This window comes from Rhopalosiphum maidis, chromosome 3 (assembly GCF_003676215.2).
Source record: "Rhopalosiphum maidis isolate BTI-1 chromosome 3, ASM367621v3, whole genome shotgun sequence".
NCBI lineage: Eukaryota > Metazoa > Arthropoda > Insecta > Hemiptera > Aphididae > Rhopalosiphum > Rhopalosiphum maidis.
The window spans coordinates 48,912,522-48,984,610 of NC_040879.1; the positions used below are offsets into that span (position 1 = coordinate 48,912,522).

General features: G+C 22.8%; 5 long non-coding RNA genes across 9 annotated transcripts; all 5 read right to left on the reverse strand.

Moving 5' to 3' along the window:
* Window positions 1-9,675: 9,675 nt before the first annotated feature.
* On the reverse strand, window positions 9,676-12,407 carry LOC113559214. Its single transcript, XR_003405898.1, has 4 exons — window positions 12,354-12,407; window positions 10,971-11,100; window positions 10,188-10,317; window positions 9,676-9,717 (listed from the first exon to the last, which is right to left on the reverse strand). It is a non-coding gene; the product is annotated as an uncharacterized LOC113559214 (long non-coding RNA).
* A 34-nt stretch (window positions 12,408-12,441) lies between these two features.
* Window positions 12,442-14,571, reverse strand: LOC113559213. The gene is made up of 4 exons (XR_003405897.1): window positions 14,518-14,571; window positions 13,735-13,864; window positions 13,136-13,265; window positions 12,442-12,483 (listed from the first exon to the last, which is right to left on the reverse strand). It is a non-coding gene; the product is annotated as an uncharacterized LOC113559213 (long non-coding RNA).
* Window positions 14,572-14,605: 34 nt separating this feature from the next.
* On the reverse strand, window positions 14,606-15,960 carry LOC113559324. The gene is made up of 3 exons (XR_003405926.1): window positions 15,901-15,960; window positions 15,118-15,247; window positions 14,606-14,647 (listed from the first exon to the last, which is right to left on the reverse strand). It is a non-coding gene; the product is annotated as an uncharacterized LOC113559324 (long non-coding RNA).
* Window positions 15,961-15,988: 28 nt separating this feature from the next.
* On the reverse strand, window positions 15,989-31,665 carry LOC113558833. 5 transcript variants are annotated; one of them, XR_003405709.1, is made up of 4 exons: window positions 31,550-31,665; window positions 18,666-18,795; window positions 16,501-16,630; window positions 15,989-16,030 (listed from the first exon to the last, which is right to left on the reverse strand). It is a non-coding gene; the product is annotated as an uncharacterized LOC113558833 (long non-coding RNA). The 5 variants fall into 5 exon arrangements; XR_003405707.1 differs by lacking the exon at window positions 31,550-31,665 and adding an exon at window positions 20,235-20,277; XR_003405711.1 differs by lacking the exon at window positions 31,550-31,665 and adding an exon at window positions 19,448-19,501.
* LOC113558834 lies at window positions 27,926-30,232 on the reverse strand. The gene is made up of 3 exons (XR_003405712.2): window positions 30,167-30,232; window positions 28,785-28,914; window positions 27,926-27,950 (listed from the first exon to the last, which is right to left on the reverse strand). It is a non-coding gene; the product is annotated as an uncharacterized LOC113558834 (long non-coding RNA).
* Window positions 31,666-72,089: the final 40,424 nt, after the last annotated feature.

Consider the following 72,089-nt stretch of genomic DNA (forward strand, 5'->3'; position numbering starts at 1 on the left):
AATCAACTTAAATGAAATACAGGAAATTTCATTATGGTAAATAAATATGTTTGGACTTAATTTAATTGTATGGTCTTGAAGGAACTAATTGACAATTGATTATTTAATTAGCAGTTAAAATTATGAATTTATAATATGAGTCAAAATGATAATATAATAGCATGTTTTAAAAAGTTTATGACGTATCAACTTAAATGAAATATATGGAAGTTAATAATGGTATACTAAAATCAATCAATTTATCTTATAGTCTAGGTTTCATAATACTAATTTTTGTTATACAACTACTGTAGGTGCTATCAATTACATTCAGTTACAATTTCACATACATTGAAAAACACCAGTATTATTATCAATATCTTCTATTCCATTTTCAGAATGGTATGTTGAAATATTCCATAGTAGTATAAATTTCTATTCTTATCTCAGCATGCCTTGTGTGATCTCTTGTACAGTAATCTGAAAAAATACAGTCAGTTTAATATGTATAATGGTTTAAATTAACTTCAGAATTGAATGTTTTATAAGCAGTTAAAAATTTGAATTTATAATATTAGTCAAATTCTTCATATAAAACTATATTTTATAGTGTTTATTAAGTATCAAATTAAATGAAATATATAGAATTTAACTATGGTAAATAGATGTCATTTACTTAATCTAATAGTATGATCTTGAAGGAACTAAATTGACAATTGATTATTTAATTAGCAGTTAAAATTATGAATTTATAATATGAGTCAAAATGATAATATAATAGCATGTTTTAAAAAGTTTATGACGTATCAACTTAAATGAAATATATGGAAGTTAATAATGGTATACTAAAATCAATCCATTTATCTTATAGTCTAGGTTTCATAATACTAATTTTTGTTATACAACTACTGTAGGTGCTATCAATTACATTCAGTTACAATTTCACATACATTGAAAAACACCAGTATTATTATCAATATCTTCTATTCCATTTTCAGAATGGTATGTTGAAATATTCCATAGTAGTATAAATTTCTATTCTTATCTCAGCATGCCTTGTGTGATCTCTTGTACAGTAATCTGAAAAAATACAGTCAGTTTAATATGTATAATGGTTTAAATTAACTTCAGAATTGAATGTTTTATAAGCAGTTAAAAATTTGAATTTATAATATTAGTCAAATTCTTAATATAAAACTATATTTTATAGTGTTTATTAAGTATCAAATTAAATGAAATATATAGAATTTAACTATGGTAAATAGATGTCATTTACTTAATCTAATAGTATGATCTTGAAGGAACTAAATTGACAATTGATTATTTAATTAGCAGTTAAAATTATGAATTTATAATATGAGTAAAAATGATAATATAAAAGCATGTGTTATAAAGTTTATGAGGAATCAACTTAAATGAAATACAGGAAATTTCATTATGGTAAATAAATATTTTTGACTTAATTTAATGGTATGGTCTTGAAGGAACTAAATTGACAATTGATTATTTAATTAGCAGTTAAAATTATGAATTTATAATATGAGTCAAAATGATAATATAATAGCATGTTTTAAAAAGTTTATGACGTATCAACTTAAATGAAATATATGGAAGTTAATAATGGTATATTAAAATCAATCATTTATCTTATAGTCTAGGTTTCATAATACTAATTTTTGTTATACAACTACTGTAGGTGCTATCAATTACATTCAGTTACAATTTCACATACATTGAAAAACACCAGTATTATTATCAATATCTTCTATTCCATTTTCAGAATGGTATGTTGAAATATTCCATAGTAGTATAAATTTCTATTCTTATCTCAGCATGCCTTGTGTGATCTCTTGTACAGTAATCTGAAAAAATACAGTCAGTTTAATATGTATAATGGTTTAAATTAACTTCAGAATTGAATGTTTTATAAGCAGTTAAAAATTTGAATTTATAATATTAGTCAAATTCTTCATATAAAACTATATTTTATAGTGTTTATTAAGTATCAAATTAAATGAAATATATAGAATTTAACTATGGTAAATAGATGTCATTTACTTAATCTAATAGTATGATCTTGAAGGAACTAAATTGACAATTGATTATTTAATTAGCAGTTAAAATTATGAATTTATAATATGAGTCAAAATGATAATATAATAGCATGTTTTAAAAAGTTTATGACGTATCAACTTAAATGAAATATATGGAAGTTAATAATGGTATAATAAAATCAATCCATTTATCTTATAGTCTAGGTTTCATAATACTAATTTTTGTTATACAACTACTGTAGGTGCTATCAATTACATTCAGTTACAATTTCACATACATTGAAAAACACCAGTATTATTATCAATATCTTCTATTCCATTTTCAGAATGGTATGTTGAAATATTCCATAGTAGTATAAATTTCTATTCTTATCTCAGCATGCCTTGTGTGATCTCTTGTACAGTAATCTGAAAAAATACAGTCAGTTTAATATGTATAATGGTTTAAATTAACTTCAGAATTGAATGTTTTATAAGCAGTTAAAAATTTGAATTTATAATATTAGTCAAATTCTTAATATAAAACTATATTTTATAGTGTTTATTAAGTATCAAATTAAATGAAATATATAGAATTTAACTATGGTAAATAGATGTCATTTACTTAATCTAATAGTATGATCTTGAAGGAACTAAATTGACAATTGATTATTTAATTAGCAGTTAAAATTATGAATTTATAATATGAGTAAAAATGATAATATAAAAGCATGTGTTATAAAGTTTATGAGGAATCAACTTAAATGAAATACAGGAAATTTCATTATGGTAAATAAATATTTTTGACTTAATTTAATGGTATGGTCTTGAAGGAACTAAATTGACAATTGATTATTTAATTAGCAGTTAAAATTATGAATTTATAATATGAGTCAAAATGATAATATAATAGCATGTTTTAAAAAGTTTATGACGTATCAACTTAAATGAAATATATGGAAGTTAATAATGGTATATTAAAATCAATCAATTTATCTTATAGTCTAGGTTTCATAATACTAATTTTTGTTATACAACTACTGTAGGTGCTATCAATTACATTCAGTTACAATTTCACATACATTGAAAAACACCAGTATTATTATCAATATCTTCTATTCCATTTTCAGAATAGTATGTTGAAATATTCCATAGTAGTATAAATTTCTATTCTTATCTCAGCATGCCTTGTGTGATCTCTTGTACAGTAATCTGAAAAAATACAGTCAGTTTAATATGTATAATGGTTTAAATTAACTTCAGAATTGAATGTTTTATAAGCAGTTAAAAATTTGAATTTATAATATTAGTCAAATTCTTCATATAAAACTATATTTTATAGTGTTTATTAAGTATCAAATTAAATGAAATATATAGAATTTAACTATGGTAAATAGATGTCATTTACTTAATCTAATAGTATGATCTTGAAGGAACTAAATTGACAATTGATTATTTAATTAGCAGTTAAAATTATGAATTTATAATATGAGTCAAAATGATAATATAATAGCATGTTTTAAAAAGTTTATGACGTATCAACTTAAATGAAATATATGGAAGTTAATAATGGTATACTAGAATCAATCCATTTATCTTATAGTCTAGGTTTCATAATATTAATTTTTGTTATACAACTACTGTAGGTGCTATCAATTACATTCAGTTACAATTTCACATACATTGAAAAACACCAGTATTATTATCAATATCTTCTATTCCATTTTCAGAATGGTATGTTGAAATATTCCATAGTAGTATAAATTTCTATTCTTATCTCAGCATGCCTTGTGTGATCTCTTGTACAGTAATCTGAAAAAATACAGTCAGTTAAATATGTATAATGGTTTAAATTAACTTCAGAATTGAATGTTTTATAAGCAGTTAAAAATTTGAATTTATAATATTAGTCAAATTCTTAATATAAAACTATATTTTATAGTGTTTATTAAGTATCAAATTAAATGAAATATATAGAATTTAACTATGGTAAATAGATGTCATTTACTTAATCTAATAGTATGATCTTGAAGGAACTAAATTGACAATTGATTATTTAATTAGCAGTTAAAATTATGAATTTATAATATGAGTAAAAATGATAATATAAAAGCATGTGTTATAAAGTTTATGAGGAATCAACTTAAATGAAATACAGGAAATTTCATTATGGTAAATAAATATTTTTGACTTAATTTAATGGTATGGTCTTGAAGGAACTAAATTGACAATTGATTATTTAATTAGCAGTTAAAATTATGAATTTATAATATGAGTCAAAATGATAATATAATAGCATGTTTTAAAAAGTTTATGACGTATCAACTTAAATGAAATATATGGAAGTTAATAATAGTATACTAAATCAATCCATTTATCTTATAGTCTAGGTTTCATAATATTAATTTTTGTTATACAACTACTGTAGGTGCTATCAATTACATTCAGTTACAATTTCACATACATTGAAAAACACCAGTATTATTATCAATATCTTCTATTCCATTTTCAGAATGGTATGTTGAAATATTCCATAGTAGTATAAATTTCTATTCTTATCTCAGCATGCCTTGTGTGATCTCTTGTACAGTAATCTGAAAAAATACAGTCAGTTAATATGTATAATGGTTTAAATTAACTTCAGAATTGAATGTTTTATAAGCAGTTAAAAATTTGAATTTATAATATTAGTCAAATTCTTAATATAAAACTATATTTTATAGTGTTTATTAAGTATCAAATTAAATGAAATATATAGAATTTAACTATGGTAAATAGATGTCATTTACTTAATCTAATAGTATGATCTTGAAGGAACTAAATTGACAATTGATTATTTAATTAGCAGTTAAAATTATGAATTTATAATATGAGTAAAAATGATAATATAAAAGCATGTGTTATAAAGTTTATGAGGAATCAACTTAAATGAAATACAGGAAATTTCATTATGGTAAATAAATATTTTTGACTTAATTTAATGGTATGGTCTTGAAGGAACTAAATTGACAATTGATTATTTAATTAGCAGTTAAAATTATGAATTTATAATATGAGTCAAAATGATAATATAATAGCATGTTTTAAAAAGTTTATGACGTATCAACTTAAATGAAATATATGGAAGTTAATAATGGTATATTAAAATCAATCAATTTATCTTATAGTCTAGGTTTCATAATACTAATTTTTGTTATACAACTACTGTAGGTGCTATCAATTACATTCAGTTACAATTTCACATACATTGAAAAACACCAGTATTATTATCAATATCTTCTATTCCATTTTCAGAATGGTATGTTGAAATATTCCATAGTAGTATAAATTTCTATTCTTATCTCAGCATGCCTTGTGTGATCTCTTGTACAGTAATCTGAAAAAATACAGTCAGTTAAATATGTATAATGGTTTAAATTAACTTCAGAATTGAATGTTTTATAAGCAGTTAAAAATTTGAATTTATAATATTAGTCAAATTCTTAATATAAAACTATATTTTATAGTGTTTATTAAGTATCAAATTAAATGAAATATATAGAATTTAACTATGGTAAATAGATGTCATTTACTTAATCTAATAGTATGATCTTGAAGGAACTAAATTGACAATTGATTATTTAATTAGCAGTTAAAATTATGAATTTATAATATGAGTAAAAATGATAATATAAAAGCATGTGTTATAAAGTTTATGAGGAATCAACTTAAATGAAATACAGGAAATTTCATTATGGTAAATAAATATTTTTGACTTAATTTAATGGTATGGTCTTGAAGGAACTAAATTGACAATTGATTATTTAATTAGCAGTTAAAATTATGAATTTATAATATGAGTCAAAATGATAATATAATAGCATGTTTTAAAAAGTTTATGACGTATCAACTTAAATGAAATATATGGAAGTTAATAATGGTATACTAAATCAATCCATTTATCTTATAGTCTAGGTTTCATAATATTAATTTTTGTTATACAACTACTGTAGGTGCTATCAATTACATTCAGTTACAATTTCACATACATTGAAAAACACCAGTATTATTATCAATATCTTCTATTCCATTTTCAGAATGGTATGTTGAAATATTCCATAGTAGTATAAATTTCTATTCTTATCTCAGCATGCCTTGTGTGATCTCTTGTACAGTAATCTGAAAAAATACAGTCAGTTAAATATGTATAATGGTTTAAATTAACTTCAGAATTGAATGTTTTATAAGCAGTTAAAAATTTGAATTTATAATATTAGTCAAATTCTTAATATAAAACTATATTTTATAGTGTTTATTAAGTATCAAATTAAATGAAATATATAGAATTTAACTATGGTAAATAGATGTCATTTACTTAATCTAATAGTATGATCTTGAAGGAACTAAATTGACAATTGATTATTTAATTAGCAGTTAAAATTATGAATTTATAATATGAGTAAAAATGATAATATAAAAGCATGTGTTATAAAGTTTATGAGGAATCAACTTAAATGAAATACAGGAAATTTCATTATGGTAAATAAATATTTTTGACTTAATTTAATGGTATGGTCTTGAAGGAACTAAATTGACAATTGATTATTTAATTAGCAGTTAAAATTATGAATTTATAATATGAGTCAAAATGATAATATAATAGCATGTTTTAAAAAGTTTATGACGTATCAACTTAAATGAAATATATGGAAGTTAATAATGGTATATTAAAATCAATCAATTTATCTTATAGTCTAGGTTTCATAATACTAATTTTTGTTATACAACTACTGTAGGTGCTATCAATTACATTCAGTTACAATTTCACATACATTGAAAAACACCAGTATTATTATCAATATCTTCTATTCCATTTTCAGAATGGTATGTTGAAATATTCCATAGTAGTATAAATTTCTATTCTTATCTCAGCATGCCTTGTGTGATCTCTTGTACAGTAATCTGAAAAAATACAGTCAGTTTAATATGTATAATGGTTTAAATTAACTTCAGAATTGAATGTTTTATAAGCAGTTAAAAATTTGAATTTATAATATTAGTCAAATTCTTCATATAAAACTATATTTTATAGTGTTTATTAAGTATCAAATTAAATGAAATATATAGAATTTAACTATGGTAAATAGATGTCATTTACTTAATCTAATAGTATGATCTTGAAGGAACTAAATTGACAATTGATTATTTAATTAGCAGTTAAAATTATGAATTTATAATATGAGTCAAAATGATAATATAATAGCATGTTTTAAAAAGTTTATGACGTATCAACTTAAATGAAATATATGGAAGTTAATAATAGTATACTAGAATCAAGCCATTTATCTTATAGTCTAGGTTTCATAATATTAATTTTTGTTATACAACTACTGTAGGTGCTATCAATTACATTCAGTTACAATTTCACATACATTGAAAAACACCAGTATTATTATCAATATCTTCTATTCCATTTTCAGAATGGTATGTTGAAATATTCCATAGTAGTATAAATTTCTATTCTTATCCAGCATGCCTTGTGTGATCTCTTGTACAGTCATCTGAAAAAATACAGTCAGTTAAATATGTATAATGGTTTAAATTAACTTCAGAATTGAATGTTTTATAAGCAGTTAAAAATTTGAATTTATAATATTAGTCAAATTCTTAATATAAAACTATATTTTATAGTGTTTATTAAGTATCAAATTAAATGAAATATATAGAATTTAACTATGGTAAATAGATGTCATTTACTTAATCTAATAGTATGATCTTGAAGGAACTAAATTGACAATTGATTATTTAATTAGCAGTTAAAATTATGAATTTATAATATGAGTAAAAATGATAATATAAAAGCATGTGTTATAAAGTTTATGAGGAATCAACTTAAATGAAATACAGGAAATTTCATTATGGTAAATAAATATTTTTGACTTAATTTAATGGTATGGTCTTGAAGGAACTAAATTGACAATTGATTATTTAATTAGCAGTTAAAATTATGAATTTATAATATGAGTCAAAATGATAATATAATAGCATGTTTTAAAAAGTTTATGACGTATCAACTTAAATGAAATATATGGAAGTTAATAATGTATACTAAAATCAATCAATTTATCTTATAGTCTAGGTTTCATAATACTAATTTTTGTTATACAACTACTGTAGGTGCTATCAATTACATTCAGTTACAATTTCACATACATTGAAAAACACCAGTATTATTATCAATATCTTCTATTCCATTTTCAGAATGGTATGTTGAAATATTCCATAGTAGTATAAATTTCTATTCTTATCTCAGCATGCCTTGTGTGATCTCTTGTACAGTAATCTGAAAAAATACAGTCAGTTAAATATGTATAATGGTTTAAATTAACTTCAGAATTGAATGTTTTATAAGCAGTTAAAAATTTGAATTTATAATATTAGTCAAATTCTTAATATAAAACTATATTTTATAGTGTTTATTAAGTATCAAATTAAATGAAATATATAGAATTTAACTATGGTAAATAGATGTCATTTACTTAATCTAATAGTATGATCTTGAAGGAACTAAATTGACAATTGATTATTTAATTAGCAGTTAAAATTATGAATTTATAATATGAGTAAAAATGATAATATAAAAGCATGTGTTATAAAGTTTATGAGGAATCAACTTAAATGAAATACAGGAAATTTCATTATGGTAAATAAATATTTTTGACTTAATTTAATGGTATGGTCTTGAAGGAACTAAATTGACAATTGATTATTTAATTAGCAGTTAAAATTATGAATTTATAATATGAGTCAAAATGATAATATAATAGCATGTTTTAAAAAGTTTATGACGTATCAACTTAAATGAAATATATGGAAGTTAATAATGGTATATTAAAATCAATCAATTTATCTTATAGTCTAGGTTTCATAATACTAATTTTTGTTATACAACTACTGTAGGTGCTATCAATTACATTCAGTTACAATTTCACATACATTGAAAAACACCAGTATTATTATCAATATCTTCTATTCCATTTTCAGCATAGTATGTTGAAATATTCCATAGTAGTATAAATTTCTATTCTTATCTCAGCATGCCTTGTGTGATCTCTTGTACAGTAATCTGAAAAAATACAGTCAGTTTAATATGTATAATGGTTTAAATTAACTTCAGAATTGAATGTTTTATAAGCAGTTAAAAATTTGAATTTATAATATTAGTCAAATTCTTCATATAAAACTATATTTTATAGTGTTTATTAAGTATCAAATTAAATGAAATATATAGAATTTAACTATGGTAAATAGATGTCATTTACTTAATCTAATAGTATGGTCTTGAAGGAACTAAATTGACAATTGATTATTTAATTAGCAGTTAAAATTATGAATTTATAATATGAGTCAAAATGATAATATAATAGCATGTTTTAAAAAGTTTATGACGTATCAACTTAAATGAAATATATGGAAGTTAATAATGGTATACTAAAATCAATCAATTTATCTTATAGTCTAGGTTTCATAATACTAATTTTTGTTATACAACTACTGTAGGTGCTATCAATTACATTCAGTTACAATTTCACATACATTGAAAAACACCAGTATTATTATCAATATCTTCTATTCCATTTTCAGAATGGTATGTTGAAATATTCCATAGTAGTATAAATTTCTATTCTTATCTCAGCATGCCTTGTGTGATCTCTTGTACAGTAATCTGAAAAAATACAGTCAGTTTAATATGTATAATGGTTTAAATTAACTTCAGAATTGAATGTTTTATAAGCAGTTAAAAATTTGAATTTATAATATTAGTCAAATTCTTAATATAAAACTATATTTTATAGTGTTTATTAAGTATCAAATTAAATGAAATATATAGAATTTAACTATGGTAAATAGATGTCATTTACTTAATCTAATAGTATGATCTTGAAGGAACTAAATTGACAATTGATTATTTAATTAGCAGTTAAAATTATGAATTTATAATATGAGTCAAAATGATAATATAATAGCATGTTTTAAAAAGTTTATGACGTATCAACTTAAATGAAATATATGGAAGTTAATAATAGTATACTAGAATCAAGCCATTTATCTTATAGTCTAGGTTTCATAATATTAATTTTTGTTATACAACTACTGTAGGTGCTATCAATTACATTCAGTTACAATTTCACATACATTGAAAAACACCAGTATTATTATCAATATCTTCTATTCCATTTTCAGAATGGTATGTTGAAATATTCCATAGTAGTATAAATTTCTATTCTTATCCCAGCATGCCTTGTGTGATCTCTTGTACAGTCATCTGAAAAAATACAGTCAGTTAAATATGTATAATGGTTTAAATTAACTTCAGAATTGAATGTTTTATAAGCAGTTAAAAATTTGAATTTATAATATTAGTCAAATTCTTAATATAAAACTATATTTTATAGTGTTTATTAAGTATCAAATTAAATGAAATATATAGAATTTAACTATGGTAAATAGATGTCATTTACTTAATCTAATAGTATGATCTTGAAGGAACTAAATTGACAATTGATTATTTAATTAGCAGTTAAAATTATGAATTTATAATATGAGTAAAAATGATAATATAAAAGCATGTGTTATAAAGTTTATGAGGAATCAACTTAAATGAAATACAGGAAATTTCATTATGGTAAATAAATATTTTTGACTTAATTTAATGGTATGGTCTTGAAGGAACTAAATTGACAATTGATTATTTAATTAGCAGTTAAAATTATGAATTTATAATATGAGTCAAAATGATAATATAATAGCATGTTTTAAAAAGTTTATGACGTATCAACTTAAATGAAATATATGGAAGTTAATAATGGTATACTAAAATCAATCCATTTATCTTATAGTCTAGGTTTCATAATACTAATTTTTGTTATACAACTACTGTAGGTGCTATCAATTACATTCAGTTACAATTTCACATACATTGAAAAACACCAGTATTATTATCAATATCTTCTATTCCATTTTCAGAATGGTATGTTGAAATATTCCATAGTAGTATAAATTTCTATTCTTATCCCAGCATGCCTTGTGTGATCTCTTGTACAGTCATCTGAAAAAATACAGTCAGTTAAATATGTATAATGGTTTAAATTAACTTCAGAATTGAATGTTTTATAAGCAGTTAAAAATTTGAATTTATAATATTAGTCAAATTCTTAATATAAAACTATATTTTATAGTGTTTATTAAGTATCAAATTAAATGAAATATATAGAATTTAACTATGGTAAATAGATGTCATTTACTTAATCTAATAGTATGATCTTGAAGGAACTAAATTGACAATTGATTATTTAATTAGCAGTTAAAATTATGAATTTATAATATGAGTAAAAATGATAATATAAAAGCATGTGTTATAAAGTTTATGAGGAATCAACTTAAATGAAATACAGGAAATTTCATTATGGTAAATAAATATTTTTGACTTAATTTAATGGTATGGTCTTGAAGGAACTAAATTGACAATTGATTATTTAATTAGCAGTTAAAATTATGAATTTATAATATGAGTCAAAATGATAATATAATAGCATGTTTCAAAAAGTTTATGACGTATCAACTTAAATGAAATATATGGAAGTTAATAATGGTATATTTAAAACAATCAATTTATCTTATAGTCTAGGTTTCATAATACTAATTTTTGTTATACAACAACTCTAGGTGCTATCAATTACATTCAGTTACAATTTCACATACATTGAAAAACACCAGTATTATTATCAATATCTTCTATTCCATTTTCAGAATGGTATGTTGAAATATTCCATAGTAGTATAAATTTCTTTTCTTATCTCAGCATGCCTTGTGTGATCTCTTGTACAGTAATCTGAAAAAATACAGTCAGTTTAATATGTATAATGGTTTAAATTAACTTCAGAATTGAATGTTTTATAAGCAGTTAAAAATTTGAATTTATAATATTAGTCAAATTCTTCATATAAAACTATATTTTATAGTGTTTATTAAGTATCAAATTAAATGAAATATATAGAATTTAACTATGGTAAATAGATGTCATTTACTTAATCTAATAGTATGATCTTGAAGGAACTAAATTGACAATTGATTATTTAATTAGCAGTTAAAATTATGAATTTATAATATGAGTCAAAATGATAATATAATAGCATGTTTTAAAAAGTTTATGACGTATCAACTTAAATGAAATATATGGAAGTTAATAATAGTATACTAGAATCAAGCCATTTATCTTATAGTCTAGGTTTCATAATATTAATTTTTGTTATACAACTACTGTAGGTGCTATCAATTACATTCAGTTACAATTTCACATACATTGAAAAACACCAGTATTATTATCAATATCTTCTATTCCATTTTCAGAATGGTATGTTGAAATATTCCATAGTAGTATAAATTTCTTTTCTTATCTCAGCATGCCTTGTGTGATCTCTTGTACAGTAATCTGAAAAAATACAGTCAATTTAATATGTATAATGGTTTAAATTAAATTCAGAATTGAATGTTTTATAAGCAGTTAAAAATTTGAATTTATAATATTAGTCAAATTCTTAATATAAAACTATATTTTATAGTGTTTATTAAGTATCAAATTAAATGAAATATATAGAATTTAACTATGGTAAATAGATGTCATTTACTTAATCTAATAGTATGATCTTGAAGGAACTAAATTGACAATTGATTATTTAATTAGCAGTTAAAATTATGAATTTATAATATGAGTAAAAATGATAATATAAAAGCATGTGTTATAAAGTTTATGAGGAATCAACTTAAATGAAATACAGGAAATTTCATTATGGTAAATAAATATTTTTGACTTAATTTAATGGTATGGTCTTGAAGGAACTAAATTGACAATTGATTATTTAATTAGCAGTTAAAATTATGAATTTATAATATGAGTCAAAATGATAATATAATAGCATGTTTTAAAAAGTTGATGACGTATCAACTTAAATGAAATATATGGAAGTTAATAATGTATATTAAAATCAATCAATTTATCTTATAGTCTAGGTTTCATAATACTAATTTTTGTTATACAACTACTGTAGGTGCTATCAATTACATTCAGTTACAATTTCACATACATTGAAAAACACCAGTATTATTATCAATATCTTCTATTCCATTTTCAGAATGGTATGTTGAAATATTCCATAGTAGTATAAATTTCTATTCTTATCCCAGCATGCCTTGTGTGATCTCTTGTACAGTCATCTGAAAAAATACAGTCAGTTTAATATGTATAATGGTTTAAATTAACTTCAGAATTGAATGTTTTATAAGCAGTTAAAAATTTGAATTTATAATATTAGTCAAATTCTTCATATAAAACTATATTTTATAGTGTTTATTAAGTATCAAATTAAATGAAATATATAGAATTTAACTATGGTAAATAGATGTCATTTACTTAATCTAATAGTATGGTCTTGAAGGAACTAAATTGACAATTGATTATTTAATTAGCAGTTAAAATTATGAATTTATAATATGAGTCAAAATGATAATATAATAGCATGTTTAAAAAGTTTATGACGTATCAACTTAAATGAAATATATGGAAGTTAATAATAGTATACTAGAATCAATCCATTTATCTTATAGTCTAGGTTTCATAATATTAATTTTTGTTATACAACTACTGTAGGTGCTATCAATTACATTCAGTTACAATTTCACATACATTGAAAAACACCAGTATTATTATCAATATCTTCTATTCCATTTTCAGAATGGTATGTTGAAATATTCCATAGTAGTATAAATTTCTATTCTTATCCCAGCATGCCTTGTGTGATCTCTTGTACAGTCATCTGAAAAAATACAGTCAGTTAAATATGTATAATGGTTTAAATTAACTTCAGAATTGAATGTTTTATAAGCAGTTAAAAATTTGAATTTATAATATTAGTCAAATTCTTAATATAAAACTATATTTTATAGTGTTTATTAAGTATCAAATTAAATGAAATATATAGAATTTAACTATGGTAAATAGATGTCATTTACTTAATCTAATAGTATGATCTTGAAGGAACTAAATTGACAATTGATTATTTAATTAGCAGTTAAAATTATGAATTTATAATATGAGTAAAAATGATAATATAAAAGCATGTGTTATAAAGTTTATGAGGAATCAACTTAAATGAAATACAGGAAATTTCATTATGGTAAATAAATATTTTTGACTTAATTTAATGGTATGGTCTTGAAGGAACTAAATTGACAATTGATTATTTAATTAGCAGTTAAAATTATGAATTTATAATATGAGTCAAAATGATAATATAATAGCATGTTTTAAAAAGTTTATGACGTATCAACTTAAATGAAATATATGGAAGTTAATAATGGTATATTAAAATCAATCAATTTATCTTATAGTCTAGGTTTCATAATACTAATTTTTGTTATACAACTACTGTAGGTGCTATCAATTACATTCAGTTACAATTTCACATACATTGAAAAACACCAGTATTATTATCAATATCTTCTATTCCATTTTCAGAATGGTATGTTGAAATATTCCATAGTAGTATAAATTTCTATTCTTATCTCAGCATGCCTTGTGTGATCTCTTGTACAGTAATCTGAAAAAATACAGTCAGTTTAATATGTATAATGGTTTAAATTAACTTCAGAATTGAATGTTTTATAAGCAGTTAAAAATTTGAATTTATAATATTAGTCAAATTCTTCATATAAAACTATATTTTATAGTGTTTATTAAGTATCAAATTAAATGAAATATATAGAATTTAACTATGGTAAATAGATGTCATTTACTTAATCTAATAGTATGATCTTGAAGGAACTAAATTGACAATTGATTATTTAATTAGCAGTTAAAATTATGAATTTATAATATGAGTCAAAATGATAATATAATAGCATGTTTTAAAAAGTTTATGACGTATCAACTTAAATGAAATATATGGAAGTTAATAATGGTATACTAGAATCAATCCATTTATCTTATAGTCTAGGTTTCATAATATTAATTTTTGTTATACAACTACTGTAGGTGCTATCAATTACATTCAGTTACAATTTCACATACATTGAAAAACACCAGTATTATTATCAATATCTTCTATTCCATTTTCAGAATGGTATGTTGAAATATTCCATAGTAGTATAAATTTCTATTCTTATCCCAGCATGCCTTGTGTGATCTCTTGTACAGTAATCTGAAAAAATACAGTCAGTTAAATATGTATAATGGTTTAAATTAACTTCAGAATTGAATGTTTTATAAGCAGTTAAAAATTTGAATTTATAATATTAGTCAAATTCTTAATATAAAACTATATTTTATAGTGTTTATTAAGTATCAAATTAAATGAAATATATAGAATTTAACTATGGTAAATAGATGTCATTTACTTAATCTAATAGTATGATCTTGAAGGAACTAAATTGACAATTGATTATTTAATTAGCAGTTAAAATTATGAATTTATAATATGAGTAAAAATGATAATATAAAAGCATGTGTTATAAAGTTTATGAGGAATCAACTTAAATGAAATACAGGAAATTTCATTATGGTAAATAAATATTTTTGACTTAATTTAATGGTATGGTCTTGAAGGAACTAAATTGACAATTGATTATTTAATTAGCAGTTAAAATTATGAATTTATAATATGAGTCAAAATGATAATATAATAGCATGTTTTAAAAAGTTTATGACGTATCAACTTAAATGAAATATATGGAAGTTAATAATGGTATATTAAAATCAATCAATTTATCTTATAGTCTAGGTTTCATAATACTAATTTTTGTTATACAACTACTGTAGGTGCTATCAATTACATTCAGTTACAATTTCACATACATTGAAAAACACCAGTATTATTATCAATATCTTCTATTCCATTTTCAGAATGGTATGTTGAAATATTCCATAGTAGTATAAATTTCTATTCTTATCTCAGCATGCCTTGTGTGATCTCTTGTACAGTAATCTGAAAAAATACAGTCAGTTTAATATGTATAATGGTTTAAATTAACTTCAGAATTGAATGTTTTATAAGCAGTTAAAAATTTGAATTTATAATATTAGTCAAATTCTTCATATAAAACTATATTTTATAGTGTTTATTAAGTATCAAATTAAATGAAATATATAGAATTTAACTATGGTAAATAGATGTCATTTACTTAATCTAATAGTATGATCTTGAAGGAACTAAATTGACAATTGATTATTTAATTAGCAGTTAAAATTATGAATTTATAATATGAGTCAAAATGATAATATAATAGCATGTTTCAAAAAGTTTATGACGTATCAACTTAAATGAAATATATGGAAGTTAATAATGGTATAATAAAATCAATCAATTTATCTTATAGTCTAGGTTTCATAATATTAATTTTTGTTATACAACTACTGTAGGTGCTATCAATTACATTCAGTTACAATTTCACATACATTGAAAAACACCAGTATTATTATCAATATCTTCTATTCCATTTTCAGAATGGTATGTTGAAATATTCCATAGTAGTATAAATTTCTATTCTTATCCCAGCATGCCTTGTGTGATCTCTTGTACAGTCATCTGAAAAAATACAGTCAGTTAAATATGTATAATGGTTTAAATTAACTTCAGAATTGAATGTTTTATAAGCAGTTAAAAATTTGAATTTATAATATTAGTCAAATTCTTAATATAAAACTATATTTTATAGTGTTTATTAAGTATCAAATTAAATGAAATATATAGAATTTAACTATGGTAAATAGATGTCATTTACTTAATCTAATAGTATGATCTTGAAGGAACTAAATTGACAATTGATTATTTAATTAGCAGTTAAAATTATGAATTTATAATATGAGTAAAAATGATAATATAAAAGCATGTGTTATAAAGTTTATGAGGAATCAACTTAAATGAAATACAGGAAATTTCATTATGGTAAATAAATATTTTTGACTTAATTTAATGGTATGGTCTTGAAGGAACTAAATTGACAATTGATTATTTAATTAGCAGTTAAAATTATGAATTTATAATATGAGTCAAAATGATAATATAATAGCATGTTTTAAAAAGTTTATGACGTATCAACTTAAATGAAATATATGGAAGTTAATAATGGTATATTAAAATCAATCAATTTATCTTATAGTCTAGGTTTCATAATACTAATTTTTGTTATACAACTACTGTAGGTGCTATCAATTACATTCAGTTACAATTTCACATACATTGAAAAACACCAGTATTATTATCAATATCTTCTATTCCATTTTCAGAATGGTATGTTGAAATATTCCATAGTAGTATAAATTTCTATTCTTATCTCAGCATGCCTTGTGTGATCTCTTGTACAGTAATCTGAAAAAATACAGTCAGTTTAATATGTATAATGGTTTAAATTAACTTCAGAATTGAATGTTTTATAAGCAGTTAAAAATTTGAATTTATAATATTAGTCAAATTCTTAATATAAAACTATATTTTATAGTGTTTATTAAGTATCAAATTAAATGAAATATATAGAATTTAACTATGGTAAATAGATGTCATTTACTTAATCTAATAGTATGGTCTTGAAGGAACTAAATTGACAATTGATTATTTAATTAGCAGTTAAAATTATGAATTTATAATATGAGTAAAAATGATAATATAAAAGCATGTGTTATAAAGTTTATGAGGAATCAACTTAAATGAAATACAGGAAATTTCATTATGGTAAATAAATATTTTTGACTTAATTTAATGGTATGGTCTTGAAGGAACTAAATTGACAATTGATTATTTAATTAGCAGTTAAAATTATGAATTTATAATATGAGTCAAAATGATAATATAATAGCATGTTTTAAAAAGTTTATGACGTATCAACTTAAATGAAATATATGGAAGTTAATAATGGTATATTAAAATCAATCAATTTATCTTATAGTCTAGGTTTCATAATACTAATTTTTGTTATACAACTACTGTAGGTGCTATCAATTACATTCAGTTACAATTTCACATACATTGAAAAACACCAGTATTATTATCAATATCTTCTATTCCATTTTCAGCATAGTATGTTGAAATATTCCATAGTAGTATAAATTTCTATTCTTATCTCAGCATGCCTTGTGTGATCTCTTGTACAGTAATCTGAAAAAATACAGTCAGTTTAATATGTATAATGGTTTAAATTAACTTCAGAATTGAATGTTTTATAAGCATTAAAAATTTGAATTTATAATATTAGTCAAATTCTTCATATAAAACTATATTTTATAGTGTTTATTAAGTATCAAATTAAATGAAATATATAGAATTTAACTATGGTAAATAGATGTCATTTACTTAATCTAATAGTATGATCTTGAAGGAACTAAATTGACAATTGATTATTTAATTAGCAGTTAAAATTATGAATTTATAATATGAGTCAAAATGATAATATAATAGCATGTTTTAAAAAGTTTATGACGTATCAACTTAAATGAAATATATGGAAGTTAATAATAGTATACTAGAATCAAGCCATTTATCTTATAGTCTAGGTTTCATAATATTAATTTTTGTTATACAACTACTGTAGGTGCTATCAATTACATTCAATTACAATTTCACATACATTGAAAAACACCAGTATTATTATCAATATCTTCTATTCCATTTTCAGAATGGTATGTTGAAATATTCCATAGTAGTATAAATTTCTATTCTTATCCCAGCATGCCTTGTGTGATCTCTTGTACAGTCATCTGAAAAAATACAGTCAGTTAAATATGTATAATGGTTTAAATTAACTTCAGAATTGAATGTTTTATAAGCAGTTAAAAATTTGAATTTATAATATTAGTCAAATTCTTAATATAAAACTATATTTTATAGTGTTTATTAAGTATCAAATTAAATGAAATATATAGAATTTAACTATGGTAAATAGATGTCATTTACTTAATCTAATAGTATGATCTTGAAGGAACTAAATTGACAATTGATTATTTAATTAGCAGTTAAAATTATGAATTTATAATATGAGTAAAAATGATAATATAAAAGCATGTGTTATAAAGTTTATGAGGAATCAACTTAAATGAAATACAGGAAATTTCAATTATGGTAAATAAATATTCGTGACTAATTTAATGGTATGGTCTTGAAGGAACTAAATTGACAATTGATTATTTAATTAGCAGTTAAAATTATGAATTTATAATATGAGTCAAAATGATAATATAATAGCATGTTTTAAAAAGTTTATGACGTATCAACTTAAATGAAATATATGGAAGTTAATAATGGTATAATAAAATCAATCATTTATCTTATAGTCTAGGTTTCATAATACTAATTTTTGTTATACAACTACTGTAGGTGCTATCAATTACATTCAGTTACAATTTCACATACATTGAAAAACACCAGTATTATTATCAATATCTTCTATTCCATTTTCAGAATGGTATGTTGAAATATTCCATAGTAGTATAAATTTCTATTCTTATCTCAGCATGCCTTGTGTGATCTCTTGTACAGTAATCTGAAAAAATACAGTCAGTTTAATATGTATAATGGTTTAAATTAACTTCAGAATTGAATGTTTTATAAGCAGTTAAAAATTTGAATTTATAATATTAGTCAAATTCTAATATAAAACTATATTGTACTAGGGTTTATGAAGTATCAAATAAAATGAAATATATAGAATTTAACTATGGTAAATAGATGTCATTGACTTAATCTAATAGTATGGTCTTGAAGGAACTAAATTGACAATTGATTATTTAATTAGCAGTTAAAATTATGAATTTATAATATGAGTAAAAATGATAATATAAAAGCATGTGTTATAAAGTGTATGAGGAATCAACTTAAAATGAAATACAGGAAATTTCAATTATGGTAAATAAATATTTTTGACTTAATTTAATGGTATGGTCTTGAAGGAACTAAATTGACAATTGATTATTTAATAGCAGTTAAAATTATGAATTTATAATATGAGTCAAAATGATAATATAATAGCATGTTTTAAAAAGTTGATGACGTATCCAACTTAAATGAAATATATGGAAGTTAATAATGGTATACTATAAATCAATCCATTTATCTTATAGTCTAGGTTTCATAATACTTAATTTTTGTTATACAACTACTGTAGGTGCTATCAATTACATTCAGTTACAATTTCACATACATTGAAAAACACCAGTATTATTATCAATATCTTCTATTCCATTTCAGAATGGTATGTTGAAATATTCCATAGTAGTATAAATTTCTATTCTTATCTCAGCATGCCTTGTGTGATCTCTTGTACAGTAATCTGAAAAAATACAGTCAGTTTAATATGTATAATGGTTAAAATTAACTTCAGAATTGAATGTTTTATAAGCAGTTAAAAATTTGAATTTATAATATTAGTCAAATTCTTCATATAAAACTATATTTTATAGTGTTTATTAAGTATCAAATTAAATGAAATATATAGAATTTAACTATGGTAAATAGATGTCATTTACTTAATCTAATAGTATGATCTTGAAGGAACTAAATTGACAATTGATTATTTAATTAGCAGTTAAAATTATGAATTTATAATATGAGTCAAAATGATAATATAATAGCATGTTTTAAAAAGTTTATGACGTATCAACTTAAATGAAATATATGGAAGTTAATAATGGTATACTAGAATCAATCCATTTATCTTATAGTCTAGGTTTCATAATATTAATTTTTGTTATACAACTACTGTAGGTGCTATCAATTACATTCAGTTACAATTTCACATACATTGAAAAACACCAGTATTATTATCAATATCTTCTATTCCATTTTCAGAATGGTATGTTGAAATATTCCATAGTAGTATAAATTTCTATTCTTATCCAGCATGCCTTGTGTGATCTCTTGTACAGTAATCTGAAAAAATACAGTCAGTTAAATATGTATAATGGTTTAAATTAACTTCAGAATTGAATGTTTTATAAGCAGTTAAAAATTTGAATTTATAATATTAGTCAAATTCTTAATATAAAACTATATTTTATAGTGTTTATTAAGTATCAAATTAAATGAAATATATAGAATTTAACTATGGTAAATAGATGTCATTTACTTAATCTAATAGTATGATCTTGAAGGAACTAAATTGACAATTGATTATTTAATTAGCAGTTAAAATTATGAATTTATAATATGAGTAAAAATGATAATATAAAAGCATGTGTTATAAAGTTTATGAGGAATCAACTTAAATGAAATACAGGAAATTTCATTATGGTAAATAAATATTTTTGACTTAATTAATGGTATGGTCTTGAAGGAAATTAATTGACAATTGATTATTTAATTAGCAGTTAAAATTATGAATTTATAATATGAGTCAAAATGATAATATAATAGCATGTTTAAAAAGTTTATGACGTATCAACTTAAATGAAATATATGGAAGTTAATAATGGTATAATAAATATCATTTACTTAATTTATATGGTATGGTCTTGTAGGAACTAAATTGACAATTGATTATTTAATTAGCAGTTAAAATTATGAATTTATAATATGAGTAAAAATGATAATATAAAAGCATGTGTTATAAAGTTTATGAGGAATCAACTTAAATGAAATACAGGAAATTTCATTATGGTAAATAAATATCATTGACTTAATTTAATGGTATGGTCTTGAAGGAACTAAATTGACAATTGATTATTTAATTAGCAGTTAAAATTATGAATTTATAATATGAGTCAAAATGATAATATAATAGCATGTTTTAAAAAGTTTATGACGTATCAACTTAAATGAAATATATGGAAGTTAATAATGGTATATTAAAATCAATCCATTTATCTTATAGTCTAGGTTTCATAATACTAATTTTTGTTATACAACTACTGTAGGTGCTATCAATTACATTCAGTTACAATTTCACATACATTGAAAAACACCAGTATTATTATCAATATCTTCTATTCCATTTTCAGAATGGTATGTTGAAATATTCCATAGTAGTATAAATTTCTATTCTTATCTCAGCATGCCTTGTGTGATCTCTTGTACAGTAATCTGAAAAAATACAGTCAGTTTAATATGTATAATGGTTTAAATTAACTTCAGAATTGAATGTTTTATAAGCAGTTAAAAATTTGAATTTATAATATTAGTCAAATTCTTAATATAAAACTATATTTTATAGTGTTTATTAAGTATCAAATTAAATGAAATATATAGAATTTAACTATGGTAAATAGATGTCATTTACTTAATCTAATAGTATGGTCTTGAAGGAACTAAATTGACAATTGATTATTTAATTAGCAGTTAAAATTATGAATTTATAATATGAGTCAAAATGATAATATAATAGCATGTTTTAAAAAGTTTATGACGTATCAACTTAAATGAAATATATGGAAGTTAATAATGGTATACTAGAATCAATCCATTTATCTTATAGTCTAGGTTTCATAATATTAATTTTTGTTATACAACTACTGTAGGTGCTATCAATTACATTCAGTTACAATTTCACATACATTGAAAAACACCAGTATTATTATCAATATCTTCTATTCCATTTTCAGAATGGTATGTTGAAATATTCCATAGTAGTATAAATTTCTATTCTTATCCCAGCATGCCTTGTGTGATCTCTTGTACAGTAATCTGAAAAAATACAGTCAGTTAATATGTATAATGGTTTAAATTAACTTCAGAATTGAATGTTTTATAAGCAGTTAAAAATTTGAATTTATAATATTAGTCAAATTCTTCATATAAAACTATATTTTATAGTGTTTATTAAGTATCAAATTAAATGAAATATATAGAATTTAACTATGGTAAATAGATGTCATTTACTTAATCTAATAGTATGATCTTGAAGGAACTAAATTGACAATTGATTATTTAATTAGCAGTTAAAATTATGAATTTATAATATGAGTCAAAATGATAATATAAAAGCATGTGTTATAAAGTTTATGAGGAATCAACTTAAATGAAATACAGGATATTTCAATATGGTAAATAAATATCGTTGACTTAATCTAATAGTATGGTCTTAAAGGAACTAAATTGACAATTGATTATTTAATTAGCAGTTAAAATTATGAATTTATAATATGACGTCAAATGATAATATAATAGCATGTTTTAAAAAGTTTATGACGTATCAACTTAAATGAAATATATGGAAGTTAATAATGGTATATTAAAATCAATCCATTTATCTTATAGTCTAGGTTTCATAATACTAATTTTTGTTATACAACTACTGTAGGTGCTATCAATTACATTCAGTTACAATTTCACATACATTGACAAACACCAGTATTATTATCAATATCTTCTATTCCATTTTCAGAATGGTATGTTGAAATTTCCATAGTAGTATAAATTTCTATTCTTATCTCAGCATGCCTTGTGTGATCTCTTGTACAGTAATCTGAAAAAATACAGTCAGTTTAATATGTATAATGGTTTAAATTAACTTCAGAACTGAATGTTTTATAAGCAGTTAAAATTTGAAATTTATAATATTAGTCAAATTCTTAATATAAAACTATATTTCATAGTGTTTATTAAGTATCAATTAAATGAAATATATAGAATTTAACTATGGGAAATAGATTATCATTTACTTAATCTAATAGTATGGTCTTAAAGGAACTAAATTGACAATTGAATATTTAATTATCAGTTAAAATTATGAATTTATAATATGAGTCAAAATGATAATATAAAAGCATGTGTTATAAAGTTTATGAGAATCAACTTAAATGAAATACAGGATATTTCAATATGGTAAATAAATATCGTTGACTTAATCTAATAGTATGGTCTTAAAGGAACTAAATTGACAATTGATTATTTAATTAGCAGTTAAAATTATGAATTTTATAATATGAGTCAAAATGATAATATAATAGCATGTTTTAAAAAGTTTATGACGTATCAACTGAAATGAAATATATGGAAGTTAATAATGGTAAATAAATATCATTGACTTAATTTAATGGTATGGTCTTGAGGGAACTAAATTGACAATTGATTATTTAATTAGCAGTTAAAATTATGAATTTATAATATGAGTCAATATAATAATATAAAGCATGTGTTATAAAGTTTATGAGGGATCAACTTAAATCAATACAGGAAATTTCATTATGGTAAATAAATATCATTGACTTAAGTTAATGGTATGGTCTTGAGGGAACTAAATTGACAATTGAATATTTAATTAGCAGTTAAAATTAGGAATTTATGATATGAGTCAAAATGATAATATAATAGCATGTTTTAAAAAGTTTATGACGTATCAATTTAAATGAAATATATGGAAGTTAATAATGGTATATTAAAATCAATCCATTTATCTTATAGTCTAGGTTTCATAATACTAATTTTTGTTATACAACTACTGTAGGTGCTATCAATTACATTCAGTTACAATTTCACATACATTGAAAAACACCAGTATTATTATCAATATCTTCTATTCCATTTTCAGAATGGTATGTTGAAATATTCCATAGTAGTATAAATTTCTATTCTTATCTCAGCATGCCTTGTGTGATCTCTTGTACAGTAATCTGAAAAAATACAGTCAGTTTAATATGTATAATGGTTTAAATTAACTTCAGAATTGAATGTTTTATAAGCAGTTAAAAATTTGAATTTATAATATTAGTCAAATTCTTAATATAAAACTATATTTTATAGTGTTTATTAAGTATCAAATTAAATGAACTATATAGAATTTAACTATGGTAAATAAATGTCATTTACTTAATCTAATACTATGGTCTTGAAGGAACTAAATTGACAATTGATTATTTAATTATCAGTTAAAATTATGAATTTATAATATGAGTCAAAATGATAATATAAAAGCATGTGTTATAAAGTTTATGAGGAATCAACTTAAATGAAATACAGGATATTTCAATATGGTAAATAAATATCATTGACTTAATCTAATAGTATGGTCTTAAAGGAACTAAATTGACAATTGATTATTTAATTAGCAGTTAAAATTATGAATTTATAATTGAGTCAAAATGATAATATAATAGCATGTTTTAAAAGTTATGACGTATCAACTTAAATGAAATATATGGAAGTTAATAATGGTATATTAAAATCAATCCATTTATCTTATAGTCTAGGTTTCATAATACTAATTTTTGTTATACAACTACTGTAGGTGCTATCAATTACATTCAGTTACAATTTCACATACATTGAAAAACACCAGTATTATTATCAATATCTTCTATTCCATTTTCAGAATGGTATGTTGAAATATTCCATAGTAGTATAAATTTCTATTCTTATCTCAGCATGCCTTGTGTGATCTCTTGTACAGTAATCTGAAAAAATACAGTCAGTTTAATATGTATAATGGTTTAAATTAACTTCAGAACTGAATGTTTTATAAGCAGTTAAAAATTTGAATTTATAATATTAGTCAAATTCTTAATATAAAACTATATTTCATAGTGTTTATTAAGTATCAAATTAAATGAAATATATAGAATTTAACTATGGGAAATAGATATCATTTACTTAATCTAATAGTATGGTCTTAAAGGAACTAAATTGACAATTGAATATTTAATTATCAGTTAAAATTATGAATTTATAATATGAGTCAAAATGATAATATAAAAGCATGTGTTATAAAGTTTATGAGGAATCAACTTAAATGAAATACAGGATATTTCAATATGGTAAATAAATATCGTTGACTTAATCTAATAGTATGGTCTTAAAGGAACTAAATTGACAATTGATTATTTAATTAGCAGTTAAAATTATGAATTTATAATATGAGTCAAAATGATAATATAATAGCATGTTTTAAAAAGTTTATGACGTATCAACTGAAATGAAATATATGGAAGTTAATAATGGTAAATAAATATCATTGACTTAATTTAATGGTATGGTCTTGAGGGAACTAAATTGACAATTGATTATTTAATTAGCAGTTAAAATTATGAATTTATAATATGAGTCAATATAATAATATAAAAGCATGTGTTATAAAGTTTATGAGGGATCAACTTAAATCAAATACAGGAAATTTCATTATGGTAAATAAATATCATTGACTTAAGTTAATGGTATGGTCTTGAGGGAACTAAATTGACAATTGAATATTTAATTAGCAGTTAAAATTAGGAATTTATGATATGAGTCAAAATGATAATATAATAGCATGTTTTAAAAAGTTTATGACGTATCAATTTAAATGAAATATATGGAAGTTAATAATGGTATATTAAAATCAATCCATTTATCTTATAGTCTAGGTTTCATAATACTAATTTTTGTTATACAACTACTGTAGGTGCTATCAATTACATTCAGTTACAATTTCACATACATTGAAAAACACCAGTATTATTATCAATATCTTCTATTCCATTTTCAGAATGGTATGTTGAAATATTCCATAGTAGTATAAATTTCTATTCTTATCTCAGCATGCCTTGTGTGATCTCTTGTACAGTAATCTGAAAAAATACAGTCAGTTTAATATGTATAATGGTTTAAATTAACTTCAGAATTGAATGTTTTATAAGCAGTTAAAAATTTGAATTTATAATATTAGTCAAATTCTTAATATAAAACTATATTTTATAGTGTTTATTAAGTATCAAATTAAATGAACTATATAGAATTTAACTATGGTAAATAGATGTCATTTACTTAATCTAATAGTATGGTCTTGAAGGAACTAAATTGACAATTGATTATTTAATTAGCAGTTAAAATTATGAATTTATAATATGAGTCAAAATGATAATATAATAGTATGTTTCAAAAAGTTTATGACGTATCAACTTAAATGAAATATATGGAAGTTAATAATGGTATATTTAAATCAATCAATTTATCTTATAGTGTAGGTTTCATAATACTAATTTTTGTTATACAACAACTCTAGGTGCTATCAATTACATTCAGTTACAATTTCACATACATTGAAAAACACCAGTATTATTATCAATATCTTCTATTCCATTTTCAGCATGGTATGTTGAAATATTCCATAGTAGTATAAATTTCTATTCTTATCTCAGCATGCCTTGTGTGATCTCTTGTACAGTAATCTGAAAAAATACAGTCAGTTTAATATGTATAATGGTTTAAATTAACTTCAGAATTGAATGTTTTATAAGCAGTTAAAAATTTGAATTTATAATATTAGTCAAATTCTTAATATAAACTATATTTTATAGTGTTTATTAGTATCAAATTAAATGAACTATATAGAATTTAACTATGGTAAATAAATGTCATTTACTTAATCTAATACTATGGTCTTGAAGGAACTAAATTGACAATTGATTATTTAATTATCAGTTAAAATTATGAATTTATAATATGAGTCAAAATGATAATATAAAAGCATGTGTTATAAAGTTTATGAGGAATCAACTTAAATGAAATACAGGATATTTCAATATGGTAAATAAATATCATTGACTTAATCTAATAGTATGGTCTTAAAGGAACTAAATTGACAATTGATTATTTAATTAGCAGTTTAAAATTATGAATTTATAATATGAGTCAAAATGATAATATAATAGCATGTTTTAAAAAGTTTATGACGTATCAACTTAAATGAAATATATGGAAGTTAATAATGGTATATTAAAATCAATCCATTTATCTTATAGTCTAGGTTTCATAATACTAATTTTTGTTATACAACTACTGTAGGTGCTATCAATTACATTCAGTTACAATTTCACATACATTGAAAAACACCAGTATTATTATCAATATCTTCTATTCCATTTTCAGAATGGTATGTTGAAATATTCCATAGTAGTATAAATTTCTATTCTTATCTCAGCATGCCTTGTGTGATCTCTTGTACAGTAATCTGAAAAAATACAGTCAGTTTAATATGTATAATGGTTTAAATTAACTTCAGAATTGAATGTTTTATAAACAATTAAAAATTTGAATTTATAATATTAGTCAAATTCTTCATATAAAACTATATTTCATAGTGTTTATTAAGTATCAAATTAAATGAAATATATAGAATTTAACTATGGTAAATAGATATCATTTACTTAATCTAATAGTATGGTCTTAAAGGAACTAAATTGACAATTGATTATTTAATTAGCAGTTAAAATTATGAATTTATAATATGAGTCAAAATGATAATATAATAGCATGTTTTAAAAAGTTTATGACGTATCAACTTAAATGAAATATATGGAAGTTAATAATGGTAAATAAATATCATTGACTTAATTTAATGGTATGGTCTTGAGGGAACTAAATTGACAATTGATTATTTAATTAGCAGTTAAAATTATGAATTTATAATATGAGTCAATATAATAATATAAAAGCATGTGTTATAAAGTTTATGAGGGATCAACTTAAATGAAATACAGGAAATTTCATTATGGTAAATAAATATCATTGACTTAAGTTAATGGTATGGTCTTGAGGGAACTAAATTGACAATTGAATATTTAATTAGCAGTTAAAATTAGGAATTTATGATATGAGTCAAAATGATAATATAATAGCATGTTTTAAAAAGTTTATGACGTATCAATTTAAATGAAATATATGGAAGTTAATAATGGTATATTAAATCAATCCATTATCTTATAGTCTAGGTTTCATAATACTAATTTTTGTTATACAACTACTGTAGGTGCTATCAATTACATTCAGTTACAATTTCACATACATTGAAAAACACCAGTATTATTATCAATATCTTCTATTCCATTTTCAGAATGGTATGTTGAAATATTCCATAGTAGTATAAATTTCTATTCTTATCTCAGCATGCCTTGTGTGATCTCTTGTACAGTAATCTGAAAAATACAGTCAGTTTAATATGTATAATGGTTTAAATTAACTTCAGAACTGAATGTTTTATAAGCAGTTAAAAATTTGAATTTATAATATTAGTCAAATTCTTAATATAAAACTATATTTCATAGTGTTTATTAAGTATCAAATTAAATGAAATATATAGAATTTAACTATGGGAAATAGATATCATTTACTTAATCTAATAGTATGGTCTTAAAGGAACTAAATTGACAATTGATTATTTAATTATCAGTTAAAATTATGAATTTATAATATGAGTCAAAATGATAATATAATAGTATGTTTCAAAAAGTTTATGACGTATCAACTTAAATGAAATATATGGAAGTTAATAATGGTATATTTAAATCAATCAATTTATCTTATAGTGTAGGTTTCATAATACTAATTTTTGTTATACAACAACTCTAGGTGCTATCAATTACATTCAGTTACAATTTCACATACATTGAAAAACACCAGTATTATTATCAATATCTTCTATTCCATTTTCAGCATGGTATGTTGAAATATTCCATAGTAGTATAAATTTCTATTCTTATCTCAGCATGCCTTGTGTGATCTCTTGTACAGTAATCTGAAAAAATACAGTCAGTTTAATATGTATAATGGTTTAAATTAACTTCAGAATTGAATGTTTTATAAGCAGTTAAAAATTTGAATTTATAATATTAGTCAAATTCTTAATATAAAACTATATTTTATAGTGTTTATTAAGTATCAAATTAAATGAACTATATAGAATTTAACTATGGTAAATAAATGTCATTTACTTAATCTAATAGTATGGTCTTGAAGGAACTAAATTGACAATTGATTATTTAATTATCAGTTAAAATTATGAATTTATAATATGAGTCAAAATGATAATATAAAAGCATATGTTATAAAGTTTATGAGGAATCAACTTAAATGAAATACAGGATATTTCAATATGGTAAATAAATATCATTGACTTAATCTAATAGTATGGTCTTAAAGGAACTAAATTGACAATTGATTATTTAATTAGCAGTTAAAATTATGAATTTATAATATGAGTCAAAATGATAATATAATAGCATGTTTTAAAAAGTTTATGACGTATCAACTTAAATGAAATATATGGAAGTTAATAATGGTATATTAAAATCAATCCATTTATCTTATAGTCTAGGTTTCATAATACTAATTTTTGTTATACAACTACTGTAGGTGCTATCAATTACATTCAGTTACAATTTCACATACATTGAAAAACACCAGTATTATTATCAATATCTTCTATTCCATTTTCAGAATGGTATGTTGAAATATTCCATAGTAGTATAAATTTCTATTCTTATCTCAGCATGCCTTGTGTGATCTCTTGTACAGTAATCTGAAAAAATACAGTCAGTTTAATATGTATAATGGTTTAAATTAACTTCAGAACTGAATGTTTTATAAGCAGTTAAAAATTTGAATTTATAATATTAGTCAAATTCTTAATATAAAACTATATTTCATAGTGTTTATTAAGTATCAAATTAAATGAAATATATAGAATTTAACTATGGGAAATAGATATCATTTACTTAATCTAATAGTATGGTCTTAAAGGAACTAAATTGACAATTGATTATTTAATTATCAGTTAAAATTATGAATTTATAATATGAGTCAAAATGATAATATAAAAGCATGTGTTATAAAGTTTATGAGGAATCAACTTAAATGAAATACAGGATATTTCAATATGGTAAATAAATATCGTTGACTTAATCTAATAGTATGGTCTTAAAGGAACTAAATTGACAATTGATTATTTAATTAGCAGTTAAAATTATGAATTTATAATATGAGTCAAAATGATAATATAATAGCATGTTTTAAAAAGTTTATGACGTATCAACTTAAATGAAATATATGGAAGTTAATAATGGTATACTAGAATCAATCCATTTATCTTATAGTCTAGGTTTCATAATATTAATTTTTGTTATACAACTACTGTAGGTGCTATCAATTACATTCAGTTACAATTTCACATACATTGAAAAACACCAGTATTATTATCAATATCTTCTATTCCATTTTCAGCATGGTATGTTGAAATATTCCATAGTAGTATAAATTTCTATTGTTATCTCAGCATGCCTTGTGTGATCTCTTGTACAGTAATCTGAAAAAATACAGTCAGTTAAATATGTATAATGGTGAAAACTAACGTCAGAATTGAATGTTTTATAAACAATTAAAAATTTGAATTTATAATATTAGTCAAATTCTTCATATAAAACTATATTTCATAGTGTTTATTAAGTATCAAATTAAATGAAATATATAGAATTTAACTATGGTAAATAGATATCATTTACTTAATCTAATAGTATGGTCTTAAAGGAACTAAATTGACAATTGATTATTTAATTAGCAGTTAAAATTATGAATTTATAATATGAGTCAAAATGATAATATAATAGCATGTTTTAAAAAGTTTATGACGTATCAACTTAAATGAAATATATGGAAGTTAATAATGGTATAATAAAATCAATCCATTTCTCTTATAGTGTAGGTTTCATAATACTAATTTTTGTTATACAACTACTGTAGGTGCTATCAATTACATTCAGTTACAATTTCACATACATTGAAAAACACCAGTATTATTATCAATATCTTCTATTCCATTTTCAGCATGGTATGTTGAAATATTCCATAGTAGTATGAATTTCTATTCTTATCTCAGCATGCCTTTTGTGATCTCTTGTACAGAAATCTGAAAAAATACAGTCAGTTAAATATGTATAATGGTGAAAATTAACTTCAGAATTGAATGTTTTATAAACTATTAAAAATTTGAATTTATAATATTAGTCAAATTCTTCATATAAAACTATATTTCATAGTGTTTATTAAGTATGAAATTAAATGAAATATATAGAATTTAACTATGGGAAATAGATATCATTTACTTAATCTAATAGTATGGTCTTAAAGGAACTAAATTGACAATTGATTATTTAATTATCAGTTAAAATTATGAATTTATAATATGAGTCAAAATGATAATATAAAAGCATGTGTTATAAAGTTTATGAGGAATCAACTTAAATGAAATACAGGATATTTCAATATGGTAAATAAATATCGTTGACTTAATCTAATAGTATGGTCTTAAAGGAACTAAATTGACAATTGATTATTTAATTAGCAGTTAAGATTATGAATGTATAATATGAGTCAAAATGATAATATAATAGCATGTTTTAAAAAGTTTATGACGTATCAACTTAAATGAAATATATGGAAGTTAATAATGGTAAATAAATATCATTGACTTAATTTAATGGTATGGTCTTGAGGGAACTGAATTGACAATTGATTATTTAAGTAGCAGTTAAAATTATGAATTTATAATATGAGTCAAAATGATAATATAATAGCATGTTTCAAAAAGTTTATGACGTATCAACTTAAATGAAATATATGGAAGTTAATAATGGTATAATAATATCAATCCATTTATCTTATAGTCTAGGTTTCATAATATTAATTTTTGTTATACAACTACTGTAGGTGCTATCAATTACATTCAGTTACAATTTCACATAAATTGAAAAACACCAGTATTATTATCAATATCTTCTATTCCATTTTCAGCATGGTATGTTGAAATATTCCATAGTAGTATAAATTTCTATTCTTATCTCAGCATGCCTTGTGTGATCTCTTGTACAGAAATCTGAAAAAATACAGTCAGCTAAATATGTATAATGGTGAAAATTAACTTCAGAATTGAATGTTTTATAAACTATTAAAAATTTGAATTTATAATATTAGTCAAATTCTTCATATAAAACTATATTTCATAGTGTTTATTAAGTATCAAATTAAATGAAATATATAGAATTAAACTATGGGAAATAGATATCATTTACTTTATCTAATAGTATGGTCTTAAAGGAACTAAATTGACAATTGATTATTTAATTAGCAGTTAAAATTATGAATTTATAATATGAGTCAAAATGATAATATAATAGCATGTTTTAAAAAGTTTATGACGTATCAACTTAAATGAAATACAGGAAATTTCATTATGGTAAATAAATATCATTGACTTAAGTTAATGGTATGGTCTTGAGGGAACTAAATTGACAATTGATTATTTAATTAGCAGTTAAAATTAGGAATTTATGATATGAGTCAAAATGATAATATAATAGCATGTTTTAAAAAGTTTATGACGTATCAACTTAAATGAAATATATGGAAGTTAATAATGGTATACTAGAATCAATCCATTTATCTTATAGTCTAGGTTTCATAATATTAATTTTTGTTATACAACTACTGTAGGTGCTATCAATTACATTCAGTTACAATTTCACATACATTGAAAAACACCAGTATTATTATCAATATCTTCTATTCCATTTTCAGCATGGTATGTTGAAATATTCCATAGTAGTATAAATTTCTATTGTTATCTCAGCATGCCTTGTGTGATCTCTTGTACAGTAATCTGAAAAAATACAGTCAGTTAAATATGTATAATGGTGAAAATTAACTTCAGAATTGAATGTTTTATAAACTATTAAAAATTTGAATTTATAATATTAGTCAAATTCTTCATATAAAACTATATTTCATAGTGTTTATTAAGTATCAAATTAAATGAAATATATAGAATTTAACTATGGTAAATAGATATCATTTACTTAATCTAATAGTATGGTCTTAAAGGAACTAAACTGACAATTGATTATTTAATTAGCAGTTAAAATTATGAATTTATAATATGAGTCAAAATGATAATATAATAGCATGTTTTAAAAAGTTTATGACGTATCAACTTAAATGAAATATATGGAAGTTAATAATGGTAAATAAATATCATTGACTTAATTTAATGGTATGGTCTTGAGGGAACTAAATTGACAATTGATTATTTAATTAGCAGTTAAAATTATGAATTTATAATATGAGTCAATATAATAATATAAAAGCATGTGTTATAAAGTTTATGAGGGATCAACTTAAATGAAATACAGGAAATTTCATTATGGTAAATAAATATCATTGACTTAAGTTAATGGTATGGTCTTGAGGGAACTAAATTGACAATTGAATATTTAATTAGCAGTTAAAATTAGGAATTTATGATATGAGTCAAAATGATAATATAATAGCATGTTTTAAAAAGTTTATGACGTATCAACTTAAATGAAATATATGGAAGTTAATAATGGTATATTAAAATCAATCCATTTATCTTATAGTCTAGGTTTCATAATACTAATTTTTGTTATACAACTACTGTAGGTGCTATCAATTACATTCAGTTACAATTTCACATACATTGAAAAACACCAGTATTATTATCAATATCTTCTATTCCATTTTCAGAATGGTATGTTGAAATATTCCATAGTAGTATAAATTTCTATTCTTATCTCAGCATGCCTTGTGTGATCTCTTGTACAGTAATCTGAAAAAATACAGTCAGTTTAATATGTATAATGGTTTAAATTAACTTCAGAACTGAATGTTTTATAAGCAGTTAAAAATTTGAATTTATAATATTAGTCAAATTCTTAATATAAAACTATATTTCATAGTGTTTATTAAGTATCAAATTAAATGAAATATATAGAATTTAACTATGGTAAATAAATATCATTGACTTAATCTAATAGTATGGTCTTAAAGGAACTAAATTGACAATTGATTATTTAATTAGCAGTTAAGATTATGAATGTATAATATGAGTCAAAATGATAATATAATAGCATGTTTTAAAAAGTTTATGACGTATCAACTTAAATGAAATATATGGAAGTTAATAATGGTAAATAAATATCATTGACTTAATTTAATGGTATGGTCTTGAGGGAACTGAATTGACAATTGATTATTTAAGTAGCAGTTAAAATTATGAATTTATAATATGAGTCAAAATGATAATATAATAGCATGTTTCAAAAAGTTTATGACGTATCAACTTAAATGAAATATATGGAAGTTAATAATGGTATAATAATATCAATCCATTTATCTTATAGTCTAGGTTTCATAATATTAATTTTTGTTATACAACTACTGTAGGTGCTATCAATTACATTCAGTTACAATTTCACATAAATTGAAAAACACCAGTATTATTATCAATATCTTCTATTCCATTTTCAGCATGGTATGTTGAAATATTCCATAGTAGTATAAATTTCTATTCTTATCTCAGCATGCCTTGTGTGATCTCTTGTACAGAAATCTGAAAAAATACAGTCAGCTAAATATGTATAATGGTGAAAATTAACTTCAGAATTGAATGTTTTATAAACTATTAAAAATTTGAATTTATAATATTAGTCAAATTCTTCATATAAAACTATATTTCATAGTGTTTATTAAGTATCAAATTAAATGAAATATATAGAATTAAACTATGGGAAATAGATATCATTTACTTTATCTAATAGTATGGTCTTAAAGGAACTAAATTGACAATTGATTATTTAATTAGCAGTTAAAATTATGAATTTATAATATGAGTCAAAATGATAATATAATAGCATGTTTTAAAAAGTTTATGACGTATCAACTTAAATGAAATATATGGAAGTTAATAATGGTATACTAGAATCAATCCATTTATCTTATAGTCTAGGTTTCATAATATTAATTTTTGTTATACAACTACTGTAGGTGCTATCAATTACATTCAGTTACAATTTCACATACATTGAAAAACACCAGTATTTTTATCAATATCTTCTATTCCATTTTCAGCATGGTATGTTGAAATATTCCATAGTAGTATAAATTTCTATTGTTATCTCAGCATGCCTTGTGTGATCTCTTGTACAGTAATCTGAAAAAATACAGTCAGTTAAATATGTATAATGGTGAAAATTAACTTCAGAATTGAATGTTTTATAAACTATTAAAAATTTGAATTTATAATATTAGTCAAATTCTTCATATAAAACTATATTTCATAGTGTTTATTAAGTATCAAATTAAATGAAATATATAGAATTTAACTATGGTAAATAGATATCATTTACTTAATCTAATAGTATGGTCTTAAAGGAACTAAATTGACAATTGATTATTTAATTAGCAGTTAAAATTATGAATTTATAATATGAGTCAAAATGATAATATAATAGCATGTTTTAAAAAGTTTATGACGTATCAACTTAAATGAAATATATGGAAGTTAATAATGGTAAATAAATATCATTGACTTAATTTAATGGTATGGTCTTGAGGGAACTAAATTGACAATTGATTATTTAATTAGCAGTTAAAATTATGAATTTATAATATGAGTCAATATAATAATATAAAAGCATGTGTTATAAAGTTTATGAGGGATCAACTTAAATGAAATACAGGAAATTTCATTATGGTAAATAAATATCATTGACTTATGTTAATGGTATGGTCTTGAGGGAACTAAATTGACAATTGAATATTTAATTAGCAGTTAAAATTAGGAATTTATGATATGAGTCAAAATGATAATATAATAGCATGTTTTAAAAAGTTTATGACGTATCAACTTAAATGAAATATATGGAAGTTAATAATGGTATATTAAAATCAATCCATTTATCTTATAGTCTAGGTTTCATAATACTAATTTTTGTTATACAACTACTGTAGGTGCTATCAATTACATTCAGTTACAATTTCACATACATTGAAAAACACCAGTATTATTATCAATATCTTCTATTCCATTTTCAGCATGGTATGTTGAAATATTCCATAGTAGTATAAATTTCTATTCTTATCTCAGCATGCCTTGTGTGATCTCTTGTACAGAAATCTGAAAAAATACAGTCAGTTAAATATGTATAATGGTGAAAATTAACTTCAGAATTGAATGTTTTATAAACTATTAAAAATTTGAATTTATAATATTAGTCAAATTCTTCATATAAAACTATATTTCATAGTGTTTATTAAGTATCAAATTAAATGAAATATATAGAATTTAACTATGGTAAATAGATATCATTTACTTAATCTAATAGTATGGTCTTAAAGGAACTAAATTGACAATTGATTATTTAATTAGCAGTTAAAATTATGAATTTATAATATGAGTCAAAATGATAATATAATAGCATGTTTTAAAAAGTTTATGACGTATCAACTTAAATGAAATATATGGAAGTTAATAATGGTATACTAGAATCAATCCATTTATCTTATAGTCTAGGTTTCATAATATTAATTTTTGTTATACAACTACTGTAGGTGCTATCAATTACATTCAGTTACAATTTCACATACATTGAAAAACACCAGTATTATTATCAATATCTTCTATTCCATTTTCAGCATGGTATGTTGAAATATTCCATAGTAGTATAAATTTCTATTCTTATCTCAGCATGCCTTGTGTGATCTCTTGTACAGAAATGTGAAAAAATACAGTCAGTTAAATATGTATAATGGTGAAAATTAACTTCAGAATTGAATGTTTTATAAACTATTAAAAATTTGAATTTATAATATTAGTCAAATTCTTCATATAAAACTATATTTCATAGTGTTTATTAAGTATGAAATTAAATGAAATATATAGAATTTAACTATGGGAAATAGATATCATTTACTTAATCTAATAGTATGGTCTTAAAGGAACTAAATTGACAATTGATTATTTAATTATCAGTTAAAATTATGAATTTATAATATGAGTCAAAAAGGATAATATAAAAGCATGTGTTATAAAGTTTATGAGGAATCAACTTAAATGAAATACAGGATATTTCAATATGGTAAATAAATATCGTTGACTTAATCTAATAGTATAGTCTTAAAGGAACTAAATTGACAATTGATTATTTAATTAGCAGTTAAAATTATGAATTTATAATATGAGTAAAAATGATAATATAAAAGCATGTGTTATAAAGTTTATGAGGAATCAACTTAAATGAAATACAGGAAATTTCATTATGGTAAATAAATATTTTTGACTTAATTTAATGGTATGGTCTTGAAGGAACTAAATTGACAATTGATTATTTAATTAGCAGTTTAAATTATGAATTTATAATATGAGTCAAAATGATAATATAATAGCATGTTTCAAAAAGTTTATGACGTATCAACTTAAATGAAATATATGGAAGTTAATAATGGTATAATAATATCAATCCATTTATCTTATAGTCTAGGTTTCATAATATTAATTTTTGTTATACAACTACTGTAGGTGCTATCAATTACATTCAGTTACAATTTCACATACATTGAAAAACACCAGTATTATTATCAATATCTTCTATTCCATTTTCAGCATGGTATGTTGAAATATTCCATAGTAGTATAAATTTCTATTCTTATCTCAGCATGCCTTGTGTGATCTCTTGTACAGAAATCTGAAAAAATACAGTCAGTTAAATATGTATAATGGTGAAAATTAACTTCAGAATTGAATGATTTATAAACTATTAAAAATTTGAATTTATAATATTAGTCAAATTCTTCATATAAAACTATATTTCATAGTGTTTTTTAAGTATCAAATTAAATGAAATATATAGAATTTAACTATGGTAAATAGATATCATTTACTTAATCTAATAGTATGGTCTTAAAGGAACTAAATTGACAATTGATTATTTAATTAGCAGTTAAAATTATGAATTTATAATATGAGTCAAAATGATAATATAATAGCATGTTTTAAAAAGTTTATGACGTATCAACTTAAATGAAATATATGGAAGTTAATAATGGTATACTAGAATCAATCCATTTATCTTATAGTCTAGGTTTCATAATATTAATTTTTGTTATACAACTACTGTAGGTGCTATCAATTACATTCAGTTACAATTTCACATAAATTGAAAAACACCAGTATTATTATCAATATCTTCTATTCCATTTTCAGCATGGTATGTTGAAATATTCCATAGTAGTATAAATTTCTATTGTTATCTCAGCATGCCTTGTGTGATCTCTTGTACATTAATCTGAAAAAATACAGTCAGTTAAATATGTATAATGGTGAAAATTAACTTCAGAATTGAATGTTTTATAAACTATTAAAAATTTGAATTTATAATATTAGTCAAATTCTTCATATAAAACTATATTTCATAGTGTTTATTAAGTATCAAATTAAATGAAATATATAGAATTTAACTATGGTAAATAGATATCATTTACTTAATCTAATAGTATGGTCTTAAAGGAACTAAATTGACAATTGATTATTTAATTAGCAGTTAAAATTAAAAATTTATAATATGAGTCAAAATGATAATATAATAGCATGTTTTAAAAAGTTTATGACGTATCAACTTAAATGAAATATATGGAAGTTAATAATGGTAAATAAATATCATTGACTTAATTTAATGGTATGGTCTTGAGGGAACTAAATTGACAATTGATTATTTAATTAGCAGTTAAAATTATGAATTTATAATATGAGTCAATATAATAATATAAAAGCATGTGTTATAAAGTTTATGAGGGATCAACTTAAATGAAATACAGGAAATTTCATTATGGTAAATAAATATCATTGACTTATGTTAATGGTATGGTCTTGAGGGAACTAAATTGACAATAGAATATTTAATTAGCAGTTAAAATTAGGAATTTATGATATGAGTCAAAATGATAATATAATAGCATGTTTAAAAAAGTTTATGACGTATCAACTTAAATGAAATATATGGAAGTTAATAATGGTATATTAAAATCAATCCATTTATCTTATAGTCTAGGTTTCATAATACTAATTTTTGTTATACAACTACTGTAGGTGCTATCAATTACATTCAGTTACAATTTCACATACATTGAAAAACACCAGTATTATTATCAATATCTTCTATTCCATTTTCGGAATGGTATGTTGAAATATTCCATAGTAGTATAAATTTCTATTCTTATCTCAGCATGCCTTGTGTGATCTCTTGTACAGTAATCTGAAAAAATACAGTCAGTTTAATTTGTATAATGGTTTAAATTAACTTCAGAACTGAATGTTTTATAAGCAGTTAAAAATTTGAATTTATAATATTAGTCAAATTCTTAATATAAAACTATATTTCATAGTGTTTATTAAGTATCAAATTAAATGAAATATATAGAATTTAACTATGGGAAATAGATATCATTTACTTAATCTAATAGTATGGTCTTAAAGGAACTAAATTGACAATTGATTATTTAATTAGCAGTTAAAATTATGAATTTATAATATGAGTCAAAATGATAATATAATAGCATGTTTTAAAAAGTTTATGACGTATCAACTTAAATGAAATATATGGAAGTTAATAATGGTATACTAGAATCAATCCATTTATCTTATAGTCTAGGTTTCATAATATTAATTTTTGTTATACAACTACTGTAGGTGCTATCAATTACATTCAGTTACAATTTCACATAAATTGAAAAACACCAGTATTATTATCAATATCTTCTATTCCATTTTCAGCATGGTATGTTGAAATATTCCATAGTAGTATAAATTTCTATTGTTATCTCAGCATGCCTTGTGTGATCTCTTGTACATTAATCTGAAAAAATACAGTCAGTTAAATATGTATAATGGTGAAAATTAACTTCAGAATTGAATGTTTTATAAACTATTAAAAATTTGAATTTATAATATTAGTCAAATTCTTCATATAAAACTATATTTCATAGTGTTTATTAAGTATCAAATTAAATGAAATATATAGAATTTAACTATGGTAAATAGATATCATTTACTTAATCTAATAGTATGGTCTTAAAGGAACTAAATTGACAATTGATTATTTAATTAGCAGTTAAAATTAAAAATTTATAATATGAGTCAAAATGATAATATAATAGCATGTTTTAAAAAGTTTATGACGTATCAACTTAAATGAAATATATGGAAGTTAATAATGGTAAATAAATATCATTGACTTAATTTAATGGTATGGTCTTGAGGGAACTAAATTGACAATTGATTATTTAATTAGCAGTTAAAATTATGAATTTATAATATGAGTCAATATAATAATATAAAAGCATGTGTTATAAAGTTTATGAGGGATCAACTTAAATGAAATACAGGAAATTTCATTATGGTAAATAAATATCATTGACTTATGTTAATGGTATGGTCTTGAGGGAACTAAATTGACAATAGAATATTTAATTAGCAGTTAAAATTAGGAATTTATGATATGAGTCAAAATGATAATATAATAGCATGTTTAAAAAAGTTTATGACGTATCAACTTAAATGAAATATATGGAAGTTAATAATGGTATATTAAAATCAATCCATTTATCTTATAGTCTAGGTTTCATAATACTAATTTTTGTTATACAACTACTGTAGGTGCTATCAATTACATTCAGTTACAATTTCACATACATTGAAAAACACCAGTATTATTATCAATATCTTCTATTCCATTTTCAGCATGGTATGTTGAAATATTCCATAGTAGTATAAATTTCTATTCTTATCTCAGCATGCCTTGTGTGATCTCTTGTACAGAAATCTGAAAAAATACAGTCAGTTAAATATGTATAATGGTGAAAATTAACTTCAGAATTGAATGTTTTATAAACTATTAAAAATTTGAATTTATAATATTAGTCAAATTCTTCATATAAAACTATATTTCATAGTGTTTATTAAGTATGAAATTAAATGAAATATATAGAATTTAACTATGGGAAATAGATATCATTTACTTAATCTAATAGTATGGTCTTAAAGGAACTAAATTGACAATTGATTATTTAATTAGCAGTTAAAATTATGAATTTATAATATGAGTAAAAATGATAATATAAAAGCATGTGTTATAAAGTTTATGAGGAATCAACTTAAATGAAATACAGGAAATTTCATTATGGTAAATAAATATTTTTGACTTAATTTAATGGTATGGTCTTGAAGGAACTAAATTGACAATTGATTATTTAATTAGCAGTTTAAATTATGAATTTATAATATGAGTCAAAATGATAATATAATAGCATGTTTCAAAAAGTTTATGACGTATCAACTTAAATGAAATATATGGAAGTTAATAATGGTATAATAATATCAATCCATTTATCTTATAGTCTAGGTTTCATAATATTAATTTTTGTTATACAACTACTGTAGGTGCTATCAATTACATTCAGTTACAATTTCACATACATTGAAAAACACCAGTATTATTATCAATATCTTCTATTCCATTTTCAGCATGGTATGTTGAAATATTCCATAGTAGTATAAATTTCTATTCTTATCTCAGCATGCCTTGTGTGATCTCTTGTACAGAAATCTGAAAAAATACAGTCAGTTAAATATGTATAATGGTGAAAATTAACTTCAGAATTGAATGATTTATAAACTATTAAAAATTTGAATTTATAATATTAGTCAAATTCTTCATATAAAACTATATTTCATAGTGTTTTTTAAGTATCAAATTAAATGAAATATATAGAATTTAACTATGGTAAATAGATATCATTTACTTAATCTAATAGTATGGTCTTAAAGGAACTAAATTGACAATTGATTATTTAATTAGCAGTTAAAATTATGAATTTATAATATGAGTCAAAATGATAATATAATAGCATGTTTTAAAAAGTTTATGACGTATCAACTTAAATGAAATATATGGAAGTTAATAATGGTATACTAGAATCAATCCATTTATCTTATAGTCTAGGTTTCATAATATTAATTTTTGTTATACAACTACTGTAGGTGCTATCAATTACATTCAGTTACAATTTCACATAAATTGAAAAACACCAGTATTATTATCAATATCTTCTATTCCATTTTCAGCATGGTATGTTGAAATATTCCATAGTAGTATAAATTTCTATTGTTATCTCAGCATGCCTTGTGTGATCTCTTGTACATTAATCTGAAAAAATACAGTCAGTTAAATATGTATAATGGTGAAAATTAACTTCAGAATTGAATGTTTTATAAACTATTAAAAATTTGAATTTATAATATTAGTCAAATTCTTCATATAAAACTATATTTCATAGTGTTTATTAAGTATCAAATTAAATGAAATATATAGAATTTAACTATGGTAAATAGATATCATTTACTTTATCTAATAGTATGGTCTTAAAGGAACTAAATTGACAATTGATTATTTAATTAGCAGTTAAAATTAAAAATTTATAATATGAGTCAAAATGATAATATAATAGCATGTTTTAAAAAGTTTATGACGTATCAACTTAAATGAAATATATGGAAGTTAATAATGGTAAATAAATATCATTGACTTAATTTAATGGTATGGTCTTGAGGGAACTAAATTGACAATTGATTATTTAATTAGCAGTTAAAATTATGAATTTATAATATGAGTCAATATAATAATATAAAAGCATGTGTTATAAAGTTTATGAGGGATCAACTTAAATGAAATACAGGAAATTTCATTATGGTAAATAAATATCATTGACTTATGTTAATGGTATGGTCTTGAGGGAACTAAATTGACAATTGAATATTTAATTAGCAGTTAAAATTAGGAATTTATGATATGAGTCAAAATGATAATATAATAGCATGTTTTAAAAAGTTTATGACGTATCAACTTAAATGAAATATATGGAAGTTAATAATGGTATATTAAAATCAATCCATTTATCTTATAGTCTAGGTTTCATAATACTAATTTTTGTTATACAACTACTGTAGGTGCTATCAATTACATTCAGTTACAATTTCACATACATTGAAAAACACCAGTATTATTATCAATATCTTCTATTCCATTTTCAGCATGGTATGTTGAAATATTCCATAGTAGTATAAATTTCTATTCTTATCTCAGCATGCCTTGTGTGATCTCTTGTACAGAAATCTGAAAAAATACAGTCAGTTAAATATGTATAATGGTGAAAATTAACTTCAGAATTGAATGTTTTATAAACTATTAAAAATTTGAATTTATAATATTAGTCAAATTCTTCATATAAAACTATATTTCATAATGTTTATTAAGTATGAAATTAAATGAAATATATAGAATTTAACTATGGGAAATATATATCATTTACTTAATCTAATAGTATGGTCTTAAAGGAACTAAATTGACAATTGATTATTTAATTATCAGTTAAAATTATGAATTTATAATATGAGTCAAAATGATAATATAAAAGCATGTGTTATAAAGTTTATGAGGAATCAACTTAAATGAAATACAGGATATTTCAATATGGTAAATAAATATCGTTGACTTAATCTAATAGTATGGTCTTAAAGGAACTAAATTGACAATTAATTATTTAATTAGCAGTTAAAATTATGAATTTATAATATGAGTCAAAATGATAATATAATAGCATGTTTTAAAAAGTTTATGACGTATCAACTTAAATGAAATACAGGAAATTTCATTATGGTAAATAAATATCATTGACTTAAGTTAATGGTATGGTCTTGAGGGAACTAAATTGACAATTGATTATTTAATTAGCAGTTAAAATTAGGAATTTATGATATGAGTCAAAATGATAATATAATAGCATGTTTTAAAAAGTTTATGACGTATCAACTTATATGAAATATATGGAAGTTAATAATGGTATAATAAAATCAATCCATTTATCTTATAGTGTAGGTTTCATAATACTAATTTTTGTTATACAACTACTGTAGGTGCTATCAATTACATTCAGTTACAATTTCACATACATTGAAAAACACCAGTATTATTATCAATATCTTCTATTCCATTTTCAGCATGGTATGTTGAAATATTCCATAGTAGTATAAATTTCTATTCTTATCTCAGCATGCCTTGTGTGATCTCTTGTACAGTAATCTGAAAAAATACAGTCAGTTTAATATGTATAATGGTTTAAATTAACTTCAGAACTGAATGTTTTATAAGCAGTTAAAAATTTGAATTTATAATATTAGTCAAATTCTTAATATAAAACTATATTTTATAGTGTTTATTAAGTATCAAATTAAATGAAATATATAGAATTTAACTATGGTAAATAGATGTCATTTACTTAATCTAATAGTATGGTCTTGAAGGAACTAAATTGACAATTGATTATTTAATTAGCAGTTAAAATTATGAATTTATAATATGAGTAAAAATGATAATATAAAAGCATGTGTTATAAAGTTTATGAGGAATCAACTTAAATGAAATACAGGAAATTTCATTATGGTAAATAAATATTTTTGACTTAATTTAATGGTATGGTCTTGAAGGAACTAAATTGACAATTGATTATTTAATTAGCAGTTAAAATTACGAATTTATAATATGAGTCAAAATGATAATATAATAGCATGTTTCAAAAAGTTTATGACGTATCAACTTAAATGAAATATATGGAAGTTAATAATGGTATAATAGTATCAATCCATTTATCTTATAGTCTAGGTTTCATAATATTAATTTTTGTTATACAACTACTGTAGGTGCTATCAATTACATTCAGTTACAATTTCACATAAATTGAAAAACACCAGTATTATTATCAATATCTTCTATTCCATTTTCAGCATGGTATGTTGAAATATTCCATAGTAGTATAAATTTCTATTCTTATCTCAGCATGCCTTGTGTGATCTCTTGTACAGAAATCTGAAAAAATACAGTCAGTTAAATATGTATAATGGTGAAAATTAACTTCAGAATTGAATGTTTTATAAACTATTAAAAATTTGAATTTATAATATTAGTCAAATTCTTCATATAAAACTATATTTCATAGTGTTTATTAAGTATGAAATTAAATGAAATATATAGAATTTAACTATGGGAAATAGATATCATTTACTTAATCTAATAGTATGGTCTTAAAGGAACTAAATTGACAATTGATTATTTAATTAGCAGTTAAAATTATGAATTTATAATATGAGTCAAAATGATAATATAATAGCATGTTTTAAAAAGTTTATGACGTATCAACTTAAATGAAATATATGGAAGTTAATAATGGTAAATAAATATCATTGACTTAATCTAATAGTATGGTCTTAAAGGAACTAAATTGACAATTGATTATTTAATTAGCAGTTAAAAATATGAATTTATAATATGAGTCAAAATGATAATATAATAGCATGTTTTAAAAAGTTTATGACGTATCAACTTAAATGAAATACAGGAAATTTCATTATGGTAAATAAATATCATTGACTTAAGTTAATGGTATGGTCTTGAGGGAACTAAATTGACAGTTGATTATTTAATTAGCAGTTAAAATTAGGAATTTATGATATGAGTCAAAATGATAATATAATAGCATGTTTTAAAAAGTTTATGACGTATCAACTTAAATGAAATATATGGAAGTTAATAATGGTATAATAAAATCAATCCATTTATCTTATAGTGTAGGTTTCATAATACTAATTCTTGTTATACAACTACTGTAGGTGCTATCAATTACATTCAGTTACAATTTCACATACATTGAACAACACCAGTATTATTATCAATATCTTCTATTCCATTTTCAGCATGGTATGTTGAAATATTCCATAGTAGTATAAATTTCTATTCTTATCTCAGCATGCCTTGTGTGATCTCTTGTACAGTAATCTGAAAAAATACAATCAGTTTAATATGTATAATGGAGAAAATTAACTTCAGAATTGAATGTTTTATAAACTATTAAAAATTTGAATTTATAATATTAGTCAAATTCTTCATATAAAACTATATTTCATAGTGTTTATTAAGTATCAAATTAAATGAAATATATAGAATTTAACTATGGTAAATAGATATCATTTACTTAATCTAATAGTATGGTCTTAAAGGAACTAAATTGACAATTGATTATTTAATTAGCAGTTAAAATTATGAATTTATAATATGAGTCAAAATGATAATATAATAGCATGTTTTAAAAAGTTTATGACGTATCAACTTAAATGAAATATATGGAAGTTAATAATGGTATACTAGAATCAATCCATTTATCTTATAGTCTAGGTTTCATAATATTAATTTTTGTTATGCAACTACTGTAGGTGCTATCAATTACATTCAGTTACAATTTCACATACATTGAAAAACACCAGTATTATTATCAATATCTTCTATTCCATTTTCAGAATGGTATGTTGAAATATTCCATAGTAGTATAAATTTCTATTCTTATCTCAGCATGCCTTGTGTGATCTCTTGTACAGTAATCTGAAAAAATACAGTCAGTTTAATGTGTATAATGGTTTAAATTAACTTCAGAACTGAATGTTTTATAAGCAGTTAAAAATTTGAATTTATAATATTAGTCAAATTCTTAATATAAAACTATATTTCATAGTGTTTATTAAGTATCAAATTAAATGAAATATATAGAATTTAACTATGGGAAATAGATATCATTTACTTAATCTAATAGTATGGTCTTAAAGGAACTAAATTGACAATTGATTATTTAATTATCAGTTAAAATTATGAATTTATAATATGAGTCAAAATGATAATATAAAAGCATGTGTTATAAAGTTTATGAGGAATCAACTTAAATGAAATACAGGATATTTCAATATGGTAAATATATATCATTGACTTAATCTAATAGTATGGTCTTAAAGGAACTAAATTGACAATTGATTATTTAATTAGCAGTTAAAATTATGAATTTATAATATGAGTCAAAATGATAATAAAATAGCATGTTTTAAAAAGTTTATGACGTATCAACTTAAATGAAATATATGGAAGTTAATAATGGTATAATAAAATCAATCCATTTCTCTTATAGTGTAGGTTTCATAATACTAATTTTTGTTATACAACTACTGTAGGTGCTATCAATTACATTCAGTTACAATTTCACATACATTGAAAAACACCAGTATTATTATCAATATCTTCTATTCCATTTTCAGCATGGTATGTTGAAATATTCCATAGTAGTATAAATTTCTATACTTATCTCAGCATGCCTTGTGTGATCTCTTGTACAGAAATCTGAAAAAATACAGTCAGTTAAATATGTATAATGGTGAAAATTAACTTCAGAATTGAATGTATTATAAGCAGTTAAAAATTTGAATTTATAATATTAGTCAAATTCTTCATATAAAACTATATTTCATAGTGTTTATTAAGTATCAAATTAAATGAAATATATAGAATTTAACTATGGTAAATAGATATCATTTACTTAATCTAATAGTATGGTCTTAAAGGAACTAAATTGACAATTGATTATTTAATTATCAGTTAAAATTATGAATTTATAATATGAGTCAAAATGATAATATAAAAGCATGTGTTATAAAGTTTATGAGGAATCAACTTAAATGAAATACAGGAAATTTCAATATGGTAAATAAATATCATTGACTTAATCTAATAGTATGGTCTTAAAGGAACTAAATTGACAATTGATTATTTAATTAGCAGTTAAAATTATGAATTTATAATATGAGTCAAAATGTTAATATAATAGCATGTTTTAAAAAGTTTATGACGTATCAACTTAAATGAAATATATGGAAGTTAATAATGGTAAATAAATATCATTGACTTAATTTAATGGTATGGTCTTGAGGGAACTGAATTGACAATTGATTATTTAATGAGCAGTTAAAATTATGAATTTATAATATGAGTCAAAATGATAATATAATAGCATGTTTTAAAAAGTTTATGACGTATCAACTTTAATGAAATATATGGAAGTTAATAATGGTATATTAAAATCAATCCATTTATCTTATAGTCTAGGTTTCATAATACTAATTTTTGTTATACAACTACTGTAGGTGCTATCAATTACATTCAGTTACAATTTCACATACATTGAAAAACACCAGTATTATTATCAATATCTTCTATTCCATTTTCAGCATGGTATGTTGAAATATTCCATATTAGTATAAATGTCTATTCTTATTTCAGCATGCCTTGTGTGATCTCTTGTACAGTAATCTGAAAAAATACAGTCAGTTTAATATGTATAATGGTGAAAATTAACTTCAGAATTGAATGTATTATAAGCAGTTAAAAATTTGAAATTATAATATTAGTCAAATTCTTCATATAAAACTATATTTTATAGTGTTTATTAAGTATCAAATTAAATGAAATATATAGAATTTAACTATGGTAAATAGATTTCATTTACTTAATCTAATAGTATGGTCTTAAAGGAACTAAATTGACAATTGATTATTTAATTATCAGTTAAAATTATGAATTTATAATATGAGTCAAAATGATAATATAAAAGCATGTGTTATAAAGTTTATGAGGAATCAACTTAAATGAAATACAGGAAATTTCAATATGGTAAATAAATATCATTGACTTAATCTAATAGTATGGTCTTAAAGGAACTAAATTGACAATTGATTATTTAATTAGCAGTTAAAATTATGAATTTATAATATGAGTCAAAATGATAATATAATAGCATGTTTTAAAAAGTTTATGACGTATCAACTTAAATGACATATATGGAAGTTAATAATGGTATATTAAAATCAATCCATTTATCTTATAGTCTAGGTTTCATAATATTAATTTTTGTTATACAACTACTGTAGGTGCTATCAATTACATTCAGTTACAATTTCACATACATTGAAAAACACTAGTATTATTATCAATATCTTCTATTCCATTTTCAGCATGGTATGTTAAAATATTCCATAGTAGTATAAATGTCTATTCTTATTTCAGCATGCCTTGTGTGATCTCTTGTACAGTAATCTGAAAAAATACAGTCAGTTTAATATGTATAATGGTGAAAATTAACTTCAGAATTGAATGTATTATAAGCAGTTAAAAATTTGAATTTATAATATTAGTCAAATTCTTCATATAAAACTATATTTTATAGTGTTTATTAAGTATCAAATTAAATGAAATATATAGAATTTAACTATGGTAAATAGATGTCATTTACTTAATCTAATAGTATGGTCTTAAAGGAACTAAATTGACAATTGATTTTTTAATTAGCAGTTAAAATTATGAATTTATATTATGAGTCAAAATGATAATATAATAGCATGTTTTAAAAAGTTTATGACGTATCAACTTAAATGAAATATATGGAAGTGAATAATGGTAAATAAATATCATTGACTTAATTTAATGGTATGGTCTTGAGGGAACTAAATTGACAATTGATTTTTTAATTAGCAGTTAAAATTATGAATTTATAATATGAGTCAAAATGATAATATAATAGCATGTTTTAAAAAGTTTATGACGTATCAACTTAAATGAAATATATGGAAGTTAATAATGGTATATTAAAATCAATCCATTTATCTTATAGTCTAGGTTTCATAATACTAATTTTTGTTATACAACTACTATAGGTGCTATCAATTACATTCAGTTACAATTTCACATACATTGAAAAACACCAGTATTATTATCAATATCTTCTATTCCATTTTCAGCATGGTATGTTGAAATATTCCATAGTAGTATAAATTTCTATTCTTATCTCAGCATGCCTTGTGTGATCTCTTGTACAGAAATCTGAAAAAATACAGTCAATTAAATATGTATAATGGTGAAAATTAACTTCAGAATTGAATGTTTTATAAACAATTAAAAATTTGAATTTATAATATTAGTCAAATTCTTCATATAAAACTATATTTCATAGTGTTTATTAAGTATCAAATTAAATGAAATATATAGAATTTAACTATGGTAAATAGATATCATTTACTTAATCTAATAGTATGGTCTTAAAGGAACTAAATTGACAATTGATTATTTAATTAGCAGTTAAAATTATGAATTGATAATATGAGTCAAAATGATAATATAATTGCATGTTTTAAAAAGTTTATGACGTATCAACTTAAATGAAATATATGGAAGTTAATAATGGTAAATAAATATCATTGACTTAATTTAATGGTATGGTCTTGAGGGAACTAAATTGACAATTGATTATTTAATTAGCAATTAAAATTATGAATTTATAATATGAGTCAAAATGATAATATAATAGCATGTTTTAAAAAGTTTATGACGTATCAACTTAAATGAAATATATGGAAGTTAATAATGGTAAATAAATATCATTGACTTAATTTAATGGTATGGTCTTGAGGGAACTGAATTGACAATTGATTATTTAATTAGCAGTTAAAATTATGAATTTATAATATGAGTCAAAATGATAATATAATAGCATGTTTTAAAAAGTTTATGACGTATCAACTTAAATGAAATATATGGAAGTTAATAATGGTATATTAAAATCAATCCATTTATCTTATAGTCTAGGTTTCATAATACTAATTTTTGTTATACAACTACTGTAGGTGCTATCAATTACATTCAGTTACAATTTCACATACATTGAAAAACACCAGTATTATTATCAATATCTTCTATTCCATTTTCAGCATGGTATGTTGAAATATTCCATAGTAGTATAAATTTCTATTCTTATCTCAGCATGCCTTGTGTGATCTCTTGTACAGAAATCTGAAAAAATACAGTCAGTTAAATATGTATAATGGTGAAAATTAACTTCAGAATTGAATGTTTTATAAACAATTAAAAATTTGAATTTATAATATTAGTCAAATTCTTCATATAAAACTATATTTCATAGTGTTTATTAAGTATCAAATTAAATGAAATATATAGAATTTAACTATGGTAAATAGATGTCATTTACTTAATCTAATAGTATGGTCTTAAAGGAACTAAATTGACAATTGATTTTTTAATTAGCAGTTAAAATTATGAATTTATAATATGAGTCAAAATGATAATATAATAGCATGTTTTAAAAAGTTTATGATGTATCAACTTAAATGAAATATATGGAAGTTAATAATGGTAAATAAATATCATTGACTTAATTTAATGGTATGGTCTTGAGGGAACTAAATTGACAATTGATTATTTAATTAGCAGTTAAAATTATGAATTTATAATATGAGTCAAAATGATAATATAATAGCATGTTTTAAAAAGTTTATGACGTATCAACTTAAATGAAATATATGGAAGTTAATAATGGTATATTAAAATCAATCCATTTATCTTATAGTCTAGGTTTCATAATACTAATTTTTGTTATACAACTACTGTAGGTGCTATCAATTACATTCAGTTACAATTTCACATACATTGAAAAACACCAGTATTATTATCAATATCTTCTATTCCATTTTCAGCATGGTATGTTGAAATATTCCATAGTAGTATAAATTTCTATTCTTATCTCAGCATGCCTTGTGTGATCTCTTGTACAGAAATCTGAAAAAATACAGTCAGTTAAATATGTATAACGGTGAAAATTAACTTCAGAATTGAATGTTTTATAAACAATTAAAAATTTGAATTTATAATATTAGTCAAATTCTTCATATAAAACAATATTTCATAGTGTTTATTAAGTATCAAATTAAATGAAATATATAGAATTTAACTATGGTAAATAGATATCATTTACTTAATCTAATAGTATGGTCTTAAAGGAACTAAATTGACAATTGATTATTTAATTAGCAGTTAAAATTATGAATTTATAATATGAGTCAAAATGATAATATAATTGCATGTTTTAAAAAGTTTATGACGTATCAACTTAAATGAAATATATGGAAGTTAATAATGGTAAATAAATATCATTGACTTAATTTAATGGTATGGTCTTGAGGGAACTAAATTGACAATTGATTATTTAATTAGCAGTTAAAATTATGAATTTATAATATGAGTCAAAATGATAATATAATTGCATGTTTTAAAAAGTTTATGACGTATCAACTTAAATGAAATATATGGAAGTTAATAATGGTAAATAAATATCATTGACTTAATTTAATGGTATGGTCTTGAAGGAACTAAATTGACAATCGATTATTTAATTAGCAATTAAAATTATGAATTTATAATATGAGTCAAAATGATAATATAATAGCATGTTTTAAAAAGTTTATGACGTATCAACTTAAATGAAATATATGGAAGTTAATAATGGTATATTAAAATCAATCCATTTATCTTATAGTCTAGGTTTCATAATACTAATTTTTGTTATACAACTACTGTAGGTGCTATCAATTACATTCAGTTACAATTTCACATACATTGAAAAACACCAGTATTATTATCAATATCTTCTATTCCATTTTCAGCATGGTATGTTGAAATATTCCATAGTAGTATAAATTTCTATTCTTATCTCAGCATGCCTTGTGTGATCTCTTGTACAGAAATCTGAAAAAATACAGTCAGTTAAATATGTATAATGGTGAAAATTAACTTCAGAATTGAATGTTTTATAAACAATTAAAAATTTGAATTTATAATATTAGTCAAATTCTTCATATAAAACTATATTTCATAGTGTTTATTAAGTATCAAATTAAATGAAATATATAGAATTTAACTATGGTAAATAGATGTCATTTACTTAATCTAATAGTATGGTCTTAAAGGAACTAAATTGACAATTGATTTTTTAATTAGCAGTTAAAATTATGAATTTATAATATGAGTCAAAATGATAATATAATAGCATGTTTTAAAAAGTTTATGATGTATCAACTTAAATGAAATATATGGAAGTTAATAATGGTAAATAAATATCATTGACTTAATTTAATGGTATGGTCTTGAGGGAACTAAATTGACAATTGATTATTTAATTAGCAGTTAAAATTATGAATTTATAATATGAGTCAAAATGATAATATAATAGCATGTTTTAAAAAGTTTATGACGTATCAACTTAAATGAAATATATGGAAGTTAATAATGGTATATTAAAATCAATCCATTTATCTTATAGTCTAGGTTTCATAATACTAATTTTTGTTATACAACTACTGTAGGTGCTATCAATTACATTCAGTTACAATTTCACATACATTGAAAAACACCAGTATTATTATCAATATCTTCTATTCCATTTTCAGCATGGTATGTTGAAATATTCCATAGTAGTATAAATTTCTATTCTTATCTCAGCATGCCTTGTGTGATCTCTTGTACAGAAATCTGAAAAAATACAGTCAGTTAAATATGTATAACGGTGAAAATTAACTTCAGAATTGAATGTTTTATAAACAATTAAAAATTTGAATTTATAATATTAGTCAAATTCTTCATATAAAACAATATTTCATAGTGTTTATTAAGTATCAAATTAAATGAAATATATAGAATTTAACTATGGTAAATAGATATCATTTACTTAATCTAATAGTATGGTCTTAAAGGAACTAAATTGACAATTGATTATTTAATTAGCAGTTAAAATTATGAATTTATAATATGAGTCAAAATGATAATATAATTGCATGTTTTAAAAAGTTTATGACGTATCAACTTAAATGAAATATATGGAAGTTAATAATGGTAAATAAATATCATTGACTTAATTTAATGGTATGGTCTTGAGGGAACTAAATTGACAATTGATTATTTAATTAGCAGTTAAAATTATGAATTTATAATATGAGTCAAAATGATAATATAATTGCATGTTTTAAAAAGTTTATGACGTATCAACTTAAATGAAATATATGGAAGTTAATAATGGTAAATAAATATCATTGACTTAATTTAATGGTATGGTCTTGAAGGAACTAAATTGACAATCGATTATTTAATTAGCAATTAAAATTATGAATTTATAATATGAGTCAAAATGATAATATAATAGCATGTTTTAAAAAGTTTATGACGTATCAACTTAAATGAAATATATGGAAGTTAATAATGGTATATTAAAATCAATCCATTTATCTTATAGTCTAGGTTTCATAATACTAATTTTTGTTATACAACTACTGTAGGTGCTATCAATTACATTCAGTTACAATTTCACATACATTGAAAAACACCAGTATTATTATCAATATCTTCTATTCCATTTTCAGCATGGTATGTTGAAATATTCCATAGTAGTATAAATTTCTATTCTTATCTCAGCATGCCTTGTGTGATCTCTTGTACAGAAATCTGAAAAAATACAGTCAGTTAAATATGTATAATGGTGAAAATTAACTTCAGAATTGAATGTTTTATAAACAATTAAAAATTTGAATTTATAATATTAGTCAAATTCTTCATATAAAACTATATTTCATAGTGTTTATTAAGTATCAAATTAAATGAAATATATAGAATTTAACTATGGTAAATAGATATCATTTACTTAATCTAATAGTATGGTCTTAAAGGAACTAAATTGACAATTGATTATTTAATTAGCAGTTAAAATTATGAATTGATAATATGAGTCAAAATGATAATATAATTGCATGTTTTAAAAAGTTTATGACGTATCAACTTAAATGAAATATATGGAAGTTAATAATGGTATATTAAAATCAATCCATTTATCTTATAGTCTAGGTTTCATAATACTAATTTTTGTTATACAACTACTGTAGGTGCTATCAATTACATTCAGTTACAATTTCACATACATTGAAAAACACCAGTATTATTATCAATATCTTCTATTCCATTTTCAGCATGGTATGTTGAAATATTCCATAGTAGTATAAATTTCTATTCTTATCTCAGCATGCCTTGTGTGATCTCTTGTACAGAAATCTGAAAAAATACAGTCAGTTAAATATGTATAATGGTGAAAATTAACTTCAGAATTGAATGTTTTATAAACAATTAAAAATTTGAATTTATAATATTAGTCAAATTCTTCATATAAAACTATATTTCATAGTGTTTATTAAGTATCAAATTAAATGAAATATATAGAATTTAACTATGGTAAATAGATATCATTTACTTAATCTAATAGTATGGTCTTAAAGGAACTAAATTGACAATTGATTATTTAATTAGCAGTTAAAATTATGAATTGATAATATGAGTCAAAATGATAATATAATTGCATGTTTTAAAAAGTTTATGACGTATCAACTTAAATGAAATATATGGAAGTTAATAATGGTATATTAAAATCAATCCATTTATCTTATAGTCTAGGTTTCATAATACTAATTTTTGTTATACAACTACTGTAGGTGCTATCAATTACATTCAGTTACAATTTCACATACATTGAAAAACACCAGTATTATTATCAATATCTCCTATTCCATTTTCAGCATGGTATGTTAAAATATTCCATAGTAGTATAAATGTCTATTCTTATTTCAGCATGCCTTGTGTGATCTCTTGTACAGTAATCTGAAAAAATACAGTCAGTTTAATATGTATAATGGTGAAAATTAACTTCAGAATTGAATGTATTATAAGCAGTTAAAAATTTGAATTTATAATATTAGTCAAATTATTCATATAAAACTATATTTTAGAGTGTTTATTAAGTATCAAATTAAATGAAATATATAGAATTTAACTATGGTAAATAGATGTCATTTACTTAATCTAATAGTATGGTCTTAAAGGAACTAAATTGACAATTGATTTTTTAATTAGCAGTTAAAATTATGAATTTATAATATGAGTCAAAATGATAATATAATAGCATGTTTTAAAAAGTTTATGATGTATCAACTTAAATGAAATATATGGAAGTTAATAATGGTAAATAAATATCATTGACTTAATTTAATGGTATGGTCTTGAGGGAACTAAATTGACAATTGATTATTTAATTAGCAGTTAAAATTATGAATTTATAATATGAGTCAAAATGATAATATAATAGCATGTTTTAAAAAGTTTATGACGTATCAACTTAAATGAAATATATGGAAGTTAATAATGGTATATTAAAATCAATCCATTTATCTTATAGTCTAGGTTTCATAATACTAATTTTTGTTATACAACTACTGTAGGTGCTATCAATTACATTCAGTTACAATTTCACATACATTGAAAAACACCAGTATTATTATCAATATCTTCTATTCCATTTTCAGCATGGTATGTTGAAATATTCCATAGTAGTATAAATTTCTATTCTTATCTCAGCATGCCTTGTGTGATCTCTTGTACAGAAATCTGAAAAAATACAGTCAGTTAAATATGTATAACGGTGAAAATTAACTTCAGAATTGAATGTTTTATAAACAATTAAAAATTTGAATTTATAATATTAGTCAAATTCTTCATATAAAACAATATTTCATAGTGTTTATTAAGTATCAAATTAAATGAAATATATAGAATTTAACTATGGTAAATAGATATCATTTACTTAATCTAATAGTATGGTCTTAAAGGAACTAAATTGACAATTGATTATTTAATTAGCAGTTAAAATTATGAATTTATAATATGAGTCAAAATGATAATATAATTGCATGTTTTAAAAAGTTTATGACGTATCAACTTAAATGAAATATATGGAAGTTAATAATGGTAAATAAATATCATTGACTTAATTTAATGGTATGGTCTTGAGGGAACTAAATTGACAATTGATTATTTAATTAGCAGTTAAAATTATGAATTTATAATATGAGTCAAAATGATAATATAATTGCATGTTTTAAAAAGTTTATGACGTATCAACTTAAATGAAATATATGGAAGTTAATAATGGTAAATAAATATCATTGACTTAATTTAATGGTATGGTCTTGAAGGAACTAAATTGACAATCGATTATTTAATTAGCAATTAAAATTATGAATTTATAATATGAGTCAAAATGATAATATAATAGCATGTTTTAAAAAGTTTATGACGTATCAACTTAAATGAAATATATGGAAGTTAATAATGGTAAATAAATATCATTGACTTAATTTAATGGTATGGTCTTGAGGGAACTGAATTGACAATTGATTATTTAATTAGCAGTTAAAATTATGAATTTATAATATGAGTCAAAATGATAATATAATAGCATGTTTTAAAAAGTTTATGACGTATCAACTTAAATGAAATATATGGAAGTTAATAATGGTATATTAAAATCAATCCATTTATCTTATAGTCTAGGTTTCATAATACTAATTTTTGTTATACAACTACTGTAGATGCTATCAATTACATTCAGTTACAATTTCACATACATTGAAAAACACCAGTATTATTATCAATATCTTCTATTCCATTTTCAGCATGGTATGTTGAAATATTCCATAGTAGTATAAATTTCTATTCTTATCTCAGCATGCCTTGTGTGATCTCTTGTACAGAAATCTGAAAAAATACAGTCAGTTAAATATGTATAATGGTGAAAATTAACTTCAGAATTGAATGTTTTATAAACAATTAAAAATTTGAATTTATAATATTAGTCAAATTCTTCATATAAAACTATATTTCATAGTGTTTATTAAGTATCAAATTAAATGAAATATATAGAATTTAACTATGGTAAATAGATGTCATTTACTTAATCTAATAGTATGGTCTTAAAGGAACTAAATTGACAATTGATTTTTTAATTAGCAGTTAAAATTATGAATTTATAATATGAGTCAAAATGATAATATAATAGCATGTTTTAAAAAGTTTATGATGTATCAACTTAAATGAAATATATGGAAGTTAATAATGGTAAATAAATATCATTGACTTAATTTAATGGTATGGTCTTGAGGGAACTAAATTGACAATTGATTATTTAATTAGCAGTTAAAATTATGAATTTATAATATGAGTCAAAATGATAATATAATAGCATGTTTTAAAAAGTTTATGACGTATCAACTTAAATGAAATATATGGAAGTTAATAATGGTATATTAAAATCAATCCATTTATCTTATAGTCTAGGTTTCATAATACTAATTTTTGTTATACAACTACTGTAGGTGCTATCAATTACATTCAGTTACAATTTCACATACATTGAAAAACACCAGTATTATTATCAATATCTTCTATTCCATTTTCAGCATGGTATGTTGAAATATTCCATAGTAGTATAAATTTCTATTCTTATCTCAGCATGCCTTGTGTGATCTCTTGTACAGAAATCTGAAAAAATACAGTCAGTTAAATATGTATAATGGTGAAAATTAACTTCAGAATTGAATGTTTTATAAACAATTAAAAATTTGAATTTATAATATTAGTCAAATTCTTCATATAAAACTATATTTCATAGTGTTTATTAAGTATCAAATTAAATGAAATATATAGAATTTAACTATGGTAAATAGATATCATTTACTTAATCTAATAGTATGGTCTTAAAGGAACTAAATTGACAATTGATTATTTAATTAGCAGTTAAAATTATGAATTTATAATATGAGTCAAAATGATAATATAATTGCATGTTTTAAAAAGTTTATGACGTATCAACTTAAATGAAATATATGGAAGTTAATAATGGTAAATAAATATCATTGACTTAATTTAATGGTATGGTCTTGAGGGAACTAAATTGACAATTGATTATTTAATTAGCAATTAAAATTATGAATTTATTATATGAGTCAAAATGATAATATAATAGCATGTTTTAAAAAGTTTATGACGTATCAACTTAAATGAAATATATGGAAGTTAATAATGGTAAATAAATATCATTGACTTAATATAATGGTATGGTCTTGAGGGAACTGAATTGACAATTGATTATTTAATTAGCAGTTAAAATTATGAATTTATAATATGAGTCAAAATGATAATATAATAGCATGTTTTAAAAAGTTTATGACATATCAACTTAAATGAAATATATGGAAGTTAATAATGGTATATTAAAATCAATCCATTTATCTTATAGTCTAGGTTTCATAATACTAATTTTTGTTATACAACTACTGTAGGTGCTATCAATTACATTCAGTTACAATTTCACATACATTGAAAAACACCAGTATTATTATCAATATCTTCTATTCCATTTTCAGCATGGTATGTTGAAATATTCCATAGTAGTATAAATTTCTATTCTTATCTCAGCATGCCTTGTGTGATCTCTTGTACAGAAATCTGAAAAAATACAGTCAGTTAAATATGTATAATGGTGAAAATTAACTTCAGAATTGAATGTTTTATAAACAATTAAAAATTTGAATTTATAATATTAGTCAAATTCTTCATATAAAACTATATTTCATAGTGTTTATTAAGTATCAAATTAAATGAAATATATAGAATATAACTATGGTAAATAGATATCATTTACTTAATCTAATAGTATGGTCTTAAAGGAACTAAATTGACAATTGATTATTTAATTAGCAGTTAAAATTATGAATTTATAATATGAGTCAAAATGATAATATAATTGCATGTTTTAAAAAGTTTATGACGTATCAACTTAAATGAAATATATGGAAGTTAATAATGGTATATTAAAATCAATCCATTTATCTTATAGTCTAGGTTTCATAATACTAATTTTTGTTATACAACTACTGTAGGTGCTATCAATTACATTCAGTTACAATTTCACATACATTGAAAAACACCAGTATTATTATCAATATCTTCTATTCCATTTTCAGCATGGTATGTTGAAATATTCCATAGTAGTATAAATTTCTATTCTTATCTCAGCATGCCTTGTGTGATCTCTTGTACAGAAATCTGAAAAAATACAGTCAGTTAAATATGTATAATGGTGAAAATTAACTTCAGAATTGAATGTTTTATAAACAATTAAAAATTTGAATTTATAATATTAGTCAAATTCTTCATATAAAACTATATTTCATAGTGTTTATTAAGTATCAAATTAAATGAAATATATAGAATTTAACTATGGTAAATAGATGTCATTTACTTAATCTAATAGTATGGTCTTAAAGGAACTAAATTGACAATTGATTTTTTAATTAGCAGTTAAAATTATGAATTTATAATATGAGTCAAAATGATAATATAATAGCATGTTTTAAAAAGTTTATGACGTATCAACTTAAATGAAATATATGGAAGTTAATAATGGTAATTAAATATCATTGACTTAATTTAATGGTATGGTCTTGAGGGAACTAAATTGACAATTGATTTTTTAATTAGCAGTTAAAATTATGAATTTATAATATGAGTCAAAATGATAATATAATAGCATGTTTTAAAAAGTTTATGACGTATCAACTTAAATGAAATATATGGAAGTTAATAATGGTATATTAAAATCAATCCATTTATCTTATAGTCTAGGTTTCATAATACTAATTTTTGTTATACAACTACTGTAGGTGCTATCAATTACATTCAGTTACAATTTCACATACATTGAAAAACACCAGTATTATTATCAATATCTTCTATTCCATTTTCAGCATGGTATGTTGAAATATTCCATAGTAGTATAAATTTCTATTCTTATCTCAGCATGCCTTGTGTGATCTCTTGTACAGAAATCTGAAAAAATACAGTCAGTTAAATATGTATAATGGTGAAAATTAACTTCAGAATTGAATGTTTTATAAACAATTAAAAATTTGAATTTATAATATTAGTCAAATTCTTCATATAAAACTATATTTCATAGTGTTTATTAAGTATCAAATTAAATGAAATATATAGAATTTAACTATGGTAAATAGATATCATTTACTTAATCTAATAGTATGGTCTTAAAGGAACTAAATTGACAATTGATTATTTAATTAGCAGTTAAAATTATGAATTTATAATATGAGTCAAAATGATAATATAATTGCATGTTTTAAAAAGTTTATGACGTATCAACTTAAATGAAATATATGGAAGTTAATAATGGTAAATAAATATCATTGACTTAATTTAATGGTATGGTCTTGAGGGAACTAAATTGACAATCGATTATTTAATTAGCAATTAAAATTATGAATTTATAATATGAGTCAAAATGATAATATAATAGCATGTTTTAAAAAGTTTATGACGTATCAACTTAAATGAAATATATGGAAGTTAATAATGGTATATTAAAATCAATCCATTTATCTTATAGTCTAGGTTTCATAATACTAATTTTTGTTATACAACTACTGTAGGTGCTATCAATTACATTCAGTTACAATTTCACATACATTGAAAAACACCAGTATTATTATCAATATCTTCTATTCTATTTTCAGCATGGTATGTTGAAATATTCCATAGTAGTATAAATTTCTATTCTTATCTCAGCATGCCTTGTGTGATCTCTTGTACAGAAATCTGAAAAAATACAGTCAGTTAAATATGTATAATGGTGAAAATTAACTTCAGAATTGAATGTTTTATAAACAATTAAAAATTTGAATTTATAATATTAGTCAAATTCTTCATATAAAACTATATTTCATAGTGTTTATTAAGTATCAAATTAAATGAAATATATAGAATTTAACTATGGTAAATAGATGTCATTTACTTAATCTAATAGTATGGTCTTAAAGGAACTAAATTGACAATTGATTTTTTAATTAGCAGTTAAAATTATGAATTTATAATATGAGTCAAAATGATAATATAATAGCATGTTTTAAAAAGTTTATGATGTATCAACTTAAATGAAATATATGGAAGTTAATAATGGTAAATAAATATCATTTACTTAATCTAATAGTATGGTCTTAAAGGAACTAAATTGACAATTGATTTTTTAATTAGCAGTTAAAATTATGAATTTATAATATGAGTCAAAATGATAATATAATAGCATGTTTTAAAAAGTTTATGACGTATCAACTTAAATGAAATATATGGAAGTTAATAATGGTAATTAAATATCATTGACTTAATTTAATGGTATGGTCTTGAGGGAACTAAATTGACAATTGATTTTTTAATTAGCAGTTAAAATTATCAATTTATAATATGAGTCAAAATGATAATATAATAGCATGTTTTAAAAAGTTTATGACGTATCAACTTAAATGAAATATATGGAAGTTAATAATGGTATATTAAAATCAATCCATTTATCTTATAGTCTAGGTTTCATAATACTAATTTTTGTTATACAACTACTGTAGGTGCTATCAATTACATTCAGTTACAATTTCACATACATTGAAAAACACCAGTATTATTATCAATATCTTCTATTCCATTTTCAGCATGGTATGTTGAAATATTCCATAGTAGTATAAATTTCTATTCTTATCTCAGCATGCCTTGTGTGATCTCTTGTACAGAAATCTGAAAAAATACAGTCAGTTAAATATGTATAATGGTGAAAATTAACTTCAGAATTGAATGTTTTATAAACAATTAAAAATTTGAATTTATAATATTAGTCAAATTCTTCATATAAAACTATATTTCATAGTGTTTATTAAGTATCAAATTAAATGAAATATATAGAATTTAACTATGGTAAATAGATATCATTTACTTAATCTAATAGTATGGTCTTAAAGGAACTAAATTGACAATTGATTATTTAATTAGCAGTTAAAATTATGAATTTATAATATGAGTCAAAATGATAATATAATTGCATGTTTTAAAAAGTTTATGACGTATCAACTTAAATGAAATATATGGAAGTTAATAATGGTAAATAAATATCATTGACTTAATTTAATGGTATGGTCTTGAGGGAACTAAATTGACAATTGATTATTTAATTAGCAGTTAAAATTATGAATTTATAATATGAGTCAAAATGATAATATAATAGCATGTTTTAAAAAGTTTATGACGTATCAACTTAAATGAAATATATAGATGTTAATATTGATATATTAAAATCAATCCATTAAACTTTTAGTCAGGGATTCTTGAAAGTAATTTGAGATTTGAGTGTTTTATAAGCAGTTATAAATATGAATTTATAATATGAGTCAAAATGATAAGATAATAGCATGTTTTATAAGGTTTATGAACTATCAACTTAAACGAAATATAGGAAATTCCATTATGGTAAATTATTATCATTTACTTTATCTTAAAGGCTAGGTTTCATAATACTTATTATTGTTACACAACTAGTAAGGTTCTATCAATTACATTCAGTCACAATTTCACATACATTGAAAAACACCAGTATTATTATCAATATCTTAAGCGGTGTCAGTATCAATTCTTTTCTCAGCATACCTTGAGTGATGTGTTGTACGTTAATCTGAAAAAGTATAGGCAGTTAACTATATATAATGGTTGGATGATAAAATGTCATTACTATACACTATAAAGAGAACGAAAATTTTTATGTCACAACTAATACTGAACAACCCTGAATAATTCAGAAATGAAATCAATTATAACTATAACTAACAGACTACCTTATTTTCATAAAATTCTTGAAAATAATTAACAGTTGAAACTTAAATACAAATATGAATGTAAATCTGTAGAAAGATATGAAATATAAATATACAACAGATGATAAGAAATAATAATTACGATAAGCCATAAATGATAGTACAAATATACCAGAATGTTTTGTAGAATTTAAATGTTAAATAAATGTAACTAAAGGATACATTTGTACATTAACTGAAAATTGCTCCTTTTCAATATAAAAAAATTATGAATTTGTATTATTCGTCAAAATTAACTTATTTAATCATGTTTTATAGTTTTTATGAAGTAAAAATATCAGGTTAAATAATATTAATGAAAGTTAAAAATGATAAATTAGAATAAGTTTCTTAATCTAGTAGTCCAGGTTCAAGACACTTACTTGTGTTAGCTTCGGGCATAAAATATATACAATTCGTTTATATTATCGAAAATCTTTATTAAATGAACAACAAATACACTCGAACGCTTAGTAAATATACCAAGCCGTTATGGTAGATAGCCGTGCGGTTAACGGCACACAACCAACTAGTTTTTCCCCAAGGCGGATCAGCCGTCGTCCTCTGTATGGTGACGCTCAAGCCCTCTGTCGGTGTATTCAATTAATAATTAAGTATTTTATAAGCAGTTAAAAATATTAATTTATAATATGAGTTGAAATTATCATATAAAAAATGTTTTATAGTGTTTACAAAGTATCAGCTTAGATGTAATAATTGGAAGTTAATAATGGTAAATAAGAATCATTTACTGAATCTAATGGTTTGGGTATCATGACAATAATTTGAGAATTGATTGTTTTATAAGCAGTTAAAAATATGAATTTATAATATGAGTCAAAATAAATCATATAAATATAGTAATAATAATAGATTTTTATAGCATAGGTAAATTTTAAGAGTTAAAATTACATGCTAAAGGTGGTTACAAATATTTTTCTCAGATATTTAACAGATATCAATTGTTTCACTACTATTAATTTAATATTGATTATAGTCAATAATCAATACACATACATTGCATAAACTCAATATTATTATCAGTATCTTCTAGTACATTTTTAACATAGGATGTTGATACTTTACCAAGTAGTAGAAATGTGAATTCATGTCTCAGCATATCTTTAGTTATCTGCTGTACTGCCATCTGAAAGAATATTGTCAGTTAAATATTTATAATAGTTGGAGGATAAAATGTCAGTACTACACACCATAAGGAGTACGAAAATCTTCATATGACAACTAGTACGTGGACAACACAGAACAATTCAGAAATGGAAATAATCAAACAAAAACTAACAGACAAACTTATTATTATTTATTACAAAATTCTTGAAAACAATTTAAAGCGGAAATTTAAATACAAATACAAATGTAAAACTGCAAAAAGATATGAACTCTAAACATATAACAGATGATAAGAAATAATAATTTTGATAAGCCATAAAAGATAGTGATAACCCCTGTGATAGATTTTCGTTAGACCCCAGGTGACCGAGAAAACGTGAATGAAAATTAAAAATTTTTAAAAATGAAAATTCTTGTTTACGAGCTTTTTTCCGGGAAAACCGTGAGATACAGGACGAAAGATGTTTGACATAAAATTGATCCCCATAACTAGCTGCATTATACGTATGCATTTGATTTTTCGAAATATTGTTATAAACGATTTTTAATTATCCACAAGTTTAAATCACGGCTAACTTCCGTTAAACTTAGCTGTTTCATCATTTCAAAGTTTTTTGACTATGCCAATTTGTCATGCACAATTTGTAAGTATTTGTAAGCTCGAATTTAAAATTTGTAAGTCGTCCCATACCCCAATTATCACCAAAAAAAAGTTAACCGTGCTTCGTCGAGCATTTTGCGGATATTTTGCGTAATTTTGCGGACTAATTATGAATATTTGTGCGGACACCGAGGTTTTCAACAAATCAAAAAAAAAAAAATTACACAAATTAAAAAACTATGTCAACCGTTTTTTTAATTTGTTAAAACTTTTTACTTGGCGAATTGATTATAAATTAATTTTTGATGACATATTATATACATAATTTGTTACCAATTTTCATGTGTATTTTTTTTTCCAGAAACATTTTGAAAATTACTTTTTTCTAATATTCTTTGATTTATAAAGATAAGATACGCTATTTAAAATCATATTAAAAAAATGTGTTTCTAAAAAACTAATCAGCAAAATAATAAAAAGCGAAGTAATTAAATTTTTAATATTTGCCGAATTTCATCAACATGTCCATCGGTTTTTTAATTTGTTAAAAAACTGATTGTCCACAAAAACTAAAAATTAATTTACAAATGTATGCAAATTTTCGGCAAAATGATAGTATACTAAAATGTAATGCATGTAGTTTTTTAAATTTGTGCAGGTTTTTTTGATTTGTTGAAAACCTGGGTGTCCGCAAATATTCAAAATTAGTCTGCAAAATTACGTCAATTATCCGCAAAATGCTCGACGAAGCACGGCCAACTTCTTTTTGGTGATAATTAGGGTAGGGGACGACTTACAAATTTCAAATTCATGCTTATAAAAACTTACAAATTGTGCATGACAATTTGGCATAGTGAAAAACTTTGAAATGATGAAACGGCTAAGTTTCGCGGAAGTTAGCCGTAATTTAAACTTTTGTGGATAATTGAAAACGGCTGAACTTACAAATTTCTAATTTATAAGATATTGTATGATTAATAATTTTACAACATATTTGCCAAACTATTAGAACTTTAAAAAATATTATTATTTTCTGAAATGGTAATAAAATATTAATTTTTATTCTTTTACTACTTATCGGCTTGCGACGGATGACTGTCACGATGTATTATTATTGCAACGAAAAAGGTTAGATACACATGTGAATAAACTATTTACAATATTTTGGTTGCTTATTTATGGTGTTGTAAGTTCGAGTATTCGGCGTATACGACAATATATATTTGGAAGTTTAATTAATTACATTTTTTTTCGCAACTATTATTTTTCTTACTCTAATCAATGCAATTATATACAATAATACATAAAAGTATGCTGAAACAAAATCATTGTATTAGACTAATTTTTTTTTTAAATTTATTCTTAGTACCTATACATCTCAATTGTGGTATAAAGAGAAAACAAAAATGTTTATGATTTTAGCTTAGATATCATAATTTTTTCTGAACGTTAATAGACAATTTTTATATATTATAATATTTATAATATACTTTAAAGATATAAATATGATAACGAATGTTGAACATTAATACATATCCGTTTTTAAATTAATTATCGCATTGAAAATGAACGCCATTCATAACTAATCGACATAAACTTTGTACGCATATGACGTGTACTGTAACAAAAAAACCAAACGACACGAAGATAACGATACAATAATACGACCAAAATTATACGAATAATTTGTACAACCAACCGATTTCGTACGTTTTATCGACTTCAATGCACAGTTAAATTAACGAAACTTTTATAAATATTTATTATTCTTAGAAATATATACTATCTTACTACAAAAAAAAAAATAACAGAATTTTAAAGTATTTATTATTTTTATATAAAATATAAAAATGTACTACCAAACAAAACACACCTTAAAGTTTAGCTATCAGGTGTAACCTATTCATTCACTACTGAAATATCCATAATTATGCGTTAAATGGCAACTGTATAGTTCTAATATATTTCATATTTATTTATAAAATAAATATTTTTTCATAGTTTTATGAGGTTTTAAAATATCAAATATTTATAATTTTATATTTAAATAAATCAATTCAATTTAAATAATAATATATTTATATTTATTTTTTTTATATTTTATTAGCCACACATTATACATGTTGTCATATTTAGTGAAAATATGGAGAACTTATCTTAGTATAATAAAATCAAAATTATTTACAACATGTTTATGCAAGTCTTAAATGCTAGTCTTGACGACCAGGCGATTTGGGAAACATCGGTTATTTATCATTCCGCTTTTGGGGTGACACGAACGCAGTTGGTTTAGCATATTGCACTTTATGCTTTGTTACTGTAATCTAGGGGCTGCCAAACGGTCGATCGCAAATGATTTCAAAGTCGATCTGTTAGAATTTATTTTTAGGCTACGCACACGAAAATTAATCATGGTGGTAGTTAACAACATTAAAACTTTTTTATGGAAGTCGATCCTCAAAGGTGATAAGGTGAAGTATATTTTAGTAGATCGCGGCCAAAAAATTTGGCCGCCCCTGCTGTAACCCATTCTACCTGATGGTCCTGATGTTTGCTTGTATTTCTTTGGTGATCTTGATCTCGTGACGACGACGATTGGTCGTTTTTGGGTCTTGATGACATGCTGTTTGTCTAAAACAAACTGATAAAATCATAACAATATTTATTTGTTTTCAACTTGAGTATGTTATATACCAGTATTCGACAATCAGAAATAACAGATAGTAACCAACAATATATTTGGTTTATTTTTAACAAATCAAAAAGTTATTTTCTCATGGTGAGTTTAGTTTTGCCTAAGATATTATAATATTTGGATATTTCTGGTTGTGACTTGTGATCCTCGAGAAGTTTGTAATAACATTAGGCACCAACCAAAGTTTAAATATTCTTGGATGCTTTTTGGGTAGCATAAAATTATGACAAATACCAATTTATTTTCAAATCGTAATACTGAATAATTAAAATATTATACACAAAAATAAATAAATTTATATTATTTACGATTTGAAAGGGACCGAGAAACGTATACGGGCAGTATAAACTACAGTTTTAATCGGAATTAAAAAAAAAATTCGAAAATATAAATTAATTAACGGTTGTCTATAAATATATATCGCGTAATAGAAATATTTTTCGTCGGACCTTGTATTTTAATAACTTATTATAATAAATTAACAGAGTGTAAACTTACAGATTGAATCGATCGTTGACTGCAAAATTGACACGGACGCAAGCTGCTGATCGACACTCAAAAAATCCAATTCTGCTGCTAAAACATCATACAATTATTATGATAATAAATTAAATCGTATAGTGAGTAGTAAATTTTATCTAAATATTTAGATGATATACCTATAGAAAACGCTGCGTCGCTGCTTTTGTCGAAAAAAAACTAAATAATACTTAACACACTATTATTGTTTCAACAAACGTTTTAAGCTGTCGGCTAACACACTATAAGATTAATCGTACGATCATATCGTCATATAGAGGTTTATAAACAACTAATTTAAATGTCAATAATAACGAAGTGGTTGGAGATTGTCTAGTATTTGTAGATAACAATTACACATTTGCAACATGTATTAGTCAATCATCATCGAAATAATTTTTCTGATTACATGAAAATCATATTTCGATAATAATCAGTGTCCAATACATTTATGACTATGATAATATTATTACAAATATGTACTAATTTAATAAAATAAATATGATCAAATTAATCATAGCAATAAAATTATGAGTCATTAAATAAATATACTTTAGTGGTTATTTTAATGTAAAATATATACAGTACCTAGTAAAGTGCGACTAACATTTCGATTAGAATTATACTTGGGGTTCAAGATAATTATATTAATTACATACAAAATTCATTTTTTGTTATTTTAATCAATGAAAATAATATATTATACAACGAATGATGTAGATATATAACGTTATAGGATGATATGTTTAGAATATTATCTAAGTTTTTAATGTACCATAATAGCATAATACATAAGCTTATAATTTATACCTAAATACAAAATTATTTCATAATAAAATATAGTTAAATTTAAAAATAAATAATAAATGTTTAACCTGAATATGTTTTTAAAAGTTATAAGGGTTTTTGATTTTTACACCTCAAGGTATCGACTAAATTAAATTGTCCACCATAAACCTATCGTGTAATGTCGTAATTTTCTGGTAATGGGGGAAATACTGGCATAACTCCTAACATTATAATTTTAAAGACTGGCACACACCATATATTATAATATGCACCTACATTTACTACTACTATTAATGTAGTTACCGGGATTTTCAAATAAGAAATTGGAATGTATATCGATAAGCAGTTAACGGTTAAATATTGAAAGGCATATCATTAAAACATATAGTCCGGTACGTAATTACGTGCGTATATACCGATAATTGCCGTAAAAATTACCTTTTTTTTATACCATTTCCTATCAACCTGACCTAGAGTAAAATAGTAAAATGTATCAGTTACCCTCACATGTTTTCATATAAATGATCAAGTTCTTAACTGGGATGTCCGAAGCTCCCAACCCAAATTTTTTTTCAGTCTCCGCCCTACCTATGTATTAAATTTCAAATAAATATTAGATGCTGTTAAGTGTACATAGAGCACACCGCGAGTATTTCGATTTAATAAAATAAATGATTGTTTTTACAGGTAATATTGCAATAAACAGATGAAATTGATTGTTAAAAAAAATGTTCTTTTACGATCAGCCGTTAAATTAGAAAAAAATAAAGGAGCAGCAAAGTATATTATAACCGCTCTGCTGTAGAGTATAACGCTGGTAATTCAGCATATTTCCATTGAAGGCCAGAGACTCAACATCGCCTCTGATTTTGTACTTAGGTACAAAAATTACACACACACGCGACATGCAACTAGTTAATTAAGTAGAATTACGCAATCGCAATGTTAGCGATTCAATTTAAAAGTACCTATTAATAAAATAAATAGTATTTAAAATAAGTCAAATAATAACCTAATTTAAATATATTTTAGATTGACAACCTTGCCACTGTAAGGTTCACTATGGTGATGATGTGATATAGACGTATAGTTTAAGACGTTAAATCGTAAACGATGATTTATCTATCGGGATTGGTAAATTGGGTACCGAGAAGAAAAAGATAGTAGGTAAGTTAAGTTCCGGCAAAAAATATATAAATTAAAACATATGTCGGTTTTCTAAATAAATAATAATGGTATAAATAATTAAAAATTGTACCCCGGTAAAAAATATTAACATACCTAGTATATCCACGATAAGAAATACCTGTCTATACAAACACACACTAACATGATGCGTAGAATTATAATTGGTGTCCGGGTGGTGTACTATTATATACAATGTGACGTACCACGTGTAAGACGGAGACAACACATGCAGGTGCCATGTCCTCTTCATATTTTTATTTTTATATTTCATATTTAATTTCAGTGTCAATGATAATTTAATACAATTATAAATAAATAACCAATATTAAAATTGAATTTTTTTATTTACTAAATTAAAAAAGTATTTAACCAGCGTCCAATTGCATAACCTGTAGCATTTGCGTACCTATTTATTATGCACAGTCATAAAAAATCAGAGTAAGAAACAAATACGTTTTATATTTTCACAATGCTAATTTTGAAATTTTATTTTACATTTTTCGAGTCGGTACCTATCAATAGTTATAACTAGGGAACGGATTTAAATGCAAATTGCATTTTTTTCTGAATGTCCGAAACATTTCTTTCCAAGCACAAAGTTCATTTCATACATCATGGAATTAAAAAATATAACTTTTATTTTGCATTTTTTGACATTTTTAGTGCATTTTTTATGGTTTTTAAGTCATTTTTTCAACATTCATTCTAAATAATAAAAATACCTAAATATTTATTATGTTACGAAATTACGAAATATTGTTGACACGTGTAGACACAAAATACATACATTACCACAAGTTACAACAGATTATTACCCGCATTAAGGTAAAAATAAGATAAGCTATTTATCTAAATTGTAATTTTGTATTTGCACTGTTGAATTGAGTCGTTTCTTTAATCGTTTAGTATCGCGTATAGCCTCGTCGTAAAACGTTTTCGAGTGATTTCGCAGATGTAATTAGTTTAGTTTTGTTTATTCCACGAAGTTTTTGAAAATACCTAAGGCCAAACCTTCAGATGTTTCTCGTTTGCGGTCCTACGTTCAACAATATGGGAGAAAGAAATTGGTTTCTACCGATGGAAGCGTTCTATTTTGTAAGATTTGTGAGGTCAGAGTGGCAGCCGAAAAAAAATTTACTGTGACACAACATGTGAGTAGAGATAA